Source organism: Girardinichthys multiradiatus, chromosome 22, assembly GCF_021462225.1.
Source record: "Girardinichthys multiradiatus isolate DD_20200921_A chromosome 22, DD_fGirMul_XY1, whole genome shotgun sequence".
Classification (NCBI taxonomy): Eukaryota; Metazoa; Chordata; class Actinopteri; order Cyprinodontiformes; family Goodeidae; genus Girardinichthys; species Girardinichthys multiradiatus.
Window position 1 is genome coordinate 17429729 of NC_061814.1, and position 51757 is coordinate 17481485.

The 51757-nt window shown below is 41.0% G+C and overlaps 1 protein-coding gene and 1 long non-coding RNA gene across 3 annotated transcripts; one reads left to right on the forward strand and one right to left on the reverse strand.

Annotated features, from left to right (window-relative positions):
• Positions 1-1579: 1579 nt before the first annotated feature.
• Positions 1580-47587, forward strand: LOC124859645 (serine protease HTRA1A-like). Of its 2 annotated transcripts, XM_047352542.1 has the most exons (9): positions 1584-2205; positions 10952-11051; positions 11912-12116; positions 40756-40950; positions 41038-41070; positions 41157-41271; positions 42315-42372; positions 42475-42570; positions 46958-47587. In XM_047352542.1, exons 1-9 carry the CDS (start codon positions 1749-1751, stop codon positions 47124-47126), a joined length of 1428 nt encoding a protein of 475 aa, XP_047208498.1. In that variant the 5' UTR covers positions 1584-1748; the 3' UTR covers positions 47127-47587. The 2 variants fall into 2 exon arrangements, with proteins under 2 accessions (XP_047208497.1, XP_047208498.1); XM_047352541.1 differs by having other exon boundaries at positions 1580-2205; positions 40756-41070.
• Positions 28700-30897, reverse strand: LOC124859646. The gene is made up of 2 exons (XR_007036163.1): positions 29690-30897; positions 28700-29617 (listed from the first exon to the last, which is right to left on the reverse strand). It is a non-coding gene; the product is annotated as an uncharacterized LOC124859646 (long non-coding RNA).
• Positions 47588-51757: the final 4170 nt, after the last annotated feature.

The window sequence follows — 51757 nt, forward strand, 5'->3', positions numbered from 1 at the left end:
GTTGATGCCATGTGGGACTAATTAATGAGGGAGCAGTAAAACAAACAAAAAAAACAAAAAAAAAACTGTTTGGAAACAGCCCTGCAGAGTGCTGGGGAGTTTGTAAAACACAGACAGGCTTTAGGCAGTCCTTTCACGTTCCGTTGCTTGGGTTTTATTTTTAGTTTATTAAAAGGTGGGCCACTAAAATCCATAGCGTTACTAGTTCCTGGGGTCTAGGGCAGACATTTGCAAACTCTCAACAAAAAAACAAAAGCTGAATATCTGGCACAGAGACTGCAGTGCTTCATTTGTCAAGACATTTGTCAATAATTCAGGGCATGTATTTTGTGTCAGTTCTAGTGGCGCCAGTAAGGCGAAGGGAGGAAATGACCCCAAAGGTTATGTGCATTTTTTATCTTATAGTATGAACTGGGGAAAAAAAGAACAAGATTCTATGAATGGCAACTATTGAGTAATAAATGAATTATACATGTTTGTTATTTGTTTTACTGTAACAGCATGGCACTGTTAAATCAATTCCTCCTCACTCCACAGCAGCATAATAAAACAAATTAAAATTGAATCTCAATTCCCAAGTTTCTAATTAATCAAATATTTTCTATTCTATTGCACTGTTGTGCTTTTCATTTTTTTTGCCACCCCAAAGATTATCAGTGGCCCATATCTTGCCACTTCTGATCAGATCCCTTACATTTCTAGCAGCAGTTTTTGAATATGAGCAATTTGGCTCTTCCCCAGGGCGCCATACTACTAGGGAGTGACGCAGGTTCACTCAGTTGTCTGAACATGGCTTTAATTGCTTATTTTCATGTGAGATGAGAAGGGGCGCCCACCTGCAGCGTAAGAAAATATGGTCGAAGAATGCAGCTGACTTTTACTGTACTTGTAAGGAATGTGAACTACATTTGATCATTGCTTCTTCAACATAAACTAGTCTAACCTGAACTGGATTGTTCCACAACACTAAACAGAGGTTTTTTAGGACACTTTGAAATTTATGAGACCTTTATTCTATGCATGAAGACACTAAATTGGGAAATTTTGTAATTTTTTGGCATTATGTCTACCTTAGATTGAGACATTTAGACAGGTCTCACTTAGACTGAAAATTTCTGGCCTGGTTAAGAAACCTTTAACTGGTAAAACAAAAACAAACGGGCACCGAAGGGTATTACCACCCTTCTTTTTTTTCCACATTTTGTTACATTACAGACTTATATTTTTTCCACCAAAAGCTCATTAATCCAATGTTTCATATGGATATGAATTCGAAGCATCATAAATAACTCTTGTAATTAAAGGCTCAAATTTTCTATTTTGATTTGATCATATCTGGGATTTGCTTCTCTGGTGTTTTTGGCAAGTGTTTATAATCCCGGAGACAGCAAGTATAATGTGGGCAAAAAATGCCACTGCCTGCGTCTCCCTTACAGTTTTTATGTCGCCCTCGGTTTTTTCCAGGAGCATCCATTCTCTGTTTTTTCTTGCAGTGCGTCCCGTAAATGCACCACTCTCCATGCATTTTCCCACTGCATGGAAGGTTGCGTGTGTGATGCGGTGCCAGTAAAAACGTGCGCAGAGATTGGTTGCGCAGAGGTTCTGTTAAATGCCTCTCCAGCTGCGATGCCTTCCCCCTCACTACATAGCTCTGCCATCCTACACCCCTACAAGCCGGGACCGGACTTTTCTTTTTCTTTCAATTTTGTCTTTTACTTTTAAAACCTTTTTACTTTTTAATTTGGACAATGTTTTGGTCCTTCTTGTTGTGCGTGGCCGCAGCGTCTTTGCAGGCTGAGGCGCAGATCTCCAGTCGCTATGTTGTCGGATGCCCCTCTGTGTGTGACAAATCGATGTGTCCCCGTCTGCCAGCGGACTGCCCGGCGGGGCAATCCCTCGACGTCTGCCAGTGCTGCACGGTGTGTGCGTCCGGCGAGGGGGAAGCCTGCGGCGGCGGGGGGAAACTCGGGGACCCGATGTGCGGAGAGGGGCTAGAGTGCTCCGTCTCCGGCGGGGTGGCGTACAGTGTCACGGTAAGGAAGAGAAGCAAGAGCGGGCTCTGCGTGTGCAAATCCACGGAGCCGGTCTGCGGGAGCGACGGGGTGTCTTACCGGAGTATCTGCGAGCTGAAGAGGGTGAGCCGAAGGGCGCAGAAGCTGCAGCAGCCACCTGTTCTCTTCATTCAGCGGGGAGCCTGCGGGAAAGGTGAGGCTTAGGTTGTTGTCATTAAGGCTTGGAGATGAGAAAGTTGCATGGGTGTTGTAGTCCTGGTAATAGATTCCAGGAGTTCTGCAAAGAGTTCTGCTCATTAAGGTGCGTATGGCTCACACCTTTTCAAATTCAGTTTTTCAGAAAACCATATTTTTACTTTAATTTGATAAGTTTTTTGTTATCTACACAATCATGGGAAAGACAGTTGTGATCACCCATCCCATGGAGACTAAACAGCAAAAGGTCATTGCTAAAGAAGCCTGCTTTTCAGAGTTCTCTATCCAAGCGTATTAAAAGAAAGTTGACTGGAAGGAAAACGTATGGTAGAAAAGGGTGTAGAAGCAACAGTGATTCAAGAGCTTGAGGGAAAATCATAAGATGGACTCAGCTTCAAGAGCCACCACACAGATTCCTCCTGAACCAGAGACATCAGAAGTGTCTTTTGTTCAGTGGTCCAAAGTGTTCTTTTCAATTAAAAGCAAGTTTAGCATTTCATTCAAATATCAAGTTCCTAGAGTGTGAAAATGCCAGAAAATTTACCTACTGGGGTGGATCAGGGGTGTGATATTGGTGAGTCTACTTCAACCCCACTTTCCATGTTGGAATCTTTGATTTGAGGTCGTTTTGTGTATCATGCAAAGCGATGATCTGAAATGGGCTTAAGTTGCTTAATGTCCTGTGTGCCATTTCCACAGTCAGCGATGATTTATCAGCCAAAAATACAAAAACCTGCTATAATGATCATGGTATCACTGTGCTTCATTGGTCAGCAAACAGCTGACCTAAATCTCAGAGAATCTATGAAGTAGTGCCAAGAGGAAGATAAGAGACAACATACCTAACAATGAAGATGAGCTGAAGGGTGCTATTAAGCAACCTGGGCTTCCTTAACACCTCAGCAGAGCCACGAGATATCATCTCCATGCTAAGCCATTCATGCAAAAGTCACCTGAACCAAGTATTGAGTGCATATCCTGTACATGGACTTATGTTATAAACTGAAACTACATTTTGGAGGCTTGTTAGCTTTTAGCCATAATCTTTAAAATTAACACAAAAAATGATAAATATATCAACTATATGAAATATATCAGAATATGTTATGAATCTATATAACAAAAGGTTAACTTTTTGAAATGAATTACTGGAATAAATGACATTTTCAATAATATTCTAATTTATTTACATGTACTTATCCTGTATGTTTTTGAAAATAAACATTGAAAGTAAACATTTTATTTAGCAAATTAACACTTTTAACTCTGTCTTGTCTACTAGCCCTTTAGCCTGACCCCTTCAGTTCTCACTGGACTAATGTGAAGTTTCTGACTGGTCTGAAGTTTACACAGATGTTGTAGCTCAGTAGCACACAATATCCATGTGTAAAATGGTAAATGGACTGAACTTATATAGCTCTTTTCCAGTCATACAGACCGCTCAAAGCACTTTACACTAGAGCCCAATCGCACTCACATTCATACACCGATATGCAGATCGGTAGGCAACTTGAGGTTAAGTGCCTTGCCCAGGGGCACATCGACATATGGCAGGAGGAAGCTGGAATTGAACCCACAAACTTCTGATTGCAAGACGACTACTCTTCCTACTGAGCCACAGTCGTGTCTTAGACAACAAGAGCCACCATTCAGCTGGTTTCCCTCTTATTCCCAATACAATCAGCCTCGATCTGAGGACTGTTTTCACTTTAGTCTGACTGGATGAAGTCATGAGCTGCACTACTTATGTAAAGCTTGATCTGACCTTTGGGATGCATGTCCAGTGAAGTCAAATGAGTATAATCAGCTTGGTTTCTCATAGCCAATCCCATGACCTGTGTGATTTAGTTATTTAGAATCTTTAGGAATTTTTAAATGTGGATAAAAAGAATATCAGAATAATACTGATGTGCTTATTATAAATCTTGGAGTTTCCTTGCAGATGTGTGCTTTGCCGAAGTGTTTTACTCTAACCGGAGCAGTTCTGTAATAAACTGACATAATTTTCTTGGAGCGACGCAGCCCAACTAAGAAAAAAAAAAAACCATTCTGTACAGATGAACAAGTGGGTAATTCATCATCATCATCATCATCAGTGTGGTATGTGTCTATATCTTAAAACAGGACTTGAAACACTCAGGAAGGGGGAGTGATCACATACATTCAAGGCTGCAGGTGTTAAATATGCCTTTGGTTTTGGTGTGTATTTATCCTCCATACTGCTTTTGGAAGTGGGCACTTAAAAAAAGAAAAAAAGGAAGTGGGCACTTAAAAAAACGCATGCATGCAAAGCTTCAGCACCTGCTGCCTCAAAGGCCTAAAAACTTCCCTCAAGGCTTTTGGAAACTTGTATTTCCCTCCAGTAACAACCTCAAACTGCTTCCTGCTCCTCGTTTTGCTCTCTCTGTCTCTCCCTCCCAGTCTGTTTCTTTTGTCACTCGTAAATCACACCCAATCATCTCGTGAAGGAATTTCTGGAACCGACTCAAAACCACAATTCCTCCTCTGTCGAGGACAGTTTAAAGCAGGCGGGACACTCAGAGGAAAACACCAAATTAGCAGCCCTCACTTTTAAGGAAAAGTTTTTACTTATATATATATATATATATCTGAAAACATGGAGGCACAGTTTATGAGCAGACTACATCACCACATTCGCTGTTAGTTTTGGTAGCAACTTAAAGGGTTACTGTAAGTCATTCCCAGGCAGATAACCATGTCTTAAACAGACTGCAGTGAACACTACTAATTCCATCCAGGGAAAGTTTTTTTCTGCAGCACAGCAAATCATATTTCAAGTGTTACTGTCCTAACCTTACAACAACGCTGTCTTAAACAGCCTCAGTTTCCTATTATTTCTACCAGTTGTTAGTATGTGCTTAAGGCTGCACATCAAAGATTGTGAACGTTGACGGGACGAAGGAACTCAACCCCTCTCTGAGGACACTGACCTGCCCCTTGCAAACCTGGCCCCACATTAAGAAAACACATGCAAGTACAGTACAGTTGCATGACCTCATTTGCATCTGGAGGGTAATGATCTTGATTGAACAAGCAGTTTGCTTTGGCAGTGAAAACTAGGTCAAGACAATGTCTTGACCTTTTGGTTTCATTAGTTAGAAACACTCCACTTTTTCAGAAATAATGTGCTTTCAGGAGTTTGTAAGGCTTTATTGGTAGTGAAAGATGCTGTGGATACGGATCAAGAAGAAATACATGGAGCATCTAGAGTTCCATGAGTTTTCAGCTTTATCTCTGAACTGCATGTCAAGGCTTGAGGAGCAGCTAAGCAGTTAAAAATATGTGTAGCATTGTGTGAGCATTCAGATTTTGATTGCAGAACTTTCATAAGGCTAATATAAACGCTTTATACAAGTCCCCCCCAAAAACCCAAACAAAAACAATGCAGTCTATAGCTGTGGATGCACTGTACCATTTTTACCTTCTTTCCCAGCTGTAGTTGCAAAGCACACTCATTGACTCTGGCTGCTGAGATTCGCTGAATGTGCACATTTTTCCTGAACTTGTCTCAGCTGCACACAATATAAATGCATGTGTCTGACTTTTGTCTGTATCATTCTACCAGTCTGTCTCTGCTCCTATTTTCATGTTCTACTCATCTGTTTTCTTACTTGCTCTCAATGCCTGTTACTCTCTTGCTGCCTTTCCAATGTCTGTGTACTTAACCCCGTACTTAACTTCACACAGACACAAAGAATACATTGGGTGTGATAACCAAATATCTTTGAATAACAGTTTGTTTTTTTGTATCAAAATTAAAAAAGTTAACAAGTGGAAACATTCAAGAGCATAACCAGTTTTCCCATTTAACATGCCAGAAGGTTCACTCCAAGGACAGACCATGTGTAATTTCATCGAATTGTACAGTAAGACTTGACAAGCCTCTGCTAGTATGATAGATGTTTATGGCAATATAATTAAACACTGAAAAAAGTATTCCCTTGTCTAGGGGAAAAGTCATAAGGAAGGCACTTCTCTCTTTAAAGAAAACAGCTCTAACTAAATGGAATATGTCAGAACAAACACATAATGTCATCACTCCATAACAGTTTATGATTTGGGCTTGCTCTGGCAGTTGTTCAAACACCGGTCACATCAGATTAGAAACTGCCCTACAATCTTGAGCATCTGCAAGACCCTTCCAATGTCACCAGATTGTGGTCAATTTGGAAAACATTATTTTAGTGTGAACACACTCATGATCCACATGGGATCACATATGCACTATGATGCCTCCTCACAATCTGTTGCAGAAATCTTTGCCTATAAATATGAGAGGTTTCTGCTCCTCCACCATCTGTTTCTGCCTTGTTGTTGAGGAGAAAATAGCCATCCATCCATCCGTCCATCCATCCATCCATCCATTCATTTTCTATACCCGCTTCATCCGTACTGGGTCACAGGGGAGCTAGTGCCTATCTGCAGTGTCTGCTGGTGAGAGGCAGGGTACACCCTGGACAGGTCACCAGCCAATCACAGGGAGGAAATAGCATTAGTAATTTTTCAGCTTAAGAACAACATGAAAGGATGCAGGTCAGGGTGTTTCTATACAAATGCAAAGCACTACCTTCATGAATGTAGTCAGAAGGACTCATATACAGAAATCCAAAATTGGGTTTTTACAGATCACTCTAAGCTGATCACCAGAGGCTCAGAAGCGTGACAGTTTTCAATGAGTCTGGCTTTGAATATTATGAAATTATATAATACACCCAATGAGCAGCATACTTCTTTAATCCCCTCTCTTCATTGCTAAATAAATACTATACAAGGCTACACTTTAATTTAGTGAGAAATTGGTTTTGCATTTAAACTGCTGTCTGAAAACAGAAATTTTATTCTCCCAGCAACCATATAAGCAATTTGGAGATGTGTGCTCTTCTCACCACCCACTCTCTATTAGGAGAGCTTCTCGGGTCAATCTCTATTTGCAAGGAGCAGGAGCATAACATGTCTTTTTCTTTCTTTTTGAGAGTGTAGACTGTTTGTTTCAGCTGCTTGGTGAGATCATTTTTATTACAACCAGTTGAGTGGCAGCATATGCATATTACAAAATGACAAGAAATAAGGTTTCTTAGAATGTTGCCAGCTAGGAGTGAGGATGATGAGGTTCATTGGCATGAGACCAGCATGGCCAGTGTCAGTCAGTCAGTCATTTTCTACCGCTTATTCCATAGTGGGTCGCAGGGGAGCTGGTGCCTATCTCCAGCAGTCTATGGGCAAGAGGCAGGGTACACCCTGGACAGGTTGCCAGTCCATCGCAGGGCAACACACAAACAACCACACACACACTCATTCATACCCCTAAGGGCAATTTATAGTGACCAATTAACCTAACAGGCATGTCTTTGGACTGTGGGAGGAAGCCGGAGTACCCGGTGAGAACCCACGCATGCACAGGGAGAACATGCAAACTCCATGCATGGCCAGTGTTCCTTCTTATTCTCAAATGACAGAATCCACAGGTGATCCAGACTACATATCATGGACAAGCTGACTCTACTGCTATTAGGCTCCTCCACTCAGCACACAGGAACAGGATACAGTTCCAGCACTCTGCAGAACTTGAGGACATGTTGGGGAGGTATAGAAAACAGAAAAAGAACCAAGGAACCATTTGGCAAAGTCTAAGAAAATCCGACCAAGACAAAGGAAGGCTATGTGACTATCAGTAAATCAGAAGAAGAGTTGCTTTGGATGCTAGACACAAAGGTGCTGAGACCTACTCACTTCAGCTCACTGAGGTTTGTAACTCAGTTTAATAATATTAAGATATTTGAGGAGCAGCCTTGAAATCTTGGCAGAGTCCTTTTTAAAAACAATTGCTTGTAGTTGGACAATTTCTGGAGATGCTCTGTTGGCCTACAACCAGATCACAGTTGGTCTTAGAGCTCTTTTTTCCCTCAAGCAAAGAGTAATGAGACTGCTTCTAAGTCAGATTTCTATAAATAAAAATGTTTTCTTTCAGCATAAATGTAGCACTTGTACTTCATATGTAAAGTACCCAGAATTTATGTTTTGGAATGTGATAGCATTTCCCAATTTGTTCTCACCTTTCAAAATGGTGGCATGCATTTTATATAAATCAAAGAGGGTTAAGCAAATATTATTTTGCATTAGGTTTCCTGTTTGTGCTTTGTTTGCATGAAATAACATAACGTCATGTGTAAATTATTACCCAGGTTCTTTTAGCTGTCCATTTGTCAAAACGGATTTGATTCACCAGTAGTATCTGTTGCAGTTCAGCCTGGTTCTTGTGTTAATTTTGTGCCTCAGCTGTACTTTCTCATGTAGGTTGTCAGTTCACTGTGTTTGCATCTGCAGGTCAGCTGTTGCCTTTCTATCTGGCGTTTGGATGCTTTGTTTGTGCATATATGTTGCTTGCGGTCAGAACTCATACCCTTAACTTTAACTGGTGATTTGTTAAAATTGATCTGGAAGGAGAGAATGAATGCCGGTCTAATTCTGTATTTACTCTGTCATGGATTGGCCACCTGTAACCTGCCCTTCACTGCCGGCTGCAGGCCTTATCCCCCCTGCAATGTTCTGCAGAAATAATTGATCTAATTATGTTTTCCACTGAGGTCAAAGAAATGTCTGAGAGTTTACATGATGTAACTTTTTTGACTTTAATACAAATGGACAAGTAGAAGAGTGCAGGTGGAACCAATTACAAAGAGGCAGGAAGTGAGGTTTTTCCACAACAAAACCAAAAATGATGACATTGACCGAGAACAAGAAAACGCTCTGTTGAGCAGCACAAAATGGTACACGCAATTATTGTTTTACTTGAGAATGTTTTGATTAATTTGCACAATATGAAATGAGCTAAAGGAGATGATCTGGATTTGGTTCTTAATGTAGGAGAGAAAGCTGCCTTTGTGTGTAAGTGCAAGTAAAACACTGGGTGAGATGTATGGGAAAACAAGCTGGGAACTTGAACTGGGACCTTTTGTGGTTGTTGTATGTAGCTCTGGGAGAGATAATGGATACATCAAGCTGTGAGGATTGTGAGCTCTGTGTGTGCCAAAGATCACAAAAAAACCTAATTCTGGTGTTTTTATAAGAAAGGTTCTTCAACATTTTGTAATGCTTTCCTGATTTTTAAGACCTTCACCAACACCAGAAACAATCTTCCAGCCATCTGATTGTTGTTAACGGATGCTTAACTTTATTTAGCTCTTTTATTAGCAGTCACCAAATGTCTCCATATGTCTTCTATTGGAATGGGGTAGAGAGTACAACTCAAAGTTGCATCGCTGGTGGTGTCGGGGGTTAAACGTGTGAACCATATACAGACCAGGTTTGTTCTTTTAAGGAGTCAAATTTTTGCCTTTTCTTCTTTGCAAAGCAGTTCAAGCTCAGTCCGATGGGGCGGAAAGCATCTATGAACATGAATGTCTAGATCTTGCCACAGGTTCTGAATTTGATTTAGGTATGGACTTTGACTGGGCCATTCAGATACTTGAATGTGTTTTGATCTAAACCATTCTATTGTAGCTCTGGCTGTATGTTTAGGGCCCATGTCCTGCTGGAAGGTGAACCTTCACCCCAATCTCCATGTGATCAGGGACCATATTCTTAATAACATGTTTAACTGGAAGGAACTGTGAGCCTTTATGGGCACTATAGAAATGAGATGAGTTTTGACCAGTCGTGGTAACTTTAACCCTATCGAAGCTGACCACAAACCTCCTGGATCTGAAGCTAACATGGAGAGAATGACTCCAGTCTTTCCATTACCTTCCTTTAATGTAGTGGTAGGAAAATAGCCTAGCATTTATCACAATTAATGCTTTATTCAAAGTTCAAAAAGGGAAATTTTTTTTGAAGGGTTTAAACAACGCTATTTCTTCCTATAATTAGTGTAAATGTACCATTTTAGTGCAAGGCAAGAATCTTTAACAGCCATCAGATGAAATCCAGTGAACACCTTGTTCTAAAATTCATGCTGCCCTCAGGATATATCTCTTTTACTTTATTGACTCTTTGACTTTGTCTATTACACGGTGCTTTACATTTCTGTTGTGATAAATGTCTTAAAACTTTGTGGAATTGTAAGAAAATGTGGTTTCTGACAGCTGGGAATAATCTGGGGATGATATGAAGACACCATCTCCCTGACAAATGTTTTCATACTGTATAATTTAGTCCCTTTCCATGGTTTTCATTCTGAGCCTGTATTAGCGTAACTGCACCTCAAGCGGAAAGTGTCCTCATTCCTTAAGCGCAATTAATGATATCCCAGGGCCTATGGGTGCCTTTGGCTTTTCCTCTCAGAACGTAATGACTGAAAATTGGCCTCATAAGGGAAAAATAGATGGATCCAAACTACGTGGCAGAGAAAGGGTTTATGAATAAAAGGATGAAAAGCTCAGAGGAAACTAGTTTTGTTTACACTTTCATCTTAGAGGGAGTTGATTACCAGGTCAGGGTTTCCTAACTGGCTCAAAGCTGGATGCGTGATTCAGTTTATTTCAAAGCATTCATTTCTTCTGTTTATGGCCAGACATGGCAAATGAGCATGTATACCAGAGCTGACCTTGACAGTATCAGCCTCAGAAGAGTCATCTTTTCTTTTTCCGCCCTGTGTTATGATAGAGGTCAGCCTTTTTTGTCAGTTTTCTATTCTCACATGGCTTACATCATGCACTATTTCAGTGAATGGGTTGTTTATTTTGCCAGTCTGACATCTTTTTGTGTGTGTGTGTGTGTGTGCGCAGCTCAGGACAATCCAGACAGCCCGAGGCACAAATACAACTTCATCGCTGACGTGGTGGAGAAAATCGCTCCCTCTGTGGTTCACATTGAACTTTTCCGCAAGTACGTACAAGTTGTTTATCTGAATGTGTGTTTCTGCGATTGTGGGAAAGTGGTGCAGACTCAAATTTGTTTTCATTTCACCAGATTTTGTCTGTAATACCTTATGTTTTTCTGTCAAAGTTGTCTGCAAAGTGGTTCAATAAATATCTTTGTCTCAGATACCTCCTTATTCTTACCGACTTACCTTTGAATGCCTAACCTTTAGCCGTTGATATATTTATAGAGAGAGAAATGCACCTGGAAATTAAAAGAACTGAACGACTTCAGTAGACCTGCACAATATAACAAATCACAGTTGTCATTGCGATGTTAATGTATAAAAAAATCACAACCTTAAAGGCCTGCTGTGATTTAATATTTGGTACACTTATATCTCAGGTGCCATATATTGAAGCTCTGCTTGCTGAAATTATAGATTACTTTTTTATGGATTTTTATTGTCCTTTATCCCCTATCATGATACCTCTTAGAGTCATCTGGATTACAGAGGTCAGGAGAAAGATAGGAACATTATTATGATGAAAAAGCAAAGACAAAGCAAAACGTGCTATGTTAATCACTATCCATAGAGTCACGCAATATTTAGAAAAATCATTTACAGATATCATGTTTTCCTAAATTCAAAAAAGAGAGATCGGAATCAGCTAAAATCTCAGCAGATCAAACCTTTCCAAAGATCAAAGATCAGAAATCAGCCACAAAGGTCTGATCGGGGCATCTTAAACAATATATCCATTTTATATAAAGAAAACATGTAAAAAAAAAAATGCTAAGACTCTACTGAACCAGCACATATTGGTTGTTCTGTGAGTAAAGACTTTTTCTTCTTCCTTCCACTATCCTCTTCTGTCCGTCTTCAGGATGACTTATTCCAAGCGGGAGGTGGCTGTGGCCAGTGGCTCCGGCTTTGTCGTGTCAGAAGACGGCCAGATTGTGACCAATGCGCACGTTGTGGCCAATAAACACAGGGTCAAAGTGGAGCTAAAGAGCGGTGCCTCCTACGATGCCAAAATCAAAGACGTCGACGAGAAGTCAGACATAGCCCTCATCAAGATTGATGTACCGGTCAGTCCAAGTCTTACACAGAAGGAGGGAGGAAATTATGTGATATGAAAAGCTGCTTAAAAGCAAACCCTATTTTATTGACGTTTACTCTGCCTTTACATAAATGGTTCTCAAACTGTGGTCCTAGTACCACTGGTGGTACTAAGGCTGCCTTTAGTGATGCTCATTAAAACTTTTGGAATCAGTTATTTGCAATGCAAATAAAAACTGTTAACTGAGATGCAACAGTGAAGCAGAAAAAAAGAGCTGGTGGCTAGTAATGCCACATTCACTTTACCTCCTAAGTCCAAACTTAGATTTGTTGATGATAAAATCAAACATGATTGTGTTCCTGGTCTAAATTTAAAACCCAGTGGGTTTTGCTAATACCTCAGTGGTAAATTGGTCTTTTCTAATTTGTTTCACTAAAATACTGCAGAATAATGCAGGTTAAACGTTTCGTGGTGTGGGTAAAAAGAACAGAATTCACAATAAAATTATTTTGAGTTTTTAACTTGGAAAACAAATGACCGCTGAGTGCTTGCAAACTTGCCTATTTTGGCCGGTGGGGCAAACATTTGGGCACAACTGATTTAAAGGTTCATTAAACAGTAGTTACACAACCCGCAATGACACTTTAATTTTGAAATTGGAGTTGTTTTATGACACTAGAGCAGCACTCTTGAACTAGCCATTAACTTCAGCTTCTGGGACCAGTTGATTTGGATTTATACTCAGTTAAGATCATAGGAAAGTTATCCACTCCATATAACTTTGAACAAAACCATACTTTAGAAATCCTGAACTATCCCTTTATAGTTTTAGTTTACAGGCTCACAGCTTAGATTTTTGGACATTTCTGTTTGAAGCGAGAATAAGCAAATGAGAAACAGCCAAGCTTAATGTTTGGTTCTTGGATCCAGTTTTTAAGCAAATCTCAAAGGTGAAGAAACAATGCTTTCAGTGAGCAATAATTTTGTCCTAGATATAGACAGTACATGGAGACAAATAAGTAAGTTTACAAATTAGTTTGTGGCCTGATTTTTAGTAGTCCTGGAGATTTTGTTCTGTACAGAACAAGATCAAAACATTGCCTAATTTCTTCTTATACAGCAGCCAAAAAACTGCTGCAATTCAAAGTTCATTGACTTGAAGTTTGTATAAAATTACTATTAATGTTTCAGATATTTCAGGGTGCAAGAGATGTAAAGTGAGAATACAGGTGTAGCCTGACCAATTCAAATCCCATCTGTGTTAAGACACAAGCTAGAAGAACAACTCAGATATGAAATGATTTCCCTCATGAGAAAGCAGTGGAGACTATCACTTACCACTGATTGAAAGGGCTTCTTTGAAAAAGACTACACTTTCACCACAGTCCATATGTTTGTCACATTTTCTCTTCCTCTCTCCACATGTCCCCGTCCGTCTTTATTTCGCAGTCTACTGGACAAGAGGGATTTATGTTGGACGTTAATCATATTCAGTACTGTGCAGGAATGTGGGGCAGAGCACCAAGACCTATTGACTGGGAATATTAGCACTGCTAAGTGCATTGTGAAGCTCGCTCTCATAGCTGGATGACACACCTGAAAGGATGTTCATGACGGCAACACAAGGTGTTTTACAAAGACCTCGAGTAGTGCTGAGGAAAGATTGTTTGCAGTTTTGTTCAGCCAACAATGTTGGAAAAAGATGTAGAAAACACAATGATAGATGATTTGTGTTTTCTGTGCTGATACGGCTGTTGATGACAGTCTATTACTTGTTTTAGGGGGCTTTCCAACTTGCTTATACCACATCTTTAGTGTGAGTGACTGCGCTGACTCAGGAGTGATACATACGCTTGGAATACATTAATGCCAGAGCTTTTGATTCTTTAAATCCACACTTTTAATAAGAAAAGAGTGAAGCTCTTAGACAGATTGGTTGGCTTTAGTATTTAGTAAACACGCAGACTAGTGTCAGGTATGTAAATGACTGTTTTCAAGGAGCTCATGGCAAAAACAAGCACAGGAGGGCATAAATGATGAGATCACAAGTTGAGTGATGTGTTGTTTATGTTATATACACTGCTCAAAAAAATAAAGGGAACACTTAAAAAACACAATATAACTCCAAGTAAATCAAACTTTTGTGAAATCAAACTGTCCTCTTAGGAAGCAACACTGATTGACAATCAGTTTCACATCCTGTTGTGCAAATGAAATAGACAACAGGGGGAAATCTTTGGCGATTAGCAAGACTCACTCAATAAAGGAGTGGTTCTGCAGGTGGGGACCACAGACCACTTCTCAGTACCTATGCTTTCTGGCTGATGTTTTGGTCACTTTTGAATGTTGGTGGTGCTTTCACACTCGTGGTAGCATGAGACGGACTCTACAACCCACACAAGTGGCTCAGGTAATGCAGCTCATCCAGGATGGCACATCAATGCAAGCTGTGGCAAGAAGGTTTGCTGTGTCTGTTAGCATAGTGTCCAGAGCCTGGAGGCGCTACCAGGAGACAGGCCAGTACACCAGGAGGCGTGGAGGAGGCCGTAGGAGGGCAACAACCCAGCAGCAGGACCGCTACCTCCGCCTTTGTGCAAGGAGGAACAGGAGGAGCACTGCCAGAGCCCTGCAAAATGACCTCCAGCAGGCCACAAATGTGCATGTGTCTGCACAAACGGTTAGAAACCGACTCCATGAGGATGGTATGAGGGCCCGACGTCCACAAATGGGGGTTGTGCTCACAGCCCAACACCGTGCAGGACGCTTGGCATTTGCCAGAAAACACCAGGATTGGCAAATTCGCCACTGGCGCCCTGTGCTCTTCACAGATGAAAGCAGGTTCACACTGAGCACATGTGACAGACGTGACAGAGTCTGGAGACACCGTGGAGAGCGATCTGCTGCCTGCAACATCCTTCAGCATGACCGGTTAGGCAGTGGGTCAGTAATGGTGCGGGGTGGCATTTCTTTGGAGGGCCACATGGCCCTTCATGTGCTCGCCAGAGGTACCCTGACAGCCATTAGGTACCGAGATGAGATCCTCAGACCCCTTGTGAGACCATATGCTGGTGCGGTTGGCCCTGGGTTCCTCCTAATGCAGGACAATGCTAGACCTCAGGAACATGCCCAGGCGTTGTATGGAGGTCATACAGGCACATGGAGGCCGCACACAATACTGAGCCTCATTTTGACTTGTTTTAAGGACATTACATCTAAGTTGGATCAGCCCGTAGTGTGTTTTTCCACTTTAATTTTGTGTGTGACTCCAAATCCAGGCCTCCATTGGTTAACAAATTTGATTTCCATTGATGATTTTTGTGGGATTTTGTTGTCAGCACATTCAACTTTGTACAGAACAAACTATTCTGCTCACAGCTTCTTGGTTTTGTGTGTCACTCGTCAGTCCATCATTGTTGTTGGTGGCTGTCTCTCTCCATTCATTTTCTCGCTGGACCATCTCTCACCTGTACATAGAAGTCAGATAGTGTTTTATCAAGAAAATCCTAACAGGTAACTTGAATTTAAGTTCTGCATAATCAGATTTACTATAAATGATGGCATGTGTGAATTTAAAAAGACTTAATGCTAAAATAAAATCAAAAGTTGCTTCAACAAATACTCAGTTTAAGGCATTGCACACTTACACAACTAGGCCTTTGCAGCTTTAATACTAGGAATATATTTCAAACAAACAAAATTGTTTTTTGTTTTTTTTGTTGAATTGCCAAAGCTATAACAGACATTAAATGAGGAAATGGGTTTGCAATGATTTGTCATAGTCATATTATTTTATTTTGCAGAGTCTGGCATTTTATATATCGGGTGTTATGTATAACCACTGTACCCTTGATGTCAGGCTGGTAGGAAATGCATTCATCCTCACAAGTGTACTTCTGTAATTTAAGTGTTAGTCAATGTGTGAAGTCAGGGCAGGTCATAAACACTGAGACAGTCTCACAAGACCTGTGGTTTCTGTGAAAAGGCCACATGATTTCGACAGAAATAACATTTCTACTAATGTGGGTAGAAAAGCTTGTGTTTGATATTTGAACCAAGTGAAAGTTAATACCTGGAAAAAGATTAGAGGATGAGTTGCTTATAATGAGAGGCAAGGAGAGCAAGCAAACTGTCATTAACATTTAAAGTGTAAACGTTGTCACCCAGACCTGTTCCTAAGTTTGCCTGAAATGTAAAAAAAGGGAAACATTTCTTTTTCATTAACACCAGCTTTGGGTTGCACATGGGAAACCTTCCTCAACTTTTCAAATTTGCATTATAAAATAAGATTGTATTTTAATTGAGGTTTAATTTTTATTGAAAAAAAAATAAGGAGCTTTGAATTTGGTTTACGAAAAAGTTTGGCAGAACAACCTAATGCAGACAATTAATGTCAACTTAAAACAGTGAAGACAGCAGAGGTAAAGGTAGAGACAAACAGAACTATCTTGGTGGTTAGAAATACCGTTTATTCTGTAAAACTGAACACATTTATTAAACTCGTTAAAATATTTAGTTGGATTTTGTTTTTACATTAAAATGTTCTTGATTTTCTTCCCAGAAATCACAAGTTCCAGCATTACTAGTTGAGTCATTGTGCCCTGGCGTGGTTTTTACCATTGTCTGTGCAGTTATATCACAGATGGTTCATCATGTGCTTAGACGATCTTCTCCTCTCAAGTAGGAAATCAAAAAAATTAAGAAATCTGTTGGCTGCATTATTATTTAGATGAGCATCAGATGATGGTGCTAGCAAATGTACAATCCCAATTCCAATGAAGTTGAGAGGTACAAACAAAATACAGTGATTTCCAAATCCTGTTCAACCTATTTGCAATTGAATACACTACAAAGACAAGATATTTAATGTTTAAAACTTTATTGTTTTTTTATTCACTCAATTTAAAATTGATTCTTGTGACAAGTTCCAAAAAAGCTGGGACAGGGGCAACAAAAGACTGGGAAGTTGAGGAATCCTCAAAAAACACCTGATTTGAACATTCCACAGGTGAACAGGTTGGAAACAGGTGAGTTTCATGACTGGGCATAAAAAGAGCATCCCCAAAAGTCTCAGTTGATCACAAGCATGGACTGGGCAAGGTTTACCACTTTGTGAACAACTGAGTGAACAAATAGACCACAGCTTGAGAACAGTGTTTCTCAGTGTACAATTTGAAGTAATTTAGGGATTTTAATCATCTACAGTCCATAATGTCATCAAAAAGTTGAGAGAATCCTGAAAAATCCCTGCATGTAAGCAGCAAGGCCGAAAATCTAAATTGAATGCCTGTGACCTTCGACCTCTCAGGAGGCACTGCATTAAAAACCAACATCATTCTGTAACAGATATTACCACATGGGCTCAGGAACACCTCAGGAAACCATTGACAGTTAACACAGTTTGTCATTGCATCTACAAATATAAGTTAAAACTCTACCATGCCAAGCTCGTACTCATACTCGTCGTCTTCCGCTTTATCCGGGACTGGGTCGCGGGGGCAGCAGACTCAGCAGAGACGTCCAGACGTCCCTCTCCCCAGACACCTCCTCCAGCTCTTCCGGGGGGAGTCCAAGGCGTTCCCAGGCCAGCCGAGAGACTGGAACACCTCCCGAGGAAGGCGTCCAGGAGGAATCCGGTATAGATGCCCGAGCCACCTCAACTTGCTCCTCTCGATGTGGAGGAGTAGCGGCTCTACTAAGGGAGTGCCCGGCCATCCTACGGAGGAAGCTCATTTCCGCCGCTTGTTTCCGGGATCTTGTTCTTTCAGTCATGACCCAAAGTTCATGGCCATAGGTGAGGGTAGGAACGTAGACTGACCGGTAAATCGAGAGCTTCGCTTTTCGGCTCAGCTCTCTCTTCACCAAAACGGACCGGCACAGCACCCCCATTTCTGTGGCCGCACCGATTCGTCTGTCGATCTCCCGCTCCATTCTTCCCTCACTCGTGAACAAGACCCCGAGATACTTAAACTCCTCCACTTGAGGCAGGAACTCCCCTCCAACCTGAAGAGGACAAGCCACCCTTTTCCGGTCGAGAACCATGGCCTCGGACTTGGAGGAGCTGATTTTAATCCCAGCCCCAGTGCATGCTGTAGGTCTTGGCTAGAGGGGGCCAGCAGGACCACATCATCTGCAAAAAGAAGAGACGAAATCCTCTGGTCCCCAAACCAGACCCCCTCCGGCCCTTGGCTGCGCCTAGAAATCCTGTCCATAAAAGTTATGAACAGGACTGGTGACAAAGGGCAGCCCTGCCGGAGTCCAACATGCACCGAGAACAGGTCTGACTTAGTCCCGGCAATGCGAACCAAACTCCTGCTCCGCTTGTACAGAGATCAGATGGCCCCTAGTAAAGGGTCCCCGATTCCATACTCCTGGAGCACCCCCCACAGGGCATCACGAGGGACACAGTCAAATGCTTTCTCCAGGTCCACAAAACACGTGGACCGGTTGGGCAAACTCCCATGAACCCTCGAGTACCCTGTAGAGGGTATAGAGCTGGTCCAGTGTTCCACGGCCAGGACGAAAACCACACTGCTCTTCCTGAAGCCGGGGTTCGACTATCGGCCGGACTCTCCCCTCCAATACCCTGGCGTAGGCCTTACCAGGGAGGCTGAGGAGTGTGTTCCCCCTGTAGTTGGAACACACCCTCCAGCCCCACAACATCCAAAGACTTGAGGTACTCAGGGCGTTTCTCATCCAACCCCGAAGCCCTGCCACCGCGGAGCTTTTTAACCACCTCGGTGACTTCAACCTGGGTGATGAAAGAGTCCAACCCCGAGTCCCCAGCCTCTGTTTCCACCAGGGAATGCGTGATGGCAGGGTTGAGGAGATCCTCGAAGTATTCCTTCCACTGGCCGATAATGTCCCCAGTCGAGGTCAGCAGCTCCCCACCCCCACTGTAAACAGTGTTGGCCAAGCACTGCTTCCCCATCCTGAGGCGCCGGACGGTTTGCCAGAATCGCTTCGGGGCCAACTGGTAGTCCTTCTCCATGGCCTCACCGAGCTCCTCCCAGGTTCGAGTTTTTGCCTCTGCCACCGCCCGGGCCGCGGCACGCTTGGCCCCACGGTACTTGTCAGCCGCCTCAGGAGTCTCACAAGCCAACCACAGCCGATAGGACTAATTCTTCAGCTTGACAGCGTCCCTTACTGCCGGTGTCCACCACCGGGTTCGGGGATTGCCGCCGCGACAGGCACCGCAGACCTTACGGCCGCAGCTACGGGCAGCAGCATCGACAATAGATGCGGAGAACATGGTCCACTCGGACTCTATGTCTCCAACATCCCTCGGAATCTGGACAAAGCTCTCCCGGAGGTGAGAGTTGAATACATCCCTGGCCAAGGGGTCCGCCAGACGTTCCCAGCAGACCCTCACTATGCGCTTGGGCTTGCCAAGTCTGTCCAGCTTTCTCCGTCCCCAGCGGATCCAACTCACCACCAGGTGGTGATCAGTGGACAGCTCAGGCCCTCTCTTCACCCGAGTGTCCAAAACATGCGGCCGAAGGTCTGATGATACGACAACAAAGTCGATCATCGACCTCCTGCCTAGGGTATCCTGGTGCCAAGTGCACTGATGGACACCCTTATGTTTGAACATGGTGTTCATTATGGACAATCCGTGATTAGCACAGAAGTCCAATAACAAAACACCGCTCGGATTCAGATCGGGGAGGCCATTCCTCCCGATCACGCCTCTCCAGGTGTCACTGTCATTTCCCACATGGGCGTTGAAGTCCCCCAGCAGAATAATGGAGTCCCCAGGAGGAACAATATCTAGCACCCCCAACAGGGACACCAAGAAGGCCGGGTTCTTTGCACTACCACTCGGCCCGTAGGCTGAAATGATAGTCAGAGACCTCTCCCCAACCCGAAGGCGCAGGGATGCGACCCTCTCATCCACTAGGGTAAACCCCAACACGAGTCGGCTGAGCTGGGGGGCGACAAGCAAACCCACCCCAGCCCGACGCCTCTCCAGAGTAGAAGAGAGTCCAGCCCCTCTCGAGGAGATGGGTTCCAGAGCCCACGCTGTGCGTGGAGGCGAGCCCGACTATTTCTAGTCGATATCTCTTGACCTCCCGCACAAGCTCAAGCTCCTTCCCCCCCAGCGAGGTGACATTCCACGTCCCTAGAGCCAGCCTAAGCATCCGGGGGATCGGGCCGCCGAGGTCTCCACCTTCGTCCGCCGCCCAATCCTCTTTGCACCGGTCCCTCACGGTTCCCCCTGCAGGTGGTGGGCCCACTGGGGGATGGTCTCGCGTCTCTCATTCGGGCTTGGCCCGGCCGGGTCCCGCGAGGAGCAACCCAGCCACCAGGCGCTCTCCGACGAGTCCCGACCCCAGGCCTGGCTCCAGGGTGGGAGCCCGGCTCCGCCGTACCAGGCGATGTCACGTGCCTCGATTTTGTAGTCGTCATGAGGGGTTCTTGAACCGCTCTTTGTCTGACCCGTCACCTAGAGCCTGTTTGCCATGGGAGACCCTACCAGGGGCATTTAAGCCCCAGACAACATAGCCTCTAGGATCATTCGAGCACTCAAACCCCTCCACCACGTTAAGGTGGCGGTTCAAGGAGGGGACCATGCCAAGCTAAAAGCCATATATTAACAACACCCACAAACTTCAAAAGCCAGCATCAGTGATGGTATGGGGAAGTGTTAGTGCCCATGGCGTGGGTAACTTGCACATCTGTGAAGGCACCAATAATGCTGAAAAGTAAGTATGGGTTTTGGAGCAGTGTCTTTTTAGGGATGTCTCTGCTTATTTCAGCAAGACAATGAAGCCACATTCTGCATGTGTTGCAACAACGTGGAATTATAGTAAAAGAGTTTCTGGTAGTAGACTGGCCTCTCTGGAGTCTCTCAAAAAGACCTTCGTTAGATTAGTTTTTTTTTATATTAGCCACTTAAGTTTCAAGAGACTGGACAATATTGTCAGTTTTATTTTGATATAATTGAAGAAATCCAGTCGGGAATATCTTTTAAGCAGTGATTTATAGCAGGAACATTTGTAAGATTTGTAAGAACACCATGTTTAAGGGTGGGTTGATTTGTGTTTTACAGACACCTGGCTGAATTTCCAAATGACTTGGCTGGCCTTAAAGTTGTATATATAAAGAATTTTATTTAATTTTCTTATAATTGTGCCAATAGTTGTTGATGTCATGCAATAAAATGCAAATTAATTATTAAAAAAATCACACTGTGATTTTCTGGATTTTTGTTTTAGATTCCGTCACTTACAGTTGAAGAGTACCTATGATAAAAATGAAAGACTTCTACATGCTTTGCAAGTGGGAAAACCTGCAAAATGTGCAGTGTATCAAATACTTGTTCTCCCCACTGTATTTAAAAAAGATGAAGCTTTCTCCTATCTCATGGAATATTCTCAAGTTTCAGTCATGTTCATAATATATATTTTAGGACTTTTGATTGGTGGCCAGAGAAATTATGGAGAGTATTTTAAACTGTTAAGATGACTGAGGCCATAAGATTGATGGAAACCAAGAGAAAAAGTGGTAGATTAGTTAAAGCAGCCCTCGCTCAGAGCAATTTATCTGATTTATGATTGTTTTTGGTTTTTGTTAGCCTTTTCTGTTAAAACTTTCTTAACAATGGCCCGCTTTGTCCAAAACAAACAAGATATGATAACTTCAATATGGAGCACTAAAGAAGTCAGTTTTGTTTATCTTTTGTTGTTCTTAATTCCTAATTCTAGTTCCCATACTTTGTTGTTGATTTACAAAACCCTTTATGCTGTCAACATCAGGACCAACTGGCTGCCAAAAATAATCAATGAAACTGTACAATGTAGCAATCATTTATAAGTGAGACATTTTAAAGATTCTTCTGACCGGAATACATTTTTCAGCCTCTTTCTCCTTCCATTTCTAAATGAAATTGGAGTTTATTGGTAGCAGAGCTCAGACTGTTCTTGGGGTTGTGGTCTACCCCTCAACTCTGGGGAATGCATTAGTCTGTGTACAGCAGCTGGAAATTCAGAGGGGAAGTGCGGCACTCACTTGTTCCTGTGAAGAGGGTTTTTGGGGGTTGGGAGGAAGAGCACGGAAGACAGAGAAAGTGGTGGCACTGTGGAAAGAAAGTAGATCCATGCATCTGAAAGGATCTGTAAGCTAATGGACTAACTGCAGTTGTGTGTGATTGCAGAAGAACCCAATAAAGAGAGAATTAATATAAAATCTATGTCAGTGCTCTTCGCAACAAAGGACACGTTTACCTGGAAATATTAACTCTGATGTGAAAAACAGCTGACTTTGAAAAACCTTTATGCTGACAGATATTGACTGATCTGGATTTTCTTGAAATGACTTCACAACAATCAAATATGCAGCAAAATGACTGTTCCATGGGTTACTTGTCCAATAAAAATGCATAACCTATTTACTCGTTAAAGGATTAGTTAAGGTTTTTGGAGGGATGACATGATTGGGCTTCTATGGACTGGTTATGAGATTTTACCGACAGTATGTAGTAGTCCAAACAAATCTACATTTTAATGCAATTTGAACTGCTGTTAGGTATCGTTAGACCTTTTCCTGTTTGTACTGACATTTTGATTAAATTGTCACCATTATCCTAGCAAATCAACACCTAAGTTGCATTCACCAAGGCTGGAAACCACCTCCTGCGACATATCTGCTGTATCCTGGAGATTCAGCGGTCCTGGCCCAAAATAATAGTACATGAGAATAATTATGAAAGCACCAACAGAGTATGTTATTCTCTGAAGATAATCTTTCTATAACTGCGCCGTTCAAGGTGGCAGCAGATTGGAGTGGCTCTTTTACTTTTTAGTCTGATTATTTCTTTTTAACAACACAAATTCCTCTTGTGGTGGATAAAATTGATATTTTTGGACGATTATCCTCTCCGGTATCGGATGCTGCACAGCTGGAAGGATTTTTGCTGATACTTTCTTACTTTAAGACATTTGTCATGATGCGTCACCATGGTAACGGGGTTGTTTTTTACAACCGTGAGCAGCTGATTAATATCTCAAAAGTTAAAATAATACTTCATCTACAACCTCAATTTCCTGATGAGTTGAAAAGGAGGCGCCGTGGATGCCGAGCAGGAGCAAAGAGAAGAGAGAGAAGGAGGAAGTTTAAACCATCGCTTCCATCGATCATGATGGGCAATGTGAGATTGTTGGGAAACAAGTTGGATGAACTCCACGCCCTACAAAGGTCTCAGCCAGAATATCGGAAATGCAGCATTATGTGTTTTACTGAAACATGGTGACTCAAGTCACCATAATAGGTATAACCTATTGAGTCATATGCCTGACTCCAGCATCTCTCTGCCAGGCTCAGACCATACGAGCAGACAGAGATTTAAAGAGGAGCAGCAAATGTAAAGGAGGTGGACTGGCAGTACTTGTGAACAACAGATTGTGTAATCCAGGACATGCTGCTGTGAAGTGTCATCTCTGCAGTCCAGATATTGAACTGTTAGCAGTAAGTTTTTGTCCATATTATTTACATGGAGAGGACACCAATGCTATGACTGAGTGTGTGACCGATTATAACTTCTGTGTGGATAACATCATCCCCACCAGAACCGTGAGATGCTTCCTCAATAACAAACCCTGAATCACCAGTGACCTGAAGGACTTGCTTAATAAGTAAGAGAGAGCTTTCAGAGAGGGAGACAAGGAATTATTGAGGAGTATACAGAAGCAACTTAAAGTCAAAATAAGAGACAGCAAGGAAGTGTACAACAAGCTGGAGAGCAAGTTTCCACAAAGCAATATCAGAGATGTGTGGTCAGGGATGAAGAAGATCACAGGTTTCAAGCTGTAGGACAACTGGACCGATGGATGTCTGGACAGAGCCAATGAACTGAACACATTCTTCAATAGGTTCTGTTCAGAAACAAGCTCAGCATCCTCCTCTCCTACTCACAGCCAAACAGACATCCCACCGTCTTTTGACCCACAGCTTTCCTGTCACACCTCAATTTTTTTTTTATCTTCCACCTCAGCCATGGACCTTTTTCCTTCTACATGTTTGCCATCAACCAAATCAGAAGATGTTGATGCTCCCTTTGCCTCCGCCTTCAACCTGTGTCTCTCAAGAAGTCAAGAGACTTCAAGACTGGAAAGACTGAAACAGAATAAGGAATCCAGATTGTGTCAGCCCTAGAGTCCTGAAGTGTTGTGCAGAGCAGCTCTGTGGTATTCTGCAGCCCCTCTTCAATCTTAGCCTGGCCCAGAAGGAGGTTCCAGTGTTGTGGAAGACCTCTTGTCTTGTTCTGGTACCAAAGAAAACTCAACCATCAGTCCTCAATGACTATAGACCTGTTGCCCTGACGTCCCACATCATGAATGTCCTAGAGAGACTCCTGTTGGCCCACCTGAGTAAGCAAACAATGAACTATCAGGAGCCCCTTCAGTTTGCTTATCGCTGTGGAGTTGGAGTCGACAATGCCATCATACACTGGCTTCAACAAACCCACTGTCATCTGGACAACAGGACTGTGAGGATCATGTTCTTTGATTTCTCCGGTGCATTTAACACAATCCAACCTGATTTGCTTTGTCAGAAACTCCAGAAGACTCAGGTGGAGGCCTCAACAATCTCCTGGATCAAAGACTACCTGACAAACAGACCGCAGTTTGTGAGACTGAAGGGTTGTGTGTCTAACCAGGTAGTCAGCAGCACAGGAGCACCACAGGACTGTACTCTCATCATTCCTCTTCACTCTGTACACCTCAGACGTCCAGTACAAGACAGACTCCTGTCACCTGCAGAAATACTCTGATGATTCTGCAGTTTTGGGGTGGATCAAAGATGGACAAGAAGCTGAGTACAGGGAGTTGATGGACCACTTTGTGGCATGGTGTGGAAACAATCATCTTTAAAGTGAATAAAACAAAGGAGATGATTAGAGATTTTAAGAGAAACAAGAATAGGTCAGACACTATTTCCATCATTGGAGAAGAAGTGGAGGTGGTGAAGTATAAATACCTCGGTGTTCACCTGGACAACAGACTAGAGTGGAGATGCAACTGTGAAGCAATCTACAAGAAGGGACAGAGCAGACTGTACTTCTTGATGAAGCTTAGGTCCTTCGGTGTTTGCAGCAAGATGTCGCATATCTTCTATAAGTCTGTTGTGGAGAGTGTGATGTCTTCTGCCATCATCTGCTGGGGTAGCAGCATCAGAGCAAGAGACTTGAAAAAGCTCAACAAGCTACCAAAGAAGGCAGGCTCTGTTCTGGACACTCCTCTGGAGATCATTGTGCTTCATAAAATGAGGAACATTGTGGCGAACCCTGAGCATCCTCTTCATTAGACTGTCACAAACAGAGTGTCTTCAGTCAGAGGCTTCTTCAGATCTGCTGTAAGACAGACCGTTACAGGAGATCCTTCCTGCCCACAGCCATCAGCATCTACAACGGCTCTTTGAGGAAACCTGCATAATATGAGCTACAACAACACTTAACTTTCCTTCGGGATTAATAAAGTATTTTTGAATTGAATACAGTATCTACAGTGCTGGACACACTTTATGTCTGCATAAGTCTCCTTAACAACCGTTAAATGCTATCGGCATACCAACAGGTTGCTCAGGACTGATGCTAAAAAAAACAACCTTTTCTGTTCTTGCTACACTCTACTTTGATGTTAACTGGAACAGTGTGTTTTGGTCAGACGAGAGTACAATTTAGCTTTTGAGCAACAAACACTTTTGTGTTGTTTTGGTGAGAAACAAAGGATGGATACAGGGCATCTGGAAACTATTCACAGTGCTTTACTTTTTCCACATTTAGTTATGTTACAACCTTATTTCAAAAGGTATCAAATTAATCTTTTTCCTTAAAATTCTACACACAATACCCCATTATGAAAATGTAAAAAAAGGTTTTTGAGATTGTTGCAAATTAAAAATAGAAAACTAGGAAATCACATTTCCATAAGTATTCACGATTGAACTCTTTGGTGTGAATGCCAGGCATCATGTTTGGAGGAAACCAGTCACCGCTCATCACCAGGCCAATACCATCCCTACAGTGAAGCTTGGTGGTGGCAACATCATGCTGTGGGGATGTTTTTCAGCAACAGGAACTGACAGACAAGTCAGAATTGAGGGAAAGATGAATGCAGCAATGTACAGAGACATACTGGATATAAACCTGCTTCTGAGCACTCTTGACCTCAGACTGAGGTGACGGTTCATTTTTCAGCAGGACAACGACCCAAAGCACACAACAAAGATCTCAAAGGAGTGGCTTCAGAACCACTCTGTGAATTTCCTGGAGTGGCCAAGCCAGAGTCCAGACTTTAATCCGATTGAACATGTCTAAAGAGATATGAAAATGGCCATGCACAGACGTCTCCCATCCAACCTGATGGAGGTTGACATGAACTGCAAAGAACAAACTGCCTAAAGATAGGTGAGCTAAGCTTGTAGCATCAAAGATGATCAACAAGACTTGAGGCTGTATTTACTGCCAAAGGTGGATCAACAAAATATAAAGCAAAGGATATGAATACTTAAGGAAATGTGATTTGTTAGTTTTCTCTTCGTAATACATTTTCAACAATCTCAAACAAACTTCTTTCACGTTGTCATAATGGGAAATTGAATGTAGAATTTTTTGGAAAGAGATTAATTTGATATTTGGAATGAGGCTGTAACATAACTAAATGTGGAAAGGTGCAGCGCTGTGAATACTTTCCGGATGCACTGTATTTGGAAAAGCACCTTATGCCCACTATTACAAACAGAGGAGGATATATAATTATGTGGGGCTATTATTCTTTTTCAAAGGCTGTAGAACCAATTTAAATGGAAATCTGGTGGACTCTACCAGTAGAATGAAAATACTTTATCGCTGTCTTTTAACCTATCTTTTAACAGGATGATGATCCAAAACATATGTCCAAATCAACACAGAAATGGTTCACAAGACAAAATCAACCTTCTTTCATGGTGGTCTTAGTCCTCAGATGCAAATCCTATAGAAAGTCTATTTGGTGAGCTGAAGAGAAGAGAGCATAAGACAGAATCTAGGACTCTGGGCAATCTAATGAGATTGTGCAAAAAGGAATGGTCAGATTCCTCACTCTGTCTGCTCCAACCTGGTCAAATGTTCCACCAGTTTTGTTCTATGGAAAACAGTTAGCCACTAATTAATTTGCTAAAAACTAATATTTATTGATGTGGGATTTTTTTTCCTCACTGAAGAAATGCATCAAATTCAAAGTCGGATTTGTCGACATTTTTCATTTACAGCAAAAGATTAAGTTCCTTTTTACACATCATTAATGGTGTGCCAGTAAACAGCTGGCACTGTTCATGAGCCAGATAATGCAGAAAAAAAAACCTATTGGCTAAAAGGCTTGTTCTTATATAGCGCTTTATCAAGTCCCCAGAGACCCCAAAGCACTTCACACTACTTTCAGTCATCCAACCACTCATACACAGACAGTGGTGAGCTACATTGTAATCACAGCTGCTCTGGGGCAGACTGACAGAAGTAAGGCTGTCATACACAGGCACCACCAAGCCATCTGACCACCATCAGCAGGCAAGGAGGGTAAAGTGTCTTGCTCAAGGACAACGACTAAGACAGACATAGCAGGGGCTCGAACTGGCAACCCACTGGTTACTAGATGAACCCCTGCCACCATCGCCCTGTAAAAGCAGAATAACTTCTGGTAGTAGAATACATTAGAAGCTGTGCAATTAATCAAGAAAAACTGTATAAGAGCTGAAGATACCAGAATATTGAGAGGCTGCAGCCATCATGTGATGTACCTATAATCATTTGATTAAATTCTGATAGGGCTGTAGAATAAAGTGGAATTTTCACATCAGATGTGAATTAATGGGCTTTATGGTTTTTGTCATAAAGCTAGTAGTTTACTGAAAACTGCTCCATTTCTGATGTCTGGACTGCTAAACCTCTCTTTTTCTTATATGAAATTATACATGTTTTTTTTAAAATCTACAATAAATAGTTGTGACTACATATGGTAAGATGTGGTGTAATTAATATAATTAATATTAATTTCTTCTTGCACTTGTTGGCAGGGGCAGCAATAAATGAATTATTACCTCAGAACTTCACCAAAATCAGGTCTGCAGGAAAAAGTGGCCTCATGTTTTCCTCTGAAACACTCACACTGTTTCCCATCACCTAGTATTCAAAGTCTTAAACCATTCTACCTGGAAATTTGCCTGGTGCTGGTTTGAATGGGCCTTCTATTGGAATATGGACAGAGAGCCTTTGTGTCTGTTTTTATGTGCAGGAAGGAAAGAGGGGAAAGTACTCCCATCCATTTGTGTCTAAGTTTATCTGTCTTTATCTGCAGTAGATCCGGTTTCATCTATCGGCCTTTGATGATCAGTAGTGAGAAACAAATGCAAAGTTGCAATCAGTCTTTAAATCAGAATATATGTCCTTGTGGCTGCTCACAGCCAGGAGACAAACTCTTGACTTGAGACATTTAAGGCGTCCTTCACAAAGAGGCATTAAATCCTTCTCTGCCCTCACAATTCATCCTTTTCTCTTCAACTAAAATAGCTCCCATGCTCACAGATGCCATTAGTTGGGAAAATATACAAGAAAAATAAAGACACACAAACACACACATATTTGGTCTTCATATACTTTATCTTGGCCCATTTTCTGGCTTTTTCAGAACTGAGTTGGATGAAGCAGGCGCTGCCCAAACGCTCTCAGCTTACCAGTCAATGATGTCACTTTCAGATGTTCATGAGCCATTTAATACTTGCTTTAAATTACTTTTGCTTTTCATAAAAATGAACCTTTGGTGCTTCCTTAGATGTGAAAGTTGAAGACAAAGAAAAGAAACTGCTATTAAATGTGAAAAAAATCATTAAACTATACATAATGTTATATTTTCCTTCAGAGGTGCCAGACATTTTTGTAATCTTTTTAAAGTGATCTTGATTGGCAGTTCTTCAGGCTTAACGTTATGTTTTTCTTTGGACTTTGGCTACTTTCTCTCATTTTCAGTCCAGTACTTGTACCCGGCTGTTTGCAGCATATTGCACAGTATATTTAAAAACTAAGAAAAGTGGTTAAAATATGGTTTAGGGGCTTAAAAAGTATCAGCAGTGAATGAACAAGATCTATAAGTCATGTCTTTTTGGAAAAAAAATCCAGCTTAGACTAAACACACAACCTGAAACACAGCATCTTGTGATTAATATTCTACTGTATGCCAAGTTTTCAGCCAATAGCTCTTTGGAAAAAAGTGTAATGGCCTTAAAAACAGAAATCTCTCTGGTAAGCAATGTTTTGATATCTTTCATAAATTCAACCAAGGAAAGATGATCAAATTGTGACAGATTGATGGCAGCAATGTTGGCTTCACATTAATTCTCACCCCCATTATGTACCCACATCAAGAGTTTGTACCCATAAACTAACATTATTACGACCAGGGACTTCAGGACCCGAAATTCAGCAAGACACCATGTAAAAAAGGTTAATTCAGCAAGGCAGGATCAGCACACAGGTAACCAACAGTCAGCTTCCATGAATCACTAAGAACAGAGAGGCGAGTTAGTGGCTAAATAAAACTCAAGACTTGAATAGAGTTAGATAAAGCCACTAACCTTCTCAGTCTGGGAATGAGGCTCAGAATCCAGAAGAAGATGTGATCCAGACAGTTTTGGATCAGTCGGAGTGCCGACTGATCCAAATCCTCAGGGGAATCAGCTGAAGCTGTGGTTGTCCTCTTTTCTATAACTCCAGGCAGACTTGAGAGCCAGGCAGGCTCAGGCTGAATAAACCAGTGGCTTGGCTGGGGCGTAAATCCATGAACAGAAACAGGATCGAGTTCCAGGGCTAGAGACATCAGACAAGGGGCAGGCTGAGGCATAAACCAGATGCAGAAAACAGAGTCGAAATCCAGGATCCAAACAGTCCAACAAGGGGCAGGCAGGAAGGCAACATCCGTGAGGCGAGGCAAGGCAAGGTCAGAGAACGAGATCAGGCAGGAAGGAACTCTGGATAACTACTCACAAAATGCTTTCGAAAATCTGGCACCGTCTGCCTTTCGGAGGGCTGTATATAACTGCACATCCACAGGTGTGTAGAATGACGTTGATGCGCTCCAGTGCAGCAGCAGACAGGTGAAGCTGATGAGTTGATTGCATTAGAGCAGAGCAGGCAGACAGGCCAGAATCATAACAAACGTAGCACAAAAAGTAAAAAAATCTCTATTTAATTGATTTTTTTCTTGGAACCAGCACTTTTTGGTAATAAATACCATTGAAAAGCCTCTTTATTTCTCTTTAAATTTTGCTACATTTGTAGGGAAAAGGCATTTATGGGTTCAGCAGCAGAGCTGAGTATGTGGATTGTGCCCATGAAAAACATGACAGATTATTGGCATTATTCTAATATTGGCTCTTGTTTGATGTCCTTTATTGGACTGGATGATGGAAGAAAAAAACAAAAAAAAAAGATATATTAGCAGTTTATCAATTTATTCATTTAGAAAACAGAGGCATCAGTCGTGCATGGGAGAACTGTGCACAGCCACAACTGCTTGGCACCACCTCCTCGTGGTTACGCACTGCTGTGGGATACTTCCCACCCTTCAACTGTGTTGTGTCAGTCACTCTAGGACAAACAGCACGCCAAGCTGATCGTACAATTATTCAATGTGGTTGAGGTCAGGACTTCAGGCAGACCATTATATCCTCTCTACTACCATTTCTGGATGAGCAGATAAACCAAGTTCTGTGGGGACAGGCGTGGTCATGTTTGACGATGGAGTTTTTTCCTTAACACTTTCCAGCAGTATAAAACTTTTAATGCCAAGAAGCATTGTTACTACAAAGAAAAAAAAAATAACCAAACAATATCCTTACTTTGTGCTAAGTATATGTCATACCCATAAACTACTGTATTTCTTTTGGTAGTTTCGCATTTCTGATCTATTTTCCAGGGTAAAGCAGAAAAATCCTCAAATCTTATATATAATTTACTTTCATTGTATATTTTTCTGGGCTGCATGGTGGCCCAGTTGATAGCACTGTTGCCTTGCCTCGATTCTCGGCCAGGGGTCTTTTTGCATGGAGTGTGCATGTTCTCCCCGAGCATGCGTGGATTTTCTTCGGGTACTCCGGCTTCCTCCCACAGTCCAAAAACATGACTGTTAGGTTAATTGGTTTCTCTAAATTACCCTTAGGCATGGATGAGTGTGTGCGTAGTTGTTTGTCCTGTGTGTGTCTGTATTGCCCTGCAATGGACTGGCGACCTGTCCAGGGTGTACCCCACCACTGACATTTGCAAACAAAGTTCTTTAATGATGAATGAAAATGAGGACCTACAAAAATCACAGGAAGAACTGGTCATGGAGCACAGGGAATGAAACTGACCAGGAAACTGACAGTAAAACAGAAGAATCCAGCAAGCAACAATGAAAAACCACAAGCTTAAATGCTGAGACAGGGGTAGATAATGGAACCAGATGAGCTAATCAGAGGAAATGTGGAACAGCTGTGTCTGAATAAAAGCAGGGAAGCTGAAAGAGGGACACCAATTAATACAGACTAAGAGAAACTAAACACAAAGGAATGAAATAATTAATGAGGAAATATCTAACAATAATGAACACAGAAAAATAACTGAATATGACAAGAGCAATGGAATATAAAAAAACAAGGAAATGATCAAAACACAAACACCCAAGGATTCTAACACTTATACCCATTTGGGCCAGTCAACTCTTTTGAAAGATGACAGATTAAAGCCCTGGACTAAACCAAAACAGCTATAAGCAGCCACCTGATAGTGGATACTATTTATTGTAAATTGCCTTACTGCATTTCCTTAACGTACACTAGACAATTACTAGATGGAAAATTTATTTGACTCCTCCGTTGTCAAAGCGGGTACAAAACCTCCAAATTGACATGTGCGACTTGATGGATGGTTGATACGAAACACGAAAACAAACAAACAGCAGGAAAATGCAGAACTTGCAAAAAAGTGAAGGGGCAAATGGCCAGCATTCAACAAAATACTTAAACGTATAATTTAAAATGTTTTCTGGTATTGCTTGGATGTCTGTCATGTAGTCACAACAATGGATGTCTAGGATGGACTAACCCTCGTGTTCAAAACGTTCAACATATATCTTATTAAATACATTTGATTATATTTTTATGGCCATACTTTGTTCCTGAGTTGCAGTGCAGATAGTCGGCATTCATTAAGTGGAATTTAAAGACTGGTTATGTTGAAGTGAAGAAACCCTCTAATGGCAGCAGCAACCTTCAATGGGGGAAACATTTGTAAAAGATTAATCAGAACAAAAGTCCCACAGCTTAATATGTCAGGCAGTTAAGTGTTCCTCTTTACAATGTCCATACACTGTTTATTTTACTCCCTGACATCAAAATCTCCTTAAGTTTAACAAACTACAATTCTCAGCCCTTGTTTTTTCCCCAAACTTAAGTAAACCTAACCACAAATCTGTCATAAAACTGAACAATGATGTTCAACAGTTTTGAGGTTCAGCTAAATGACATCAGCCTCCTGAGCATGAAGAGGAGTATGTTGCTTTTTAATTTACCTATTCAGTCCGTTTTCTCCTGACTTAATATCTTGTTTGGGTCCCACAGCTGAAAGCATGCAAACTAAGGTCACTAGTTCTAACAGACAAAGCAGTTTCTTAAGCGTGTAAATAAAGCGTGTAAAAGAGAAATTAACCACATTTGCTGTCTCCCTGAAGTTCCCCTTGAGGAAAACAAACACATCAGGCGTCATCTCCTCTCATTATTATGATCTGTGCAGCCCAAGAGTTCTGCTGTGTCTGGCAAGAAATGAGACACCTTTTACTCCCCTTTGGGCTTTGATTGTAAAGCTACAACCACACAAAAAACCCAGACATATGTTTGCTTTTAGAAGGACCAAGAACCTCCTCAACAACATATGGAACCCATAGCGGTTTCTGCAACAGTGTCGACAACGACGTGGTTTTGCCAAATACAAAGCCAGCAACTGCTCTGCAAAGCAAAAACCTACCTTTAGGGTTGACTTAGTTGAGGTTCTTCTTCATCTTCATGTAAGCATTACTTTTTTCCTTGTAATTGTACTAAACTTGCACAAACAAGCATGCATTCAGACAGTATGCGGGCCCCAAATCCACCAGAAGACAAATGCACACATTTTCTTTTAATCTCTCCATTGCTGCCCTTTAGCCTCATCTTCTGATCTTTAACTGGATAAGTATTGCACGAGCATGCATGAATTCTGCCCCATTTCATTTTAGTGTAGCCTCAAGTCGCAACCTTGCAACTTACTACACTTTTTCTTCAAGGTTGAAAACATGAAAACATGTTTCTTGCCTTGCAGTCAGTGACAGAATCCCTGTTTTGTAAGTACAGCTGAACTTATAAAAGGCGTGGATTATGCACTGACACGACTAAAGTTTGTGTTCATGAATGCCTGTTTTGCACAGTGTATTTCTAAGCAGTGCCAGGTTTGTGGATTTTTAATCACATGACTTAACCTGGTTGGCCTAGGTGACCTTTTCCTCAATATGGTGGATGTACAGTGCTGTAAAAAGTATTTGCCTCCAAAAAGGTTTATTTTGTTTTTATCATTTTGGTTGCACTTGTTTCACAATGTTTCAGTTCCTCAAATATATTTTAGTACCAAACAAAGATAACCTGTGTACATACAAAAAAGGGTTTCAAATAGTAAAAGTATTATTTATTATTAAGGGAAAAAATCCTAACCAATTTGGCCCTATGTAAAAAAATGAACTGCCCTATAAACCCAATAACTGGCTGTGCCACCCTTGGCAGCAACAACTGCCATCAAGTGTTTGCGAGAACTGGCAAGGATTGTTTTACATCACTGTGGCGAAACTTTGCCTCACTTTTTTTGCTGAACTGTTTTGTTGAGTCACAAGTGTGATTCAGCTTAAGGTAACAAGTTGATGGCCAGTTATTCTCCTTCAGGATTTTCTGGTAGAGAACAGAATTAATGATTTTATCAATAACAGAAAACCCTCCGAGTCTTGAAGCAGCAAAGCCGCCCCACACCATTACACTACCACCACCGTGTTTAATTGTAGTTATGATGCTCTTTTTTTTAAATGCTGTGTAGGTTTTATGTCAGGTGTACCAATAGACCTTCCACACCTTTTTCTTGTTAGTCCACAGAATATTTTCCCAGAAATCTTGGGGATCATCAAGATGTTTTTAGGAAATCTGAGACAACAAGCCTTTGTGTTCTCTATGGCCACCAGTGGTTTTCATCTTGGATCTCCAATGGATGGCAGTTTTGCTCAGTGTCTTTCTTATTGTTGAATTATGAACACATACCTTAAGTGACGGGTGATGATGTTTTGGGTTATTTTTGACCTCCTAGATGAGTTGTCGAGTAATTTTGGTGAATCAGGCACTCCTAGGGAGATGGACCATTGGTCTGTCTTTTTTCCATTTGTGGATTGTGGGTCTCACTGCTGAGTCCTAAAGCCTTATTATGACATTGTAACCCTTTCTAGACTTAAGTTTCAGGAAAAAACTTTCACATATGGCCACATTGGTTTGGATACCCTATTTCTCTTTTTTTACCATTATTTTATATTTACTCAGGTTATCTTTATATGATATTAACATTTGTTTGATGATCTGAAACATTTAAGTGACAAAGGAGCAAAAACAAAAGGAAATGTGTGTGCTATATTTGAATGGCACATCTGTGCCAGGAAACCAACCAGCCTAAATGAGCGGTCAAATATGCAGACAGAATTATGCTGAAGCTTGTGGATGAATACAAAAAGCATGCTGTCAACAATCAACTCCTGAGGGACTTTTATCCAAACATTAATGGGGTTGTCTGCATATAATTGAGCCTGTATGTATAAGTTTAGCACTCTGTGGATTAAAGGAAATTCAGAATATATTCAGACTTTTCTGTTCTTGAATGTAAAAATCATTGCCAAGTTTGTTGTAGGATCATTTCACACTGTAAAATAGTTCAATTGAATTATTTAACAGCTTTACATTTATATTAGAATTATGCCCAGAACAAGTGTATCTTCTCACCAGAGTTGTTTTTAAGGGAGCTGTATTAACATTTTTCAAAATCTTACATGTTTTATGTTACTCTGTGTTCAAATGGAAAATTTATGTTGTATTCATGCTGAAAAATCTTCAAGGTCATTTGTTGACTTCTGCACATATTTGCTGCATGCATCAACGTGAATGTGATAAAACTGCAAGAGGCTGATTTTCCTCACAGCCTTGGTTTACCGTCGTGTGGTTTTTGTGGCATTCCCTTTACCTAGCCTCCTTCCTTTAAGTGTGGTTACATTGAAGCACCAGTGCGTCTGAAATAGCAGGGTAAGTCACATGGGTGGCCAGAACAGAAGGCTTTGCATTCCCAGATGATTTTCCGCAAGTTATTCTAGATTAATAACTTGCAAAAAGTACTAAGTGATGTGTAAGCTTAGGAGTCTTTCGAAACATTGAGAGGTCTGCAAGTTTAGTTTGCTTTGCACTCTCACATAGGCTCAGCCTGCTTGTCAGCCACCTCCTGCATTTTGCACTCTTGTGTACACGGTTTTTCAGAATGTAGTGTGACTTTGCGTGGGACGTTCTGTACCTATGCAAGCCGCAAACAGTTAAATGCTTCACATTCTACTGAGAAGGACCAAACCCTGAGATAGCAACAGTGAATATGACACAATGAGGTATGATAATCATGGTAGCTGGGTTTTGAATGTCTGGTCAGAGACTTACATTTACCTAACATACTCTTTCTCCCAGATGTATGTGTTTGTTTTTGCTTCTTCTCTCTATCTGGTTTTTCTCCCATCAGGAAAAAAAGAGTGGTGGTTAACATACAAAGTGTTTTTGTCCCAGTTGAAGAGCAAGTTTCCTGGTTATTGTCTACACTTCTTCAGGTTTATATTTGTGTACAGACAAACAAGCAAATATGAATCTAAAGCAAAACTAAGGTCACTGACAGCTGTTCCTTGAGCATCTCTGTTGGTTTAAAAGTTACTATCCTCAGTTACTGGCATCAGCTATTTTTGTCATCTCCTATAGATAACATCCCCTCATGGGTTGAGATTGTTTACTAGTTAAAATCCAAAACTTTGAATATTTTTCCCTCAAATAAAGGTGGTACATTAGAGGTCTAGGTTTTATGAATTATAGTCTGAAAGGAGTATTTGGCCTGTAATTCATGTACAGGACTTAAATTATCTGACTTAATTCTTTTGGTTTACTGATGACAACTTTTATGGGTTCAATAACTTAAAGGTCACACATTTTCATCTGAAAGTAACTTTTTACTTTCATTCCAGGTAAACCAGTTATTTTAATGCATCTTTAGTATCCTAACGGAAGTGTGAGCTGCAGCCAGTGAAGCCGTCTCTCAGGTTCTGCTAATAGATGATATGACGTAAAAAACGCATAACATCCTGACAGTTAACACTAGCCGGCATTTTTCTGAAAAAAAAAACAAAAAAAAAACGTATGTGAGTATTCAAAATATCACTGGTAACAACCAGTCTGCATAAAAATATGGGCTTCAACAAGGTTTTGCCTTCTTTGTGGTTAAGAAAATGTGATATATAGTAGTAATATGTCATTTAAACATCCACGTCAAGTTTCATTATGAGGTTTGAGGTGTTTGATGTGATGACTTAAGCATTAAAACTATTCCACAATCTAGAATGGTGCTGACAAAATCAATAAGTATTCATAAATACTCACAACCCCACTTAACGAGAAAAGCAATATCCCTTGTGAAGTTTCACTGTGGAACCCTTGTGAAGGGCTCCACAGTGGCACAGTTGGTAGCACTGCTCGCAGTGAGAAGGTCCTTGACTCCTGGCCGGGTCCCTCCATGGAGTTTGCATGTTCTCCCTGTGCATGCGTGGGTTCTCTCCAGGTACTCTGGCTTCCTCCCACAGTCCAAAAACATGACAGTCAGGTTAATTGGTCTCTGTACATTGCTCTTACGTGTGAATGGTTGTTTGTCCTGTGTGTTTCTATGTTGCCCTGCAATGGACTGGCAACCTTTCCAGGATGTACCCCACATGTAGACTGATGGAGATAGGCACCAGCTCCCCCGCGACCCTATATGGAAGACGCTGGTCTAGAATATGGATGGAAGTTTCAAAAGAAATGTCTAGTATGCATAATCATTTGTGTAAAACTGTTCCTGAAGTTGTGATGTTTTCACAATGCAATTTCAAATGTTTTTTTTTATGCAATGGACATTTCTTTTTCTAGCCACCTTGAATTTCTGATTACCATGAAAGTATTTTATGCCTATTTAAACATGCTGGCGAATCTGTGACCAAGACAGCAAGTCTTTGTGATGTATCAAGATCCACGGTATCCAGGGTAATGTCAGCATACCACCAAGAAGGACGAACCACATCCAACAGGATTAACTGTGGACGCAAGAAGAAGCTGTCTGAAAGGGATGTTCGGGTGCTAACCCGGATTGTATCCAAAAAACATAAAACCACGGCTGCCCAAATGACGGCAGAATTAAATGTCCACCTCAACTCTCCTGTTTCCACCAGAACTGTCCGTCAGGAGCTCCACAGGGTCAATATACACGGCCGGGCTGCTATAGCCAAACCTTTGGTCACTCATGCCAATGCCAAACGTCGGTTTCAATGGTGCAAGGAGCGCAAATCTTGGGCTGTGGACAATGTGAAACATGTATTGTTCTTTGATGAGTCCACCTTTACTGTTTTCCCCACATCCGGGAGAGTTACGGTGTTGAGAAGCCCCAAAGAAGCGTACCACCCAGACTGTTGCATGCCCAGTGTGAAGCATGGGAGTGGATCAGTGATGGTTTGGGCTGCCATATCATAGCATTCCCTTGGCCCAATACTTGTGCTAGATGGGCGCGTAACTGCCAAGGACTACCGAACCATTCTTGAGGACCATGTGCATCCAATGGTTCAAACATTGTATCCTGAAGGTAGTGCTGTGTATCAGGATGACAATGCACCAATACACACAGCAAGACTGGTGAAAGATTGGTTTGATGAACATGAAAGTGAAGTTGAACATCTCCCATTGCCTGCACAGTCACCAGATCTAAATATTATTGAGCCACTTTGGGGTGTTTTGGAGGAGCGAGTCAGGAAACGTTTTCCTCCACCAGTATCACGTAGTAACCTGGCCACTATCCTGCAAGAAGAATGGTTTAAAATCACTCTGACCACTGTGCAGGACTTGTATATGTCATTCCCAAGACAAAATGACGCTGTATTGGCCGCAAAAGGAGGCCCTACACCATACTAATAAATTATTGTGGTCTAAAACCAGGTGTTTCAGTTTACTTGTCCAACCCCTGTATGTACTTTTGGATTATTTTGTCTTTTTATTTTAGAACAACTTAATATTTTGTGTTGGGTTTCCAAAAAATTAAGGGGGGTTCAAATGGGTTTGAATTCTTTATTTGAAAGAAACTGAATAATTTAAGTAAGTTGAACAAACAACATAAATTGGATAAACATATTTAAATTACTTGTTACCAATTGAAGCAATTCATTTAAGTTGGATCAACACAGTGTACAGTGCCTTGCATATTAATAAAAATGATACATGTCTTTATGCTTTGGCTTATTGCAAATAAACTGTTTCAGCACATAATCAACTTAGCTGTAATTTCTTTATGACTTCACCAAAACAACCAGGATCACCAATTACTGATATTGTAATTACCTATTTAACTAATATTCAGGGCAGTCTGAGCAATATTTTTAATAATAATAATATTGCATATAGTGATATTTCAGTAATGATAAATTTGCAGTACATTTTGCTGTCCTCCTGTATTTCTTAATGTTTATCTTCCCACTCAGATATCATCCAGTGGTTACAGTGGTGATAGGCTGGGAATCTTTGTGGACATTTTAAATGCATTCTTGTGTAATGCGAATGTGCTGAGGCAGATTTGTCTCATTTCTCTGCTTTTGTGGAAGAATTGAGTTCCAGGTAACAACATGACAGCACTGTAGGTGTCTTGTATATCTGTTTGGTTTTCCTTTTGGTTCATGTGCATGCTCTTCTGATATCTGCTACCTTGTCAGAATTAAAAAGAAAGTGTTGTCTAAGGTCTGACTTTGGGCTACCAAGCAGAGATGATTTGAATCAGAGGATCAAGATTCTGAGTTCCTCCTTGTGTCTGTAAGGAAAACCTCTATGCCCTGCGAAATAGTAATTATTTGGACTCATTTGGAAACACTAATGTCAACCAGATAGCATTTTTAAGCCAACAAGTATGCAACTAATTGTGATTATTTATACTTTAGCTCCAGTTGTTTGATATGAATGTCATTTCTCCCTGTGGTGCTGAGGGAGTAATTGTTTTGTGTGGGAGCACAGCCCTGCAGCAGTAAGTGGGTTTAGACGATTTGTGGTTTAGCTGTAATTATTCAAACTGTCCACTTATAAGACACATGATCATGGGAAGTCTGAGGCGCACCGGAGGGACTGCAGTTGAGGCAACAAGGAGCTTCAGATTTTCTTTCAGAGCTCTTTTTCTTACAAAGGTTTAGAAATTATGGTTTTGTTTGTATGGCATTAAAACACATTAAAGCAACTACTTTTATGTTTTTTCAAAGTGTTTTTTAACAGTTGGAGTCTCGGCAGCAAGGGGTGTTGAATTATGTGCTCTCGGTTTTGATCACAAAAAGCTTATGTTGCCAGCAGTGTTGGACTCAATTGAATGAGCGGATGAGTGGCACTGAGCTTTTGAAGACCTTCTCTTTCCTGATGTCAGAGAACAAAATATGTAAACTGAGAAACTTTTGAGACAATCCTGCACTTTTTTATGCAGCGTTTCTGTTTGTATGTGTGTGTGGTGTGAAGTTTAGGCAGTTTTTCATACATTTGTATCTGTGGGGACTGTTATTGATCATGTTTACCTATCACCTTCCTTTAGACTTGACAGTAACACCTTCCTATATAATGTAAATTGAAGGCTTATTACCTAGGAGTCTGATGAAGGCAGACTGAGTTTGGTTAGCAGAGGAATGAAACTGCAGCTTAATGTGTTTATATGACCTTCATACATTCACTTTTAACTTTTAAATTTGGCAGAAATTTTGGCAGAAATAGCATAGATTCTGTCTCTTGTCGTTTTGACACATAATTCATCAAAACAGCAACAGTATACCAATTGTTCCCTGATAAAACAGTGAAAACCTTTTCCACATATGTACACTTTTATTGTATAACTATAACAGCTAAAGCTGGAGTACAGCTGCTATAATTTACACCATTTAAAAGCGATGGGGACTTCTTCGGTGCTTTATAGCCAAGCATTGGCAGTGAGTCCGACGACTTTACTGGTTGACTCCATCATTCAATCTGACAACTCAAAAACCACTGCCTGTCTTGCTTCAAAATAAGAGTTTCAAACATAAAACCCCAACTTTCATATCCAAGGCTAATAGTAATACCTTGGACTAAAACAGCAACCAGAGCACTTTGCAGAACAAGAAAGGTTTTAATATTGTGAACTCTCATCCCGCAGCATCCTATTATTCTCCTGTAAAGGACCTCCTGAACCAGCCACTCGTTTCAGCATGCAGCTAGCATGGCTATTAACTTTTTATTTCAAGTGAGGATTCCAATAATAACTATGATGCTATCCCTCTCTTCCCCTCTTGCAGACTAAACTTCCTGTACTATTGTTAGGTCATTCGTCTGACCTGAGGCCGGGGGAGTTTGTAGTTGCCATCGGCAGCCCGTTTTCCCTGCAGAACACAGTCACTACAGGAATTGTCAGCACCACTCAGCGTGGGGGCAGAGAGCTTGGTCTTCGTAACTCTGACATGGACTACATTCAAACGGATGCCATTATCAACGTAAATATAAAAAGACATTTTTTTTTTTTTTTAATGTTTTCCCTCATATACAAAGAAAATTACAAAGTTGTTACTTTTTGTTCACAGTATGGTAATTCTGGAGGTCCTCTGGTAAATCTGGTAAGCCACGTATCTTTGCGTTGGTAACACTCATAACCAATCTTTCACCCTCCCATGAGATATTAGAAATATTTTTCCTTTCTCAGGACGGCGAAGTGATTGGGATCAACACGCTAAAAGTGACAGCTGGCATTTCCTTCGCCATTCCATCAGACAAGATTCGACAGTTTTTGGCAGAGTCATATGACAGGCAGTCCAGAGGTACGATCCCTCACTGGATAACCTCATCACACTTTCATTGACGCTCTTCAATCGACAAGATGAAGCTCTGATGACAAAAAAGAACTGTGTTAAAAACCCATTTAAAAGCCCTACGATGAAGCTATTATCTTGTGCAACTTTTCTTTGGTTAGTTTCTTGTCTTAAAGTTCATTTCAACTTCAGGAACCTTTTACAGGAACCAGAATCGTTGTCTGGGGCAATGTTTTACGAAGCCCTGTCCATTTCCAATGCATCTACCAGGGTAAAAACAGATTAGCTGAGTAAGATTTACACCTGAAAATGGCCCCGTAAGTAAGATAGTACTATTTAACCAGAACCTCCAGGGTGCAGTTTGTTGAAAGAAGGGTGCAAACATTCCAGATTGGTTGAATTTTCTCTACATTGTTTTAGTTTAAAAGTTTAATGTTGCATAAATTTATTTAACAAGAAAAAACAAGGCATCTGCTAAAGCATGTGTGTGCAATCCGCTATTAATTTGATAGACATCTATTAATGTTTTTTGTTTTCAAGTGTAATCACTATGAAAAGATCAGACACTCTGGCTGAGGAACACCAGTTTCCAAACACCAGTCAGAGCTGTAATTTATTTTCCCCTGCCCCTGTGGCAGTGAAGATGGAAATACATTTAAAACTCAATGCATTTACACCTTTTCCTGGCCTTGCTACTGTGGCTACCGAATGAGTAAATTGGAGGTAATTTCCTTAAACAACACAATGGTCAAATCCAAACAACAAACAGCCCAGAGTAAGGGTTCAGGGTAGTGAAAGGAGTTAAGGGTAATAAATTGGAAACCAGCTGTACAACAACAAACAACTGGAAGATGAGAAATAAACATTGTGCACTTTTAAAATATAGATTTTTGGCACAATTCTGTGTCCGGCATTGGTATTCCATATCTTTCTGGTTCTGTTTACAGGCTTGGATGCACAGTTGTCAAACTAATCATGTCGAAGAAGATGCATGATCACATCAAAGCGACCTAACATTTCTGTCACTCATCCTCTGTGCTGTCAATGTTTAGGGAGAGCAGATGCCAAAAAGAAATATATTGGAGTGAGGATGATGACTCTTACGCCAGCGTAAGTCCCCTAGGTTTTTTTTGCACATAATTACAAGTATGTTTAGTGTTTAAATTGATAAAAATGGTGACTAGTGTTGTCCTCCTGCTTTTCTTCCCTCAGGTTAGCCAAGGAACTCAAAACTCGACATCGTGACTTCCCTGACATCACCTCAGGAGCCTATGTGATGGAGGTCATTGCAAAAACGCCGGCAGCAATGTAAGAAAGACCCTGTTGAAAAAATTCTGTGAAGTACAAACAGAATTTGACCTTGACTTGTTGCATAGTTTCTTTGGCCTTTAACACGATACATGTTCCGTCAAAATCTACTAAATATCTTGTCTCTTTTAGACTCTATATGTTTAACTGTGCAGCTAGGCAGTATATTAATATTTACTTTCTTCTCTTAATTGGATCACTTTAGTTAAACAGATAGGTATGCACTCCCATTCAACTTGCCTACTGGGATGTAAAGTAATTGCTTACTCCAACATGCCCTGAATGCTTGCTCCAATACACTCCCCCTCCTCCCACAATTGCAGCCCACTCAGATCAGCTTGCACTGCAGCTCCAGCGGAGTGGGGCGCTGGAGACGCTGAGGTCAGCTGTTTTCTTCAAACCTTATGCTGGGAGGTTACTGGCTGCACTGTGGTTTTCCTGCGCCTGCTCCTCAACCCACAATGGAACAACCCCTGTCCTTCGAGGCCTCTTCAGAGTTTACTCATTGCTTAAATAATGCAGATTTCTAGAGGACAACAGTTCTGCGGTTCCATTTATATTCAGGGTTTCGTTTTTAGGTTGCAGCTTTGGTCCTTTTGATCTTGATCTGTGTTGTGTTGGCTTGTGGCCTTTGGAAATCTTTACTGTCATATGGAAAGCTTTCCATTTGCTGAGAGCAGCTGAATGTAATGAGGGCAATGATTGTTTATATCATGTCATTGGTAACAGCACCCATTTCGATGGGTGCTTTTACCAATGAAAGTGTGTTGTGAGAGTACATTGCATCCAGAAAGTATTCACAGCACTGCACTTTTCCACATTTAGTTATGTTACAGCCTTATTCCAAATGGTATCAAATTAATGTCTTTCCTCAAAATTCTACACGCAGTTTCCCATTTTGACAATGTGAAAGACGTTTGTTGAAGATTGTTGCAAATGTATTACAAAGAGAAAACTTAACAAATCACATTTCCGTAAGTATTCACAGCCTTTGCGTAATACTTTAATTATCCACCTTTGGCAGCAAATACAGCCTCAAGTATTTTTGAAGATGATGCCACAAGCTTAGCAACACATCTGTCTTTAGGCAGTTTCTTATTTGCAGTACATCTCAAGCTCCATCAGGTTGGATGGGACCCGTCTGTGCTCAGCCAATTTCAGATCTCTCCAGAGATGTTCAGTCAAATTCAAGCCTGGACTCTTTCTTGGCCACTCCAGGACATCCACAGAGTGGTTCTGAGGCCAGTCCTTTGAGATCTTGGCTGTGTGCTTTGGGTCGTTGTCATGCTGAAAAGTGAACCGTCGCCCCAGTTTGAGGTCAACAGTGCTCTGAAGCAGGTTGTCATCTAGGATGTCTCCGTACATTGCTGCATTCATCTTTTCCTCTATCCCGTCTAGTCTGCCAGTTCCTGCTGCTGAAAGCATCACCATAGCATGAGGCTGCCACCACCATGCTTCACCATAGGGATTATATTGGTCTGGTGATGAGCGGTGCCTGGTTTCCTCCAAACGCGATGCCTGGCATTCACACCAAATAATTCAATCTTTGTCTCATCAGATAAGAGAATTTTGTTTCTCATGGTCTGAAACTCCTTTGGGTGCCTTTTGGCAAATTCCAGGCGGGTTGCCATGTGCCTTTTATTACGGAGTGGCTTTCGTCTGGCCACTCTACCATTGCTGCAGAGATGGTGCTCCTTCTGGAAGGTTCTCCTCTCTCCACAGTGGAATGCTGGAGCTCTGACAGAGTGACCATGAGGTTCTTGGTCACCTCCCTGACTAAGGCCCTTCTCCACCTATCGCTCAGCTTAGACGACCAGCCAGGTCTGGGAAGAGTCCTAGTGGTTCCATACTTCTTTCAAAGGGATTAATTTGATACTATTTGGAATAAGCCTGTAACATAACTAAATGTTGAAAAAGTGCAGCGCTGTGAATACTTTACCGTCAAACTGTATATTTAGCTGTGAAAAAACAGCTGATTTAGGAGTCAGCTTTTGATATCTCTGCTGATCGTGCCCTGGTTTGGGGGTTTAGCCATACAATCCACCACAGAGCTTTCAGGGGACGGGTATCAGACATGTCCCAAAGGGAGGAGGCCTAAAGGCAGACCCACCACTGGCCAAGAGATTACATCTGTTATTTGCACTGGGAGCAGCTTGGTATCCCCAGTCCCAGAAGAACTGGAGGATTTCAATGGAGAAGGGGAAGTCCTTAATTAAAACCCTGTCCCCTGAAACTGATAAGCAGCAGGAAAATGAAGTGAACTGGAGTACAGTGTTGATTGAAAGCTTCCAGATCCTGTTTAGTTGTCCACATTTTATTTTATATCACGTGTTTTCTTAAATAGATATCATGAAAAGCCCGCAGATATAGTATTTAAGATTTGATGTAGTTGGTGAAAGAAAACCTGAAGGATCAAATCTGGTAGAGTGACCAGAAAGAGGACAGCCAACTGCAGTACAACTCGGCTATTCTTATACCAAAAGAAACGAACCCGTTTTATTACAAAATGACCTCTGACTTGACTCACCAGTACCAAGTCTATAGTCAAAATTAGTGGCAGCATCATTCTGTGGAGTGTGTTTTTTATGTTACAGTCAGAGAAAGCAGGGACCTACAGGGCTTTGCAAAACAAATCACACCCATTTAACTTATTTCCATTTCGTCACATTAAAACTACGCACCTCATTTTGTTTTACTGTGATTTTGTGCGACAGACTTAACAAAGTTGTACATCATTGTGAAGTAGAAGAAAAACGATACTTGGTTTTTAAAGTTTTTTGAAACAAAAGTCTGAAAAAAAAGTGTGATCTTAATATGTATCAACCCCTCTTTGCTCTGACATCACTATATAAAACTCAGTGCCACCATCTGCCTTTAGAAGTCACATAATTAGTAAATAGAGCCCAAATGTTTGTAATTTAACCTCATAAATCCAGCTGTTCGGTGAAGGGCTCCGTGGTTTGTTAGAGAACAGCATCATGAAGATGACGGGACAGGCAGAGAGGTCAGGGATGAAGATGTGGAGATATTTAAAGCAGAGGGTTATAGACAAATTTCCAAGCTTTAAATTTATCAAAAAAACACTATTCAATTCTTCATCCATAAATGGAAAGAGCATAGCCCAACAGCAAACCTATGAAGAAATGGCCGACCAACTAAACTGACAGAGTTGACAAAGAGAACATTAGTCAGAGAAGCAACCAAGAGGCCAATGGTAACACTTGAGAAACTGGAGAGGTGGGAAGACCTGTTGACGGGTGAACTGTTAGTCGCGCACTTCACAAATCTGGCCTTTATGGTACACTGACAAGAATGCAGCCATCGTTAATAGCTTTAAAAGTTCCTTTTAAGTTTTTCCGGAAGTCATGTTAAAAAAAGCGCAAACATAGCGAAGAATATACTGTGGTCAGATGTGACCAAATTCAAACGTTTTGGCCCAATACAGCATATCATATGCTGGTGGTATCCTGCTGTGAGGGTGCTTTCCTCCAACAGGGACAGGAAAGCTAGTCGAAGTTGATAGGCAGATGAAGCTAAATACAGGAGTCTCTTTAAAGATAAGCTGTTAGATAATGGAAAAGACACGAGAGTGGGGATAAATTCGCATTTCAGCATTACCATGATACTAAACATGCAGATGAAGCTGCAGGGAATGGTGTCAAGACTTGAAAATTGCTGTTCAGATGCAATCCATCCTGTCTCACTAAACATGAGTTATTTTGCAGAAACGTATGGGCAGTAATTTCAATCTCTATTTGAGCAAACCTGATAGAGACATACCCCAAAAGGAATTAGCTGTCATTACTGCAAAAAATGCTTTTGCAAAGTATTGACTAAGGGAGGCTGAACACAAATGCACGTCACACTTTTTTAATTTTTATGAAATGTTTTATGAAAAATATATATACCTTTTTTCTCCCACCTCACTGTTATTTTAGATGAAAGGTTTTAAACTGCACAATAACTTAAATTTTGCTGGTTCGACAAAAAAAGCAATACCTTAAATAAAAATCCTATTAAGGTCTTAGAGTGACAAGGCCAAGGTTCGTACCTGGACCTTTGGTTGTTATTTTTAATTTTGGAGAGTTGGAAATTACCATGCACTCAATCTGACTTATCTTAGATGCTTTCTTGTCTTTTTTGTGTCCTGTAATGATGTAAAACTATCAGAAAATGATGGTAAAGATAAGAAATTAAGATGAGATGAAACAGTTATACTTCTTTAACCTTTGTCAACCTCAAGTGTAGCTTTACCCAACAAAATGTCAAATCACCCAACCCAGAAAATTGCTCTTGTAAATCAACAGGTTTTCTCTGTTGTAGGCAACATGTGGTTGCACTTTCTGAAGCCGTTAATAAGTCTAAATCTCTTCATATTTTTCTTCAGTGGCGGGGTCAAAGAGCATGATGTCATCATCTCCATCAACGGCCATAGGATTTCAACAGCGACTGATGTCAGCAATGCCATCAAGAGTGATGACACCTTGAAAGTTGTTGTACGCCGTGGCAACGAGGATGCCATCCTCACCGTTGTTCCAGTTGAGATTGACCCTTGACCCTTTATAGGACCTGGAGTTAGGTTTAACTTATCATCCAGAGGACCATATGTAGGAGGGATCTTCAGCTGACCCATCCACCTGTGACTAAAGGCCCAGCGGCGCCACGCATCCAGGGAAACTCCTGGCTTTGCCTTGAAAGGAACGACTGTACAGAAGCTTTTAAAGCAGCGCTGTACTTTGTTTTTCTATTTGTGTCTTCACTTTTATCCCTTAATCCTTTTATCAATGCTACTACTGTTTGATCAGAAACATAAAACATTGCTCATTATCTTGTTATTTGTATTTTTAATATGAACTTCAGCTCAGTCAGACCCTCTGCTTTTTTAAGCAACATAAAAACTCACTGAGCAAATCTTATTTGTATAATTGTTGTTTTCTAGACTAATTTTTAAAGTACTGTAGATGTTTTTGTTAATTATCTGACGTATACTGAGAAGAAAATAAAGCATTTACCAACATTTGTTTTGACATTTGGTATTCTGACATTTTCTTTCCATTTGTTTTGTGAGAGTTTTGCAAAGGTACACTCTTTGGAGGAGAACAAGTACCAAGGTTGATGTATCAATATTATCTTTGTGTGTGTGCAAAGTCTTAGGTCTCCTCTGCTCATGCGAATGCAAACACAGAGAGGGCGCTTGGAGCCAATCGGGATCTGGTTTGAATTATTTTTATGGCATCTGGTGCGATTGTTGGGCCAGGGACTGTGCAGATTGACCTCAGAGACAGAAGTGCGAGCCAAGTGGAGATCTGACCCACCATGCAGTGGTCACAGATGAGGGCTTTGTGTAAATACTTTCAGTGGTGTTGTGAGTGATGTTGTGATTAGTTTACTGCATTCATTTTGAAAAAAAATTATGACAAAGCAGATCTGATCTGCAGATCTACAGAAATACAGAAATGTTGCATAAATACCAGAAAATTGTTTCATGATTTAAATTGAAACACTAAAGTATTTGTTTTTCTTTGTTTTGCTTTATCATTGGTTATGGCCTATTTAAGCATTTTGTGCTGTGTCGACTCTAAAAAGAGGAAGTCAAACCTCAGCTTCTTCGTCAACGACTCTTAGCTAAATCAAAACAAAGGAATTATTTTTTTTGCAGTTTCAGTGGTTCATTTCCCAGTATTCAGATTTGACTTGCAGAGCATGTCTCTAATAACCATTGGATGTTTATTCTGCCTTCCCTTTTTCCATTTCCATCCACCACATGTATTACAGAACAGCTTCCAGTGATGGTCAGAATCATACATGTATGTTAAATGAACAAATGCATTTAAGCCCAATTCTTTGACCTGTGTTTGGTTGACATTTATGATACAACATGGGTCCAGCTGACAAATCTGTGTTTAGATTTGGACACAAATGTGAAAGATGAAATTAAAACGAAATGAAAGCTCTAAGAGGAAGTAGTGCTGCCACCTCCTGGTTCTCTATCAGAGTTGCAGTTTTTAATTGGCCAAGCTTGGTGCAAATAGTCTGAGCAGATGTTAAACTCAAAGACTCCTTGTTGTTATTTTTTGTTTCCTCTTGGCAGTTGCATGCATTCTTGACTCATTCAATTAAAGATTTCACAACATTTAAAGATTACAGTTCAAATACAGAACATTGGGCTCAGCTGTAAAGTGTGCCTGTTAATGAGGTCATGACTGCACAAACTGCCAAAACCTGAGTTCATAACAGTCATACTGGGCACGGCTGTATTACCTCACCTCCTCTGGGTCCCGATGTGGACTGACAGTTTCTTTATGGGTTCAAAATCATACAAATGCCTGAAACGTGTGTGTCTAACTCCATACAGTGAGGAGAACAAGTATTTGATACACTGCTGATTTTGCATGTTTTCCCTCTTACAAAGCATGTAGAAGTCTTTCATTTTTAGCATAGGGACTCTTGAACTATGAGTGACGGAATCTAAAACAAAAATACAGAAAATCCCATTGTGTGATTTTTAAGTAATTTGCATTTTATTACATGACACAAGTATTTGATCACCTAAGAACCAGTAAGAATCCCGGCTCTCACAGGCCTGTTAGTTCTTCTTTAAGAAGCCCTTCTGTTCTCCACTTATTACATGTATTAACTGCACCTGTTTGAACTCGTTATCTGTATAAAAGACACCTGTCCACACACTCAATCAAACAAACTCCAACCTCTCCACAATGGCCAAGACCAGAGAGCTGTGTGAGGACATCAGGGATAAAATAGTAAAGCTGCACAAGGCCGGGATGGGATACAGGAATATAGCCAAGCAGCTTGGAGAGAAGGCAACAACTGTTGGCGCAATTATAAAAAAATGGAAGAAGTTCAAGAAGACGGCCAATCTCCCTCAGTCTAGGGCTCCATGCAAGATCTCACCTTGTGGGGCATTAATGATCATGAGGAAGGTGAGGAATCAGCCCAGAACTACACGACAGGACATAGTCAATGACGTGAAGAGAGCTGGGACCACAGTCTCAAAGAAGACCATTAGTAACGCACTACGCCGCCATGGATTAAAATCCTGAAACATCATACCTAGGGGATGCTTTTCTGCAAAGGGGACAGGATGACTGCCTTATATTGAAGGGAGGATAGAAAGGGCCATGTATCGGGAGATCTTAGCCAACAATCTCCTTCCCTCAGTAAGGGCATTGAAGATGGGTCATGGCTGGGTCTGACAACGACCAAAAGTCGTGTCATGCAATAGAATGCTAATTAATTACCTAAAAATAACAAACTGTTATTTTGTAGATTTTTGTTTTAGATTCGGTCACTCAGAGTTGAAGAGTACCAATGATAAAAATTGAAGACTTCTGTGTGCTTTGCAAGTGGGAAAACCTGCAAAATCGGCAACGTATCAAACACTTGTTTTTCCCACTGTATGAGTGCATGTTATCATTGAAACGTGACTGCGGCAACCTTTACTTAAAAAGTAACTGTGGTCCATTTCCTATATGTAAAATTAGGCCAAGTGCTAGTATACCCTCACTGACCAAATTATTAGGTACACCTTCCTTGTCCCTGGCTAGACCCCCTTTTTGTCTTCAGAAATACTTTAATTATTTATGGCAAAGATTCATTGAGAAATCATCCTCAGACATTTTGGTCCATATTGACATGATAGCGTCATGCAATTAATGCTGATGGATAAGCACCTGACAATGCTTATCCATAATACAAATCTCGCATTCCAACACAGCCCAAAGACGCTCTGCTAGATTGAGATCTGTTGGCTGTGGAGGTCAATGGAGTACAGTGAACTTATCGTTATGCTCAACAAATCAGTTTGAGATGATGCATTAATTTGCTGGAAGTAGCCTTCATAAGACTGGTATACTGTGGTCATAAAAAGATAAACATGGTCAGCAGCAACACTCAGAAGGCTAAGTTGAATGCTCAGTTGTTACCTAGGGGCTCAAGATGCTGTAATGAGTGGTTATTTTAACCTATTTTTGCCTTTCTATAATCTGACATGAACAGGGCATTTTTATCAACACAGCTGCCCCTCATTGGATATTTTCTCTTTTTCTGGCCCTTTTCTGTAAACCGGAAAGATAAATGTGTGTACAAAGCCCAGTAGAGCAACAGTTTTTGACATACTTTGACTAGGTCATCTGGCACCAACAACTATCTCGTGTTCAAAGACACTTAAATCCCCTTTCTTCTGATGCTTGGTTTGATATTCACCAAGTCGTCTTGACGCACCTAGAAGCCCAAATGCATTCAATTGCTACCTTGTAATTGGCTGACATGCTATTTGTGCTAACAAGTAATTAAACGGGTAGCTGGTGAATGTATGTTGCCACTTTAATGTGCAAAACAAACTGTTGGATGTAAAAAACAAAACAAAAAACAAACTCTCTCATGGAGAATTTTGTATCTTATTTTGTACTGCAAGCTGTACTCTGTGGTCAGAGCAGTTTGGAGGGGTCTGAACAGTGAGTTTAGCAAGTTTACAGCGCTAACCTTTGGCTTAATAGAGAACAAATGGAAAACCACAGTTAGTGTCATCTTTATAGTCTATGATGTATAACGTACAGAGATTAAAATACCCAAACTGAACATTACACACTCTCTGTGATTTGATCATTTGTAGTTATTTTTCTATTGTTATTTTAAAGTATAATCTGTGGGATTTGAAGTGCTGCATTCTCAGTTTCTGTAAAACAAATAACATACTTTTCTATTCTCTTACCTGATAGCTCTTAAAAGTCTACAGTAAGAGTTTTGTTTTCTATGATTTAAAAGATGCTGAATTTTTTTTCAACAAATCCTTTCTGTATAGAATATTTCCTCAGATAACTTGTTTTAACGGGGTAAATTATAACAGCAATGTTCTAATTTCAGTTATGCTTTTTATTGATTCTCTTTTTCTTTTAAAAAGGGGTAACATTTGTTGTTAATTTCATTGGTGTTAATTTGCTTATCAGGCCTGGGCTTTTCTAACTATCATTTTAATACTTTTTTTTTTAATACTTTTAGTCTTTTTCTATATGTTAGTTTTTATTATAACATCTGTAACCCGTTTTAAATTTCGGTCTTTTTCAGCCTCTGCTCTTTGGGTCTAGGTTTGGTTACTGGCCCTGTAACAGTAGCTGTAGGTCACAAAACCCCAAATACTTTATACTATAGTAAATAATGCAGTTCTAAT

Coding starts and splice junctions, on each gene's coding strand:
- LOC124859645 (XM_047352541.1), top strand. CDS start 1,749: ATGTTTTGGTCCTTCTTGTTGTGCGTGGCCGCAGCGTCTTTGCAGGCT. Junction 41,272..42,314: donor ATATGACAGGCAGTCCAGAG/GTACGATCCCTC, acceptor GTCAATGTTTAG/GGAGAGCAGATGCCAAAAAG. Junction 42,571..46,957: donor GCAAAAACGCCGGCAGCAAT/GTAAGAAAGACC, acceptor ATTTTTCTTCAG/TGGCGGGGTCAAAGAGCATG.